The sequence below is a fragment of the Somniosus microcephalus genome, chromosome 19, assembly GCF_052327205.1.
Source record: "Somniosus microcephalus isolate GS21.2 chromosome 19, FLI_Smic_1.0, whole genome shotgun sequence".
Taxonomy (NCBI): Eukaryota; Metazoa; Chordata; class Chondrichthyes; order Squaliformes; family Somniosidae; genus Somniosus; species Somniosus microcephalus.
This window is the reverse complement of record NC_141005.1, coordinates 21,896,351-21,968,439: the sequence shown is the minus strand read 5'-3', so window position 1 is coordinate 21,968,439 and position 72,089 is coordinate 21,896,351. Positions and strand designations below refer to the sequence as shown.

At 46.8% G+C, this 72,089-nt stretch overlaps 1 protein-coding gene across 2 annotated transcripts; it reads right to left on the bottom strand.

Annotated features, from left to right (window-relative positions):
- Nucleotides 1-29,277: 29,277 nt before the first annotated feature.
- Nucleotides 29,278-56,749, bottom strand: tmem119b (transmembrane protein 119b). 2 transcript variants are annotated; one of them, XM_085961360.1, is made up of 2 exons: nt 56,336-56,749; nt 29,278-33,357 (listed from the first exon to the last, which is right to left on the bottom strand). In XM_085961360.1, exon 2 carries the CDS (start codon nt 33,326-33,328, stop codon nt 32,165-32,167), a length of 1,164 nt encoding a protein of 387 aa, XP_085817486.1. In that variant the 5' UTR covers nt 33,329-33,357; nt 56,336-56,749; the 3' UTR covers nt 29,278-32,164. The 2 variants fall into 2 exon arrangements, with proteins under 2 accessions (XP_085817486.1, XP_085817487.1); XM_085961361.1 differs by having other exon boundaries at nt 56,345-56,749.
- Between the last annotated feature and the right edge of the window lie 15,340 nt (nt 56,750-72,089).

The window sequence follows — 72,089 nt, the reverse complement described above, 5'->3', positions numbered from 1 at the left end:
ATTGTGCCCGTATAACGTGCAATGGTGGATTCGTTTCTATTTATGGATTAATTCACCGCAAAGCAAGAAAACGTCGTGAACTTTGGAACCTAAGTAAGCAAGAAGTGCCAGTAGAAGCTGAACTCTGTGTTCTGTTAAATTCCTACCTGTGTCAATTGTGAAAACCCTGGGGGCGATTTTCTGACGTCCGAGGAGGCGGGTTTGGTGGCAGGAAAGGCGGGAAAATCAGAAACAATGAGGGCGGGTTCGGAACCCGCCTCCGCGGGATTTTGCCGGTGCCGGTTTTGAAGGGCAGCAAAAGGTCCCGCCTCCAGCTGGCCAGAGAGCTTGTTAAGATGATTAAATGCTTGTTAAGGGCCTCTCTAAGCCTATTTTGACAGGCCCTCGTTATTTTTCCACATTTTCAGCGGGTTCCACGACCCTCCTAAACCACGCCAGCTAAACCTGGCGGGTTGACAAGTGGGTTCCCTCCTCACAGCAGCCGGTCCAACATTAAATCATTTATTTCATCAGTGATTCGTTGCAGGTGCCAGGTCTTTGCTTTAAAAGGCGTTTGAGCACTTTTAGAAGGCCTTCCAAAGTCGGAGGTGCTGCAGCTTGAAGCTATCAACTGTGGGACCTCCTTGGAAGACCCTCTCCCTGTTTGCTATGAGCGCTTCCCCAACAGAGGCATCTGCCAGCAGCATGGGAACCATTCATTTTCTTTCACCATGAACCTCGGATTCAGATTCGGAGCATCCACGGCAGCAGCAGAACCAGGCAGCTCAGCAGCAACAGCAGCAGGAGCCCCAACCTCCTGCTCAGCCACCTGATGCTGCACAGGGCAGAAGGCGCCAGCGCATCGAGGCACCTCGCTGCAGGAGATACCCCCGACAGAGGGTTTACAGACAGAGGATGAGTTACCTCAACATGAGTGAGCAACATTACCAAAGGAGGCTGAGACTTTCGCGAGAGGTTGTCCGAGAGATTTGCGGACTGCTGCAGCAAGACCTGGTGCCAAGAGGAACGGGTGGACACCCCTTACCAGTGGCTGTCAAAGTCACCACCGCACTCAACTTCTTTGCCTCAGGCTCCTTCCAGGGATCATCAGCAGACATCAGCGGCATCTCCCAGTCGGCCGCCCATAGTTGCATCATGCAGGTTACCGATGCTCTTTTTGCTAAGGCCCACAATTACATCAAGTTCTCAAGTGTGGTTGGCTTTGCAAATATGGCAGGCATGCCAATGGTGCAGGGCATCATAGACTGCACACATGTGGCCCTTAGGGCACCCCATCACAACCCAGCTATCTTTGTCAACCGAAAGGGCTTCCACTCCCTCAACGTACAGCTGGTGTGTAACCACAAGAAGGAGTTCTTGCATGTTTGCGCCAAGCTCTGTGGTAGTTGCCATGACTCTTTCATCCTGCGTCACTCTAGTGTTCCTCCGCGCTTCAATCCGCCAAACCAACTTAACGGATGGCTCCTTGGTGACAAAGGCTACCCCCTGAAGAAGTGGCTAATGACGCCGATCAGGAGGCCAGCTAACGAGGCTGAAGAGCGCTACAACGCCAGCCACACTTCAACCAGGTCCATCATAGAGCAAACCATTGGGTTGTTGAAGATGCGCTTCTGTTGCCTTAACTGATCAGGTGGAGCCCTGCAGTATTCAGCAGACAGGGTCTCCAGAATGGTCGTGGTCTGCTGTGCACTGCACAACATCACACAGCGTCGTAGCTTGCAGCTTCCTGATGAGCAAGTGGCTCAGTTATAGCCCTCCTTAGATGAGGAAGAGGAGGAGGAGGAGGATCTGGAGGAGGTGGAGCAGCAGGAGGAGGAGGAGGAACAGGAGGAGGTCAGAGCGCCGGTGTATCGACCAGCAGCAGTGGCAGCACACGAGCACATGGCTGCCCGGGATACAAGGGTGAACTTATCTTGGCCAGATTTGCATATGTTGTCCAAGTTGGCACATGTCCTTGGCTCCATCCTAAGACATCATTGACAATGGACATGACTCTATGGCCTCCTTTTACTCAGGCCACCAACCTGACAACGCAAGTGTGGCAGAGCCCGCACTGTGGAGCTGCCTAAGGCGAAAGAGCAGATGCCATCACGCCAACATTTTGGCATAGAAACATAGAAAAATAGGAGCAGGAGTAGGCCACTCGGCCCTTCGAGCCTGCTCCGCCATTCAATATGATCATGGCTGATCCTCTATCTCAAAATCATATTCCCACTCTCTCCCCATACCCCTTGATGCCTTTTGTGTCTAGAAATTTATCTCCTTCTTAAATATATTCAGTGACTTGGCCTCCACAGCCTTCTGTGGTAGAGAATTCCATAGGTTCACCACCCTCTGAGTGAAGAAATTTCTCCTCATCTTAGTCCTAAATGTCCTACCTCGTATCCTGAGACTGTGACCCCTCGTTCTAGACCTCCCAGCCAGGGGAAACATCCTCCCTGCATCCAGTCTGTCTAGCCCTGTCAGAATTTTATACGTTTCAATGAGATCCCCTCTCATTCTTCTAAACTCTAGTGAATACAGGCCTAGTCGACCCAATCTCTCCTCATACGACAGTCCTGCCATCCCAGGAATCAGTCTGGTGAACCTTCGCTGCACTCCCTCTATGGCAAGTATATTCTTTCTTAGGTAAGGAGACCAAAACTGCACACAATACTCCAGGTGTGGTCTCACCAAGGCCCTGTATAACTGTAGTAAGACATCCTTGCTCCTGTACTCAAATCCTCTTGCAATGAAGGCCAACATACCATTTGCCTTCCTAACTGCGTGCTGCACCTGCATGTTTGCTTTCAGTGACTGGTGTACAAGGACACCCAGGTCCCTCTGTACATCAAAATTTCCCAATCTATCACCATTTAAATAATACTCTGCCTTTCTGTTTTTCCTACCGAAGTGGATAACTTCACATTTATCCACGTTATACTGCATCTGCCATGCATTTGCCCACTCACTCAACTTGTCTAAATCGCCTTGAAGCCTCTTCCCATCCTTCTTACAACTCACAATCCCACCTAGTTTCGTGTCGTCAGCAAACTTGGAAATATTACATTTGGTTCCCTCATCCAAATCATTGATATATATTCTGAATAGCTGAGGCCCAAGCACTGATCTCTGCAGTACCTCTCTAGTCACCGCCTGCCACGCCGAAAAAGACCCATTTATTCCTACTCTCTGTTTCCTGTCTGTTAACCAATTTTCAATCCATGCCAGTATATTACCCCCTATCCCATGTGCTTTAATTTTGCACACTAACCTCTTATGTGGGACTTTATCAAAGGCCTTCTGAAAATCCAAATACACCACATCCACTGGTTCTCCCTTATCTATTCTACCAGTTACAAAAAACTGCAGTAGGTTTGTCAAACACGATTTCCCTTTCTTAAATCCATGTTGACTTTGTCTAATCCCGTTGATATTTTCTAAGTGTCCTGTTATCACATCCTTTATAATAGACTCTAGCATTTTCCCTACTACTGATGTTAGGCTAACCGGTCTGTAGTTCCCTGTTTTCTCTCTCCTTTTTTAAATAGTGGGGTTACATTTGTCACCCTCTAATCTGCAGGAACTATTGCATAATTAATAGAATTTTGGAAGATGACAGCCAATGCATCCACTATTTCCATGGCTACCTCTTTTAGTACTCTGGGATGCAGACTATCAGGCCCTGGGGATTTATCAGTTTTCAGTCCCATTAATTTCTCCAGCACTATTTTTTTTACTAATACTAATTTCCTTCTCACTAGACCCTTGGTTCCCTAGCATTTCTGGGAAGTTATTTGTGTCCTCTTCCGTGAAGACAGAACCAAAGTATTTGTTTAATTGCTCTGCCATTTCCTTGTTCCCCCTTATAAATTCTTCCGTTTCCGACTGTAAGGGACCTACATTTGTCTTCACTAATCTTTTTCTTTTTACATACTTGTAGAAGCTTTTACAGTCCACTTTTATGTTCCTTGCAAGTTTACTCTCAGACTCTATTTTTCCCCTCTTAATCAATCTCTTGGTCCTTTTTTGCTGAACTCTAAACTGCTCCCAATCCTCAGACTTGCTACTTTTTCTGGCAACTTTATATGACACCTCTTTGGATCTAATACTATCCTTACTTTCTTTTGTTAGCCATGGTTGGGCCGCTTTTCCTTTTGTGTTTTTGCGCCAGAAAGGAATGTATAACTGTTGCAATTCATGCATTCGTTCCTTAAATGTTAGCCATTGCCTATCCACCGTCATGCCTTTTAATGAAGCTCCCCAATCTATCATAGCCAACTCACTCCTCATAACTTCGTAGTTTCCTTTGTTTAGATTTAGGACCCTACTTTTGGATTGGACTTCTTCACTTTCCATCTTAATGAAGAATTCTATCATGTTATGGTCATTCTTCCCTAAAGGACCCCACACAACAAGATTATTAATTACGATAGCAAAATACTGCGGATGCTGGAAATCCGAAATAACAACAGAAAATGCTGGAAAAACTCAGCAGGCCAGGCAACATCCGTGGAGAGAAAATAGAATCAACGTTTCGAGTCAAACTCTTTGTCAAGACTATTAATTAACTCCTTCTCATTACACAATACCCAATCTAGGATAGCCTGTTCCCTAGTTGGCTCCTCAATGTACTGGTCTAAAAAACCATCTCGTACACACTCCAGGAATTCATCCTCCACAGTATTATTGCTAATTTGGTTTGGCCAGTCTATATGTAGATTAAACTCCCCCATGATTACTGTAGTACCCTTGTTACATGCATCTCTAATTTCCTGTTTGATGCCGTCCCCTACACTACCACTACTATTTGGAGGCCTATGGATAACTCCCACCAATGTTTTCTGCCCCTTGGTGCTTCTTAGCTCCACCCAGACTGATGCTACATCTTACTTTTCTGAGCCAACATCCTTTCTCACTATCACTCTGATTTCATCCTTTACTAACAACACCACCCCACCTCCTTTTCCTTTTTGCCTGTCCTTCCTAAATATCGAATATCCTTGCATATTCAGCTCCCAGCCTTGGTCACCCTGCAGCCATGTCTCCATAATCGCAATTATATCATATCCATTTACATCTATTTGCGTTGTTAATTCGTCTAACTTATTACGCATGCTTCATGCATTCAGATACAATGGACTCGATTTTGCCAATGGGGAGCTTTTGGAGGCGAGACTCCCACTTTTTGGGTTGTAGTCCCACCTCCATCGACTTGTGGCCAACCCATGCTATTTTCCCTTGATTGACCTTGTTAAGCCCGCCCAGCGGGCTCAGCAAGCCAAGTAAGGGACACCTGGTTACTGGTGACGTCAGTCTGACATTTCATCTGTCAAGAGCTTTTGACGGATGAAAAATCAGCGTTTGACAGCTCTGTGAAACTGTCAAACACTGACAATCTGTCTTGTAACTTGAGTCCTTCCACTCAGACTCAGTTAGAGAGCTCTCCAGACCAGAAAGCAGAGGCTGCAGCTTTTGACAGTTCAGCGGCCATTCTGCTTTCTGTGCCGGTGAGCTGAGGGACTCCCGAGAACTGAAGGAAGGAAGCTAAAGCCTGCAGGAGAAAGTAAAGGTAAGTAAAACTTATTAAAACACTTTACACTTACCTCACACACTTACCTCTGCACACATGCACCCATCACTCACCTGCACAACGGACATCTCGACCCCTCCAACCCCTGCAGACCGACGGTCCGCCTCGCTAACTTGGCGTGGTTCGGAGCCGTCGGACAGCCCACACTTCAGGGCTAAAAATAGGGATTAGGCAAAAAACTGCCTGTTAACCACCTGTTAACAGGCAGTTAATTGGCACTAATCCCCTTCCCGCCTCGGGGAGGCGGCTCCCAGCACAGGTCAGGTACCCGCCTCCTGGGACATTGGCACGGAGGCGGGTTGGGGGCGGGATGGGTTCCTGCCCCCCGATTCTGCAATTTTCCCACCACTCCCGCCTCCAAACCCGCCTCCTCGGGGCTTGGAAAATCGAGCCCAATGCCTTTAGATTTGTCTTTTTAACATTCATATACATCTTAACATTTTTTTGTACTATGGCCCTATTTGTCTTATTACCATTTTTTCTTACCCGGACCCTATTTGTTAGTGCACTCTGTTGTTTGTATGCTCTGTCCCTTCCTGACACAATCTGGTTATCCTTACCCCAATCACTTTCCTGCACTGCTTCCTTGTCTTTTCTCTTTAGCATTCTAGATTTCTCTCCACCGGGACCGCCCCCCCCCACCTTATTTAGTTTAAAGTCCTATCTATCTCCCTAGTTATTCGATTCGGTAGAACTCTGGTCCCAGCATGAGAACTCTGGTCCCAGCATCAAATCATTTTAATGTTTTCCAACAGGGATGGCATTTCATCAATACACAGAAACATTCACCCAATCTGCACATAGACCTGAAGGTTATATCCCTTGCCAGCTGTACCCGCACAGCCTTGGTTTCTTTGGGAGGCCTCTTCCTCCCAGATGAGTTGAAGAGCACCTCCCTGCTAGCTGTCACCCCCTCAAACACATTTGCAGCGCCTCATCCGAGAACCTCGGGGAGGCCCATGCCTTGGAATTGGACATAGTGGTTTCTCAGAAAATGTTGCAGGTGGTGCAGCATAGGCAGAAATCCTATGGAATGATCCAAGGCAGCAAGAAGCCATAAAATCAGACTGAAAAAGTAATGTCAGCAGAGGCGAGTTTCAGTCCCAAAAGACTAATTGACCAAGTGCATTCCACACCTCTGAAATCAAGTGGCCAATCAGGGGAAAATCGCAATTTTTTGAAAACTATCAGTGGAGGCGGGTTTCAAACCCACCCAAACCGAAACCCGCCTCCATCTCGCATCCAGTGGGAAAATCGCCCCCCTTGTTTTGATAAATGTAGGGGGAAAAATTCGGTTGGTTAGCGCCTCCCGTTAGCACCTCGGGGGGGGGAGGCACTAATGGGGCGCTAAGAACTTAGCGCTGCTTGTGCGGCGATTTTAGCACTGCTCGCAAAATTGACCAGTTGTTTTGCCGGGCGCTAAACACGACCGCCACGATCTCCTGCACCTGCAGATTGTGACGTCAGTCAAGCATGCAATGCCCCGGTAGCGCCCCAGACCGGATAGTGAGTCGCGCCCCCTGCCTTAGCGCCTGCCGCTAGGGACGACAGGTAGAGGGGAACTTTTTCAAGTCGGGAAGGGGCTGGGGGAGTGCTATTTAAAGGCGGGCGCTTCCTGCCTTTTCTTGTCGCCAAAAGCTTTGGTACACGCAGGTTGAGAGGGAGAAAGACGTCTGGAGAGATTTAACGCTGTCCTAAGGAGTTTTGGCCTCAGCACCACTTTTGAGGTTCCTAAGCGCCGAGCTGTTTCCCTGGGCCTATCCATTAGTGCTTCCACCGCATTTGGTTTAGAGGTCACTCCAGGCCGAGAATCAAGGCTGCAATGAGCAGGGTGTGGCTGGCCAGCAAGATAGGCCCTCCCCTTTAAGAACTGGACGGCGCCAGTCTGTCTGGCTTCCATGGTAACGAACATCGCCTGAGCTTCAGTAGCGTTCTGAGGTAGCGCCTCGCTCCCTGACGTTTGCGCCTTAAGAGAGGTGTGTAGCGCCTGATTTAGCGCTCAAATCACCTCCAGGGGCGATAGAGGCAAATTTTGCAGTCGGAGGCGATAATTAGCACTGGGCGCTAAAGTTTGCGCCCGGCCGATATTAGCGCCCAAAAATGGGCGATACACAATTTTTCCTCCGTAGAATTTAGTTGGAGGAGGTGGGCCCAACCCAATCAATGCAGGCCCCACAGTAGAAATGAGCCATTCAAACCAACCTGATTCTTGGTCTGTGCTGAGTTGACTGATCTCGGCCAGCAAACAGCGTGGTGTCACGAGGCTTCATGAGAGGAAACAAAAACAAAATTGATAAACAGAACAAGAAGACGTACACCGTATCATCTGGAGAGGGACTGAAACGGGGCCAGGAAATTCATGACAAATTTCAAATATTCTGTGTGTGAGTAAATGTAAACACGTTTTAAAGAGGTACTGACCTTTTAAAAAAAAAAGTGTGGTTAACTCTTCTCTGTGTTTGCCAATCACTGTAACACTGTCCGATGTAATCTGTATTGAAATGCCTCATTGTGTCACAAAACTATGATATAATTTGGTTTTGCTGTCACCACAAAGAAAGTGACTCTGGGCTGACCCAGCCGTCCTCCCACCCTTCACCACCTGTCACAATAGTGCTACTTTCACCATTTTATTTCTCTTTTTCATGACTTTTGTTGCTCAACATGAGAGATGTTAGTGATGGGAAATGGGACAACAACAACTTGTATTTATATAGCGCCTTTAACATAGTAAAATGCTCCAAGGCGCTGCACAGAAGCGGTATCGAACAAAATCTGACACCGAGCCACATAAGGAGATATTAGGGCAGATGACCAAAAGCTTGGTCAAAGAGGTAGGTTTTAAGGAGCGTCTTAAAAGTAGCAGGCAGAGCTAGAGAGGCGGAGAGGTTTAGGGAGGGAATTTCAGAGCTTCGGGCCGTGACAGCTGAAGGCACATTTGCCAATGGTGGAGCAATTTTAATCAGGGATGAGCAAGAGGGCAGAATTGGAGGAGCACAGGGATCTCGGAGTGTTGTAAGAGGTAACAGAGATAGGGAGGGGCGAGGCCATGGAGGGATTTGAAAACAAGGATGAGGTTTTTAAAATCAAGGCGGTGCCAATGTAGCTCAGCAAGCACAGGGGTACTCTTTTTGTTTGGACCCAAAAAAAACCCAATCGAACTGTAAATAAACAAAAGTTCAACTAAAACTTAACAAATCAAATTAAAATGTGATTTTCCGGGTTGATAATGCACTCCAGTCCCGCAAGCAAGCACAGGGGTAAAGTGTGAACGAGACTTGATGCGAGTTAGGACACTCCATCTTAACCATTCAGTGGGAGCATCAAACACTTCCAGGTCAGCTATAGTACAGTTGGATGCCAAGTAAGGCCAACTTTACTCTGCCCCACAATGTGTCAGCACTGACCTCCGAAAACCCCCCTAATGCACCAGTGTGACAAGGTTACGTTTCCCATACCAGACATCCTATGGCCTCTCGGAGTGAAATTCCCAATTTGATGCCAAATTAAGAGCAATTGTGCGCTATGGGATCGTGCTGTCCAAAACTATTTCACCTTGGACCCTTGCAGTCAACAGGCCAGGGATTCTTTCACCACTATCAGTCCGGGCCAGGCTTGGACCTGTGTTCCAGGTGCTGCTTTAAAACCTTAACATTTAAATCCAGAATTAGCACAGCAAATTGCATTAAAATTAATGGAACAATTTTGCTCCTTTATAACTCAACAATTTTGATCTTTTATTATTCAACAATGCAATTTTTTTTGATGTCCGTCCAATTACATTCTCCAACTGTGAGTGGGTTATTTGCACTTAATGAGAGCATTGTTATCACGTTTGAATCAGATATAATAGATACACAGAGTTGTACAGCATCAAACTGCAGAGTAACCATCTATAGCACCCTAAAATGCATTACAAGACATCTTAAGAATGTAGGGACCAGAAAAGGTCCATTCACGGCTTTTGCAGACCCTCTCTCTCAGTGCAATTTTGCTCCCTTCCTTTTCAGAAATGGGCATGAAGTCAGCAGATCTTGCCATGCCTTTGCCCAACACCAGCATATTCAAGTTCAGGCCTCATACGAATGGTTTTGGTGAGCGATAGGTACCAAACAGGCACTTGGCTGCACCTTGCTAGTTGTGGGAGAGCAGAAAATCGGCCAGCTCCTATGTTGAGCTGACCAGGTCGGGCCTGGGAGGATGGGCTGGGGGAAGTCGGGCCCGGGAGGATGGGCTGGGGGAAGTCGGGCCCGGGAGGATGGGGTGGGGGAAGTCGGGCCCGGGAGGATGGGCTGGGGGAAGTCGGCCCGGGAGGATGGGCTGGGGGAAGTCGGGCCCGGGAGGATGGGCTGGGGGAAGTCGGGCCCGGGAGGATGGGCTGGGGGATGTCGGGCCTGGGAGGCTGGGCTGGGGTAAGTCGGGCCTGGGAGGATGGGCTGGGGGAAGTCGGGCCCGGGAGGATGGGCTGGGGGAAGTCGGGCCTGGGAGGATGGGCTGGGGGAAGTCGGGCCCGGGAGGATGGGCTGGGGGAAGTCGGGCCCGAGAGGATGGGCTGGGGAAAGTCGGGCCTGGGAGGATGGGTTGGGGGAAGTCGGGCCTGGGAGGATGGGGTGGGGGAAGTCGGGCCCGGGAGGATGGGCTGGGGGAAGTCGGGCCCGGGAGGATGGGGTGGGGGAAGTCGGGCCCGGGAGGATGGGCTGGGGGAAGTCGGCCCGGGAGGATGGGCTGGGGGAAGTCGGGCCCGGGAGGCTGGGCTAGGGGAAGTCGGGCCTGGGAGGATGGGCTGGGGGAAGTCGGGCCTGGGAGGATGGGCTGGGGGAAGTCGGGCCCGGGAGGATGGGCTGGAGGGAAGTCGGGCCCGGGAGGATGGGCTGGGGGAAGTCGTGCCTGGGAGTATGGGCTGGGGGAAGTCGGGCCTGGGATGATGGGCTGGGGGAAGTCGGGCCCGGGATGATGGGCTGGGGGAAGTCGGGCCTGGGAGGATGGGATGGGGGAAGTCGGGCCTGGGAGGATGGGATGGGGGAGGTCAGACCTGGGAGGATGGGCTGGGGGAAGTCGGGCCTGGGAGGATGGGCTGGGGGGGAAGTCGGGCCTGGGAGGATGGGCTGGGGGAAGTCGGGCCCGGGAGGATGGGCTGGGGGAAGTCGGGCCCGGGAGGATGGGCTGGGAGAAGCCGGGCCTGGGAGGATGGGCTGGGGGAAGTCGATCCCGACCCTTTTAAAGGCCGCTGGTTAGGCTGCCCACCACCTGGTACAAATGGGCACACCCCGTCTCGTGCAGGCTTCACCCACTTGTACTTTAAAATTGCAATCGTGGTCCTACAATCACATTCAATACTCTCTGATTTTTCTAACCAATGCCAACATGATAAAAAAAGTAACAACAGAAAAATGGCAGGTCAGGTCAGGTCAGAACTCTGACGAAGGGTCTCAGACCTGAAACGTTAACTCTGTTTTTCTCTCTCTCCACAGATGCTGCCTGACCTGCTGAGTGTTTCAAGCATTTTCTGCTGTTATTTCAGATTTCCAGCATCCGCAGTAATTTGCTATGATAAAAAAAATTAAGTGGCAAGGCAGACCACTATTTAAGTAAAATGATGTCCAATATTCAATCATTTTAACAATGCTCTGTCCCATCCTTATTGCCATTGTTACGTCTGAAGAAACACTTGAATTGGTGTGGTAATAACTAGCTGCTTTTATTTCTTGACCCTCGAGCATATTCTGTCAAAGAATAACAAAAGCAATACGAGAGACCTTCGAGTTCTTACTCCCATCAGGGGGACATCTAGTGTTCAGTTACTAATATGCAAGTACCAAGCACATGGAAAACAATAGCAGAGCACTTGGAAAACAGTGACAGGATCGGACAAAGTCAACATGGATTCACAAAAGGTAAATCATGCTTGACTAATCTACTGGAATTTTTTGAGGATGTAACTGGTAGAATAGATAAGGGAGAACCAGTGGATGTGGTGTATTTGGACTTTCAGAATGTAGTGTATGTACTTTGCAGAAGGAACTATATTCTGCAGCCCCTGTATACTGCAGTACCAGTAGTGACCACCCCTGTATATAAGCCTGTGTAGTAACATTTGCATAGTAGTTCCAGGTTGCCTCCATTCAGTAAAGACCTGTTATAACCAACTCCTGCAGTCCGTGTCTCAATTATACGCGGACATAATACTGGCGACGAGCAGATACGAACTTACCTACAGTCTGCACCACCTCATGGGGATCCATCCCTGAAGCGAAGTTATCAGAGGTCGAGGCCAGAAGGAAGAAAGAAACAGAAGAAACGGGCGTCGACCGTGGGCATCCGCCTCTGAGTCAGCGGAGTTGAAGAATTGCAGGAGAGGCTGTCGAGAGCGGGGCTTGGTTATCCTGTCGATGGTGCTTCAGCTAATCGGGCTGGTGGCAGGTAGTACACTGATCCTTCCTGGGCTGTGGCGGTCTAGAGCTCGAGCAGGTGGCTTTGCAATGGGGCCGAGCAGCGTGGTCGGGAAGAGGAGAGAGGGTGGAGCAACAGCGGAGAAGACAGAAAGCGCGGGAGGCGCCATCTTAATCCAGCAGGGAAGAAGGCAAAGCGCGGGAGGCGCCATTTTGTTAAATCGGGGAAGAAGGCAAAGCGCGGGAGGCGCCATCTTAGATTTCCAAGATGCCGAAGACTGGCAATATCACTGCCTTCGATAATGCAATAGGAGACTGGACCACGTATGTGGAAAGAGTCGAGGTATATTGCGAGGCAAACGAAATAGCCGATGAGAAAAAGGCATCGGTACTGCTAAACGTAATGGGCGCAAGAACGTACGACCTATTGCGGGACCTGATTACTCCAACCAAACCGAAGGCGAAGAGTTTTAACAAAATTGTTGCTATCCTACAGGAACACCTAAATCCTACACCACTGCTGATAGCAGAAAGATTTAAATTCCACAGGAGAAATCAGCATAAAGATGAGAGCAATGCTGATTACCTTACGGAACTACGCAAGCTATCAAAGCACTGCCAGTTCGGAGCAGGACTGGCAGATACCTTACGGGACAAATTTGTCTGTGGACTCCTGAGTGAAGGAACCCAGAAGAGGTTACTCTCAGAGAAAGAGCTGACGCTAGATAAGGCTTTCAGCGTGGCAGTATCGTACGAAGCAGCAGCAAGGGGAGCTGCGGAAATACAGCAAAAGCCACAGGAATACGGCACCCACGAAATGACACGGGGATTTGCAAAATGTTATCGCTGCGGCAGAACAACCCATGACCAGAAGGACTGCTGGTCCAAGGACAAAATATGCAGGCAATGCGGAAAGATGGGACACATTGCATGAGTTTGCAGGTCTAGGAAGAAGACCAACGACAACAAAAAGGCTACTAAGGAACCATACAGGAAAGTACAAAAGATGACGGACAGTAGTTCCGAAGACCAGATGAGCGATAGTGAATCCGGGAACAAGAGACTAAGCTGTCTCAAACTTCACAACGTAATTGCAAAAGAGGATCACAGAACCATTTGGGTCACCCTCACGATAGCAGGGTCCCAAGTCAAAATGGAATTGGATACAGGATCAGCTCTAACCGTCATGAATCGACGAGACTACGAGCGTCTATTCTCACACATACCCTTGAAAGAGACATCCATTGTCTTGAAGACGTATACGGGGCAAAAAGTATACCCCAGAGGAAAAATAAGGGTGCCTGTCGAATACAACGGCAAGGAAATACAGAAATTGTATCTGTACATACTGCAAGATGGTGGACCACCGTTATTGGGACGTGAATGGATCAGAAAGATAAGTTTAGACTGGCACTCCATTCAGGCACTGACGGTGGCTGGTAAAAAGGATGACGACGTCACTCCTGGACGATTGTCAACAATCTTAGCTAACGCCAAAGAGGTATTTCAACAAGAACTGGGAACTCTTAAAGGCGTAACCGCCTCAATAAAAATAGAAGAGAATGCAATTCCCAAGTTTTTCAAAGCAAGATCGGTACCATATGCAATTCGCCCAGCCGTCGAGGCAGAGCTGGAGAATCTGGAGAATGCAGGCGTGTTATCTAAGGTAGACTGGAGCGAGTGGGCGACACCCATCGTTCCTGTCATGAAGAAAACGTTAAACAATAAGTCTGAGGAGCCAAGGAAGGTTCGCATCTGTGGGGACTTCAAGGTGACGGTGAACCCAGTCCTTCACACAGTACAATATCCTCTTCCAAGGATAGAAGATATCTTCGCCTCACTATCTGGAGGGAAGCGTTTTACAAAAATTGACCTAGCACAAGCATATTTGCAGATGGAGGTTGAAGAATCCTCTAGGAAGTATCTCACGATAAACACTCACAAAGGTCTTTACCAGTATAATCGACTGGTATTCGGAGTAGCATCAGCTCCGGCGATGTGGCAAAGAGCGATGGAACAAGTCCTGCAAGGAATTCCGGGGACTCAGTGTTACTTGGACGACATCCTTGTGACAGGTGAAGATGACAGTGAACACCTTGCCAACGTAGAGCAGGTGCTCACTAGACTACGTGAACATGGGCTACGAGCCAATCGCCCCAAGTGCGAGTTTTTTAAGAAACAGATATCGTATTGTGGCCACGTGATTGATGAAGAGGTGTTACATAAGCCCCCTGACAAAATTGAAGCGGTAGTTAAGGCTCCAGCGCCTGAAAATGTGTCGCAACTGAGGTCATTCCTCGGATTGGTGAATTACTACCATAAGTTTTTGCCGAATTTGTCCACAATTCTGCACCCACTGAACGCCATACTACAAACGGGAGTAGCATGAAAATGGAGCAATGAATGTAAGCGGGCCTTTCAGAAGAGTAAGGACCTAATCACTTCAAGAGAAGTATTGGCTCACTACAACCCATCACTACCGATAAGACTGGCGTGTGATGCGTCTCCCTACGGCATTGGGGCGGTACTGTCACTTAAATTCCTTGATGGTTCAGAGAGGCCGATAGCTTTTGCGTCACGCTCGTTAACTTCAGCCGAGCGTAACTACGCCCAGATTGACAGAGAGGCCCTCAGCCTGGTGTGGGGGGTGAAGAAGTTCAATCACTACCTGCACAGTCAGAAATTTACTCTACTTACTGATCATCAACCTCTTGTCTCCATTTTCAACCCTCAGAAGGGCGTACCGATAATGACAGCACAACGGCTACAGAGGTGGTCCCTTTTCCTAGGGGCACACCAATATGACATCGAGTACAAAGGAACTAAACAGCATGGGAATGCTGATGGATTGTCGCGCCTACCATTGCCGACGGTGGAAGAAGAACTTGCAGTGGATCCAATGGAGATATTCCACTCGACCATAGTCGAATGTCTCCCTGTGACGCATGCAAACATAGAAAAGGAAACACAAAATGATCCGACACTCTCCTGGGTCTATGATTTAACGGTGAAGGGGTGGCCAGCACATGGCGAACCACTGCTGCCAGCATTCTCGCCGAGAAGCGAACAGCTGTCAGTGTGCAGAGGAACCTTGATGTGTGGATCCAGAGTAGTAATTCCACCCAAATTGAAGGACAGAGTGCTCAATGAGCTTCATGAGGGTCATCTGGGAGGGGTAAAAATGAAGAACTTAGCCAGAGCGTTTGTGTGGTGGCCGGGAATCGCTAGAGAAATCGAAGAGATGACCAAGAGCTGTACAGGATGCCAGAAGGTCCAAAACGCCCCACCACAAGCCCCTCTACATCCATGGGCATGGCCCTCATCTCCATGGCAAAGGGTGCACATTGATTTTGCTGGTCCATTTATGGACTTGATGTTTTTAATTGCGGTGGATGCACATTCAAAGTGGCCAGAGGTAATAAAAATGTCCTCAACCACCACAGAAAAAACTATCACAGTCTTACGAACCATATTCGCCAGGAATGGGCTGCCTGAACAGATTTGCTCCGACAATGGACCACAGTTTGTGTCTGACGAGTTCCGGAGGTTCTTAAAGAACAATGGTGTTAAGCATTACACATCCGCCCCATATCATCCAGCCACTAATGGATTGGCCGAGAGGTTCGTTCAAACATTCAAGAAGGCTATCAAGGCAATGTGTAATGAAGACATACCCCTACAACACAAGGTGGATAACTTCTTGTTTGCCTACCGGAATGCGACACATGCGGTTACCAACCAAACTCCAGCCATGATGTTCTTCAATCGAAGACTAAGATGCCGCTTGGATTTGGTTAAGCCAAACATCAGAAGAGATGTGGAGAACAGGCAGTTTCAGAATATGAATGAAAGGCCAACCAGGAGTTTTAAGATAGGTCAACCAGTTTTGGCCCGGGACTACCGCACAGAGAAATGGCAGCCAGGAACGATCTGCACACGGCAAGGACCTCTAATGTATACCGTGGACGTTGGAGAGAGCATTGTAAGACGCCATGCTGACCAGATTCTAGAGTCACTGGAAAACGTCAAATCTACACCACGATCCTATACGCCTGGTGATGAAACCGAAGTACCAATTGCATCTACCTCCGAATCGGTGATATTGGAAGCAGACGAACCAAACAACGACATTGATCCCGACTCAACTTTGCCAGAAGAACCTGATACCCCAAAGAGGCGTTATCCAGACAGAACCAGGAAGTCTCCTCAAAGACTGAATTTATAATTGCTTAACTTCAACTAATGTATCTAGCAACTGTAATTGTAAATATGTTATTTCATTGTTAATCGAATGTTATGTACTGTTTAGCTAAAAGGGGAGGAATTGTAGTGTATGTACTTTGCAGAAGGAACTATATTCTGCAGCCCCTGTATACTGCAGTACCAGTAGTGACCACCCCTGTATATAAGCCTGTGTAGTAACATTTGCATAGTAGTTCCAGGTTGCCTCCATTCAGTAAAGACCTGTTATAACCAACTCCTGCAGTCCGTGTCTCAATTACACACGGACATAATACAGAAGGCTTTCGATAAGGTCCCGCCAAAGAGATTAGCGTGTAAAGTTAAAGCACATGGGGTTGGGGGTAAGGTACTGACTTGGATAGAGAACTGGTTGGCAGACAGGAAGCAAAGAGTTGGAATAAACGGGTCTTTTTCCGAGTGGCAGGCAGTGACTAGTGGGGTACCGCAGGGATCGGTGCTAGGACCCCAGCTATTCACAATATATATTAATGATCTAGATGAGGGAACTAGATGTAATATCTCCAAGTTTGTAGACGACACAAAGCTGGGTAGGCGTGTGTGCTGTGAGGAGGATGCAGAGAAACTCCAGTATGATTTGGACAGGTTGGGTGATTGGGCAGATGCATAGCAGATGCAGTATAATGTGGATAAATGCGAGGTTATCCACTTTGGTGGCAAAAACAGGAAGACAGATTATTATCTGAACGGCAATAGATTGGGAAAAGGGGAAGTGCAACGAGACCTGGGTGTCCTTGTGCACGAGTCGCTGAAGGTAAGCATGCAGGTGCAGCAGGCGGTTAAGAAGGCAAATGGTATGTTGGCCTTCATGGCGAGAGGATTTGAGTACAGGAGCAAGGATGTCTTGCTGCAGTTGTACAGGGCCTTGGTGAGACCACACCTTGAGTATTGTGTGCAGTTTTGGTCGCCTTATCTGAGGAAGGATGTTCTTGCCATGGAGGGAGTGCAGCGAAGATTCACCAGACTGATTCCTGGGATGGCAGGAATGACGTATGAGGAAAGATTGGGTCGATTAGGCTTATATTCACCAGAGTTTAGAAGAATGAGAGGGGATCTCATTGAAACTTATAAAATTCTAACAGGACTAGACAGACTAGATGCAGGAAGGATGTTCCCGATGGTGGGGGAGTCCAGAACCAGGGGTCACAGTCTAAGGATAAGGGGTAAACTATTTAGGACTGAGATGAGGAGGAATTTCTTCACCCAGAGAGTGGTGAACCTGTGGAATTCTCTACCACAGAAGGCAGTTGAGGCCAACTTATTAAATATATTCAAGAAGGAATTAGATATATTTCTTAAGGCTGAAGGGATCAAGGGATATGGGGAGAAAGCAGGGACAGGGTACTGAATTTGGATGATCAGCCATGATCTCATTAAATGGCGGAGCAGGCTCGAGGGGCCGAATGGCCTACTCCTGCTCCTATCTTCTATATTTCTATGTTTCTATCACTTCCTTCAATCTGGGATTCCGAAGGCCAATTATAATTCCCATTACTATCACTCTCCCTGAGATCAGCTAACTCACAAAGATAGGCCTGGGTGAGGAAGACCATTCGGCTTCTCTAGTTCATCCTTCCAAATAGTTCCCCATCACAACAACGACAGCTTATATTTATATAGCGCTTTAACGTAATAAAACGACCCAAGGCGCTTCACGGGTGTGTTATCAAAAATGAAATTCGACACCGAGCCACATAAGAAGCTGTTAGGGCAGATGGCCAAAAGCTTGTTCGAAGAGGTAGGTTTTAAGGAGAAAAAAAAGAAAGACTTATATATTTATAAAGCGCCTTTCATGACCACCGGACGTCTCAAAGTGCTTTACAGCCAATTAAGTACTTTTGAAGTGGAGTCACTGTTGTAATGTGGGAAACGCGGCAGCCAATTTGCGCACAGCAAGCTCCCACAAACAGCAATGTGATGATGACCAGATAATCTGTTTTTGTGATGTTGATTGAGGGATAAATATTGGCCAGGACACCGGGTTAACGCCCCTGCTCTTCTTCAAAGTAGTGCCATGAGATCTTTTACATCCGCCAGAGTGCAGACGGGGCCTCAGTTTAACGTCTCATCCGAAAGACGGCCCCTCTGACAGTGCAGCACTCCTTCAGCACTGCACTGGAGTGTCAGCCTAGATTGGAGTGGAGGAAAGAGAAGTGGAGAAGCAGAGAGATTTAGGGAGGGAATTCCAGAGCTTAGGACCTAGACAGCTGAAGGCATGGCCACCAATGGTGGAGCGATTATAATTGTGGATGTTCAAAAGGCCAGAATAGGCGTCACAGCATCAAACGGCCTCTTGAATGACTCCAGAGTTTTTGCCTACACTACCCTTTGCTGATGGCACCAAATTGGCCCATACGGCAAATTGGGGAAAGTAAGAATAGGGAAAGGAAATGCATCGTAACTGGTAAAGTGATTTATGGGGTAGAGGAGTAAAGGGATCATGATGTGCAGACGCACATTTATTTTTAAAATTAACAATGTATAGCGCCCTGGAAGGTCCCAGGATTGGTTTCTGGTCTGTGTTAGTTGATCTCGGCCACAGCAGCAGTGGGGGGTTGCTACAATTGACAGCATTTACCAAAACAGGGCTGGCGGACAAGGAGTGTGAATATCACTACAAAATGTTACCGTTTGAGCAGTAGATGTACACAGTGAGCTGATCAGATCATTGAGTCACTGAATGTGTGCATATCAGAGCAGTTTTATAATTACAGAAAGAAATGAACTGTATTACTTCTAAACATACCAAAATATAAATAATTGAGGGCCAGGTCTGAGTTGTCCTTGGAATGGTGCGTCTGCCTCCTGCGGTTATGGCTGATTGTTGCATTGTTTATAACGATCTTATCTGTGTCGCAGGACGGAACCAAATAGAGGCTCCGACTCGCCGCAGGGTCAGAGGATGCCTGGTGCTGACCTCCTGTCTCTCACCTAATCCCCAACCAAAGTCGCCAATGGTAAACATGTCATAGACAGAATCTCGCCCTCAGTATCCCTGACAGTGACAGTGCTGGTGTCCCCCCCAGAAGGGTCACTGTGTAAAAGCACCACTTGCTGTTACACTAACAATTACAAATCAGGAAGATCCCACCTTCAACCCTTGATCGATGCTGGAGTTCGCTGTTCCCAATAGTGAGGCTCTTTGTGTAAATTTAGACAAGTGCGGGAAATGCCTATTTGAGTACTTCAGATAGTTTATATGTAGAATACTAGATACGCAGGAGTGAGTTATAAATGTTTGAATGGAAACCAACAGTGACTACACTTCAAAAGTAACTAATTGGTTGTGAAGCGTGGTGGGACAACCTGAGAATATGAAAGACACAGTATGAAGCAATTTCTTTCTTTTTTTTAAGAGACAGAATGTGCACCAGATGTCTGAGGTGTAAGCACGCCTGCCTTTGTTCCCTCTGCCTGATGTCCTCGTCCCTTTCCAAATCACCACTGCATTAAATGAACTGTGCCCGGCTCTTACTGGGTCTCAGAATAGACTTCCTTATGCTATATCCTGTGCTATGTACCCTGCATTGTCTCACGCACTCTATATTGTGCCATATACCCCATATTGTGGCATGTATTCTCTATTGAACCATGCACTCTGTATTGTTCCATGTACCCTATATTGTACCATGTATTCTGTAATTATGCCATATACTTTGTATTGTAATGTATACTCCGCATTGAACCATGCACTCTGTATTGTTCCATGTACCCTACATGGCACAATCTACTCTGTAATTATTCCATACTTTTATATTGTAATGTGCACTCTGTATTATACTATATGCTCTGTATTCTGCTATGTGTTCTATATTGTGCCATGACCCCTGGGAAAGCATGCATATTTTACATGATTCAGTAATAAGGAAGACTTGACTTCCATTGTGGATAAATGCTCTCCATGTTTTAGTGTTAAAACACACAACCCAGAAGGTCTGCTTTACGATGCTGCGTTTAGGAGATCTCAGCAAATGAGCAGTTGGCGTATACAATTGGCTTGAGCATCTTCGGCAAGGTGGGGGGAGGGGGAGGGGTATCAGCTGGGGCTCATCCCCCATTATGCAAATGTAATTCCATTATTAAGAAGGGAGAGAGAGCAACCAGATAACTAAAAAAACAGTCAGTCTAATATCAGTTGTGGCAAGGTTACTGGAATCTGGCATTAGGGACAGAGTGACTGAGCCCTTGCACAAGTATCAGTTGATCAAAGAGAGTCAGCGTGGATTTGTGAAGGGTAGGTCATGTCTGACTAACTTAGATGCATTTTTTGAGGAGGTCACTAGCGTGGTGGATAAAGGGGTGTCTATGGATGTTGTCTATATGGACTTCAGAAAGTATTTGATAAGGTTCCACACAAGAGATTATTAGCGAAAATTAACTAGCATGGAATTGGAGGAAACCTTGCAACCTTACTACAGGGCCTTGGTGAGACCAACCTGGAGTACTGTGTACAGTTTTGGTCTCTTTACCTAAGAAAGGATATACTTGCCATAGAGGGAGTGCAGCGAAGGTTCACCAGACTGATTCTAGGATGGCAGGACTGTCGTATGAGGAGAGATTGGGTCGACTAGGTCTGTATTTACTAGAGTTTAGAAGAATGAGAGGGGATCTCATTGAAACGTATAAAATTCTGACAGGGCTAGACAGACTGGATGCAGGGAGGATGTTTCCCCTGGCTGGGGGGTCTAGAACAAGGGGTCACAGTCTCAGGATACAGGGTAGGACATTTAGGACTGAGATGAGGAGAAATGTCTTCACTCAGAGGGTGGTGAACCTGTGGAATTCTCTACCACAGAAGGCTGTGGAGGCCAAGTCACTGAATGGGCTCAAATTTCATTGGGCCGTTGAGGCGGGATTGGAGGCATGTGGGGGGTTAAAATCGCGAAATCGGGGGGCACGAACCCATCCTGCCCCCAACCCGCCTCCATGCACATTTCACAGGAGCCGGGTACCCGACCTGTGCTGGGAGCCGCCTCCCCGAGACGGGAAGGGGATTAGTGCCAATTAACTGCCTGTTAACAGGCAGTTTTTAGCCTACTATTTTTATCCCTGAAGTGTGGGCTTCCTGACTGCTCCAAACCACGGCAAGTTAGCGAGGCGGACCATCGGGCTGAAGGACTTGGAGGGTTCGAGATGTCCAGTGTTCAGGTGAGTGATGGGTGCATGAGTGCAGAGGTAAGTGTGTTTGGTGTGTGTAAAGTGTTTAAATAAGTTTTACTTACCTTTTCTTACTAATGCAGCCTTCCTTCCTTCAGGTCTCGGGAGCCCCTCATCTCACCGGCACAGAAAGCAGAATGGCCGCGAGCTGTCAAAAGTTGCAGCATTCAGCTTTCTGTTCTGGAGAGATCTCTAAATCAGCCTGAGAGGAAGAAATTAACTTAGAGTACAGATTGTCAGTGTTTGACAGCTTCAAAGAGCTGTCAAACGCTAATATTTCATCTGTCAAAAGCTCTTGACAGATGAAATGTCAATCTGTGACGTCACCTGTTGCCGGGTGGCCCTTAATTGGCCTGCTAAGCCCGCTGGGCGGGCTCAACAAGGTCAATCAAGTGAAAATCGCGTGGGTTGCCCACAACTCGATGGAGGCGGGACTACAACCCCAAAAGTTGTAGTCCCGCCTCCTACACGCCTCTATTGATAAAATCTAGCCAAATATATTTACGAAGGAGATAGATAGATTTCTAGACACAAAAGGCATCAAGGGGTATGGGGAGAGAACGGGAATATGGTATTGAGATAGAGGATGAGCCATGATCATATTGAATGGCGGAGTAGGCTCGAAGGGCCGAAGGGCCTACTCCTGCTCCTATTTTTCTATGTTCTATGTTTCTATGGGTTGGAAATTGGTTGGGAGCCAGAGAGTGTGGATAAATGGAATGTTCTCTGATTGGCGGGGTGTGATGTGTGGTGTTACCCAGGGATCTGAACTGGGGTCTCAGCTTTCACCATATACATCAATGATGTGGATGAAGGTATGGAGAGTTGTATATCCACTTTTGCAGATGGTACTATTTTAGGAGGCACAGTAAATAGTGCAGATGGGAGCAGGAAGTTACAAGGAACGTTGACAGATTAAATGAGTGGGCAGAACTGTGGCAAATGGAGTTCAATGTGGGGAAGTGTGAGATCAACCACTTTGGATCCAAGGAAAATAAATCAGAGTCTTTTCTTAATGGTGAGAATCTAGGAACTGTGGAGGAGCAAACAGATTAAGTTACAGTCAGTATTGTGTTTATTTGATTTGAAAACAATAGTCTTATTGTTTTGGCAAATAATGAACTGAAACCTTGGGCAGCAGCAAGCTGCAAACACACTTGGAAAAGTAGCTTTGCCAGGTCACAGTGATCTTACATCCACCAAGCCTGTAATTCTTCATTCACTACCAGCTTGTTTCAATGTTGTCAACAGGATCATTTCCAGTTCTGCCAATGGCCTAGTGAATAAAGGTGTCGCCCAGTGCAGTACTAGGCCATCCAGACCCACCGGATCCCAGGCTTGATCCGTGGTCTGTGCTGAGTTAGCTGATGTCAGTGGGGTGTGTGGGGGGGGGGTACAATAATTAATCCCTGTGTCTGAGGCTAAGGAGTAGAAACATTAACCAGATTTCCTACACCTAAGTGTGCCCTGGCAGAAAGTGGACCTGTGAGGATGTCAAATGAGGGCAGGATCCAACTTGGCTAAGGTGCCCTCCATTGTCAATTAGCCTGGTGACACTCACTCTCTTAGCTTACTACATGAAGGTTGGCCACCTAGGTGAGATGGCAGAGGCCTGCAGGTGCCCGTGGAACTGTATCCTAGAAAAGAGTCAACACTTCTGTGGGGGAGGGACTTGGAGGAAGAAAATTGTTTCCACGGACCTGACATTTGTTCTCACTGATTTTCTGCTGGTTTCTTTGTTATATACCAATAAATCATGACAAATTCTGGACCTTTCCAAATGCTGTGAACAAAGTAAATTAACCAGCTGATGTAGCGTGAGGTCCAGAGTGGGTATACACGGCGGTGTGGGGCATCTGAAGAAGTTGACAGGAGCTCTTCCACTTGGAGGATTTACAATCAATAGATTACTTTTGAAACGGAGTCAGTGCTTTCCTGCAGGAAAGTACAGCAGCCAATATACACACACCAAGGTCCCACAAACAGCAAATGGCCAAATTGTGACATGTTTTTGGTGGTGTTGGTTGAGGCAAGAACGTTGATCAGGAATGACTCCCCACTCTTCTTCAAATAGTGCCACGGGATCTTTCAGGTGGACAATGCCTCAGTTTAATGTCTCACTCAAAACATTTACAGGAAACTTTTTTTTATCCGGCACCGACGGGACCGACGTGGTGCCGGTTCATCAAAAATTCCGGATAACCAAAAGCTATAGTAAAAGATACGGAGCTGAGGGCTCCATATTAAGCAACAAACCCTGTTGCTTAGCAACAGTTTCAGAACAATGGCCACAAGTTGCAAGCGTCTCTGTAGCTTAGCAACAGCAGCAGCCACACCCTTGCACAGCAACAGATCGAGGAAGGCAAGTAATAAAACTTACCTGAACCTACTCCTGAATTTTGCCAGTTAACCGAGATTTCCGGTTATTTAGGTGCTGGTAAATCAAAAGTTTCCTGTAGTACTTCCTCGATGTTGAATTGAAGTGCTAGCCTAAATGATGTACTCATGTCTGTAGTGGAGCTTGAGCCCGCAACCTTCTGACTCAGAGGAAAGGTGCTGCCAACTGAGCTAGTGCAGTAATAAAATTATGTTACATGACATCTTTGGCAGTGACCGTTTCAGGATGGCATCTTTTTCAAAATAACATGGGGGAAAAATTGGGTCGCACCCCCTTTGGGTTGCTAACTTCGCCGGCAAAAGTTAGCACCCCAGCGCCAGAAATTGAATAGTAAGGCCCCAAGCAGGAGGCGGGGGGCTACTGGAAGCGCTCCCCCTCCCTCTTGGGACGCTCCCATTCAATATCGCGGTGCTACGTGCAGCAGCGCCACACACGTTGGCATGTAGCGCCGCGGTATAGCAGGTCTCCCTCCCCTGATTAAATGGGAGGGGCCTAGTGCAGCGCACACCGGGAGCCCTGCTGGACCACTGGGGAGTGGGGTGCCGGCAAAAGAGCCTGATTTTTGTCGCAGTGCTTAACAAAGTGGCCGGGGTTCCAATACTGAGGAATTAGGAGCGAGTTAGGGAATGTGACCAATGATAAAGTTGAAGAGGTATGTTTTGAAGGCGACAAGTGATATAGCAAGGCAGAGGCTTTTTTGGAAAGAATTCTAGTGAGCAGGATCATGACGATTGAAGGCTCTGCCAGCTACAGCAGAATGGGGGGAGGGAGTAGTCCAGACTCAGAGGAAGTGAGCTGCATTGTGGGGCTGGAGGAGGGTGAAAAAAAGAAGGGCGGAGAGAGGCCTTGGAGGGATTTGTAAATGAAAACATGGATTTCGAAATCAATGCGTTAGGAGATGGGGTGTCAGTTGGCAAGCAAGGGGAGATAGGTGAGCAGGACTAAGTATGAGATGGTGTGTAAGGCAAGGTGTTTTGGATGACGGAGGCTGGGGAGGAGAATGGAGCATGTAAGTGACGATGGTGTGGATGAGGATTTCAGTCGTGATGGGGTGAGATAGTGGTGAAGGCAGGCGATATTGCATGGGTGTAAATAGTTGGTCTTGGTGATGGACTGGATGTGGAGTTTGAAGCTCAGCTCAGGATGGGACACTGAGGTTGTGCACTGTGAGTAGGCAGCTGGGGAGGGCGATAGTAACAGGTGCTGAGATGTAGAGTATTTGGTGAGAGCTGAATAGAATGGTTTAGATTGTTGCAATGTCCAGTTGCAGGAAGTTTAGCTTATTCAAGACTTGGTCAAATAGAACATAGGTTTGATGGAAGGTCAAGCTTATTTCACTCCACCCAAACAAGGTGTCTCAGCCACAATCTCAGAAGAGCACCCTCTGTTCCACCTGTAGTGTATGTGCTTTAAGTCAGAACTACTTTTTACAGCTCCTGTATACTGTAGTACCGGCAGTAACCACACCGGTATATAAGCTGTGCGCATGCCTCTGTACCCCAGTCTAGAGATTACCCTCCTCCAGTAAAGACCTGTTATTTGTTTATGTACAGCATCCGTGTAATTATTTATCCACTGAACCACGGATCTAACAGTGGCGACGAGTGTTGATGCGAATCTTTCCAGAAGTGTAAAGAATTGATCACATCAAAAGAGGTGTTGGCCCATTTCAACCCAGCACTACCAATTCATTTGGCATGTGATGCATCACCCTACAGCATTGGAGCGGTGCTGTCGCACAAATTTCCAGACGGGTTGGAGAGGCCAGCAGCCTTTGCGTCTCGGTCACTAACCTCAGCCGAGCGCAACTATGCCCAGATTGACAGGGAGGCCCTCAGCCTAGTATGGGGAGTAAAAAAATTCAACCACTATCTGCATGGGCAGAAGTTCACCTTGCTGACTGACCACCAACCACTTGTCTCCATCTTTAATCCTAAGAAGGGCGTGCCAGTAATGACTGCACAGCAGTTACAAAGATGGTCCCTGTTTCTAGGGGCGAATCAATATGAAATAGAATATAAAGGCACGAGACAGCATGGGAACGCTGATGGGCTATCGCGCCTGCCACTGCCTACTGTGGAGGAAGCACCAGCAGTGGACCCTATCGAGATATTTTATTCGTCGATAATTGAACGATTGCCAGTAACAAACGCGGATATAGAGAAGGAGACCCGCAATGATCCGACGCTGTCACGGGTATATGAATTGACGGTGAGGGGATGGCCAACACATGGCGACTCACTGTTGCCAGCATTCTCATCCAGAAGAGAACAGCTGTCAGTATGCCAGGGGACAGTGATGTATGGATCCAGAGTGGTGATTCCACCCAAGTTAAGGGAGAGAGTGCTAAATGAGCTACATGAAGGTCATCTGGGGGGAGTGAAAATTAAAAGCCTAGCTAGGGCTTATGTGTGGTGGCCGGGAATCGATCAACAAATCGAAGACCTAACTAAGAGCTGCTTAGGATGCCAGAAGGTCCAAAATGCACCACCACATGCCCCTCTACACCCATGGGAGTGGCCCTCCTCTCCATGGCAACGGGTGCACATTGATTTTGCTGGTCCATTCATGGACTCATAGCAGTGGATGCTCATTCAAAGTGGCCTGAGGTGATAAAGATGTCTTCAACCACTACAGAGAAAACGATTGCAGTCCTACGGACCATATTTGCCAGAAACAGGTTGCCAGAGCAGATCTGCTCTGATAATGGACCACAGTTTGTGTCCGACGAGTTCCAAAAATTCATGAAAAGGAATGGGGTAAGGCATTACACATCCGCCCCGTATCATCCAGCCACCAATGGATTGGCTGAGAGGTTCGTACAAACCTTTAAGAAGGCGATAAAGGCCATGTGCGACGAGGAAATTCCACTACAGCATAAGATGGACAATTTCTTATTAGCCTACCGAAACGCGACACATGCAGTTACCAACCAGACCCCGGCCATGATGTTCTTTAACCGAAGGTTGAGATCTTGTCTGGACTTGCTCAGACCAAATGTGCGAAGAAATGTTGAGGACAAACAATTCCAGCACATCAACGAGAAGCCGACAAGGAGCTTCAATGTAGGACAACCAGTCTTGGCCCGGGACTATCAAACAGAGAAGTGGCAACACGGAATGATATGTACAAGGCAGGGGCCATTAATGTACACAGTGGATGTCGGGGAGAACATTGTGAGACGCCACGTCGATCAGATCTTAGCATCACAGGAATGCATCAACCCCATGTCTCGAGTACCTGGGGATGAACCCGACATACCGGTAGTATCTACTTCAGACCCAGTAGCAGTGGAACCCGATGAACTACCCGATGGAAGGGGGTCAGAATCGCCTCTGCATCAAGAACAAGAACCTCCGGAAAGGCGCTATCCCGAAAGGGTCAGGAAGCCGCCCCAAAGACTGAATCTATAAATGGACTTTTGTTATTGAATGCACATGTAAAAATGTAATTGTTATTTGAATATTAAGGGGGTATTATTAATCTAAAAAGGGAGGAATTGTAGTGTATGTGCTTTAAGTCAGAACTACTTTTTACAGCTCCTGTATACTGTAGTACCAGCAGTAACCACACCGGTATATAAGCTGTGCGCATGCCTCTGTACCCCAGTCTAGAGATTACCCTCCTCCAGTAAAAACCTGTTGTTTGTTTATGTACAGCATCCGTGTAATTATTTATCCACTGAACCACAGATCTAGCACCACCATTGTGACATTTTCCTTCCCCCACACCAGGCATCCTGTGGCCTATTGATTGAGTGTGTTAATCTGTGCTGAATCAGAGATGGTTTTGTGCTGTGGGGTTGTACCCGCTAGAACCTGTGTTGAGGAAGCCCAAACTCACCTCATGCAGGAGGGTTACAGAGAGTGAAGACCTTCATCCCATCAGAGTACAGAGGATTCGAACCCAGGTCCCACGGGGGGGGGAAAGGACAGCATGCAGACCCGCAGTGCCGTCTCCCAGCTGAGAATGAGCCAATGCCGGACAGGGCACCAGCCAATTTTTAGTTTCATCTCAGATAAGGTGAGGGCGCAGGGCTGGCATTGTCGATGTCACACACTGCGGAACCATGCTGCAAAGTACCTGGAACTCCCCCACCTCCCATTTACGATAAACATCTTGGCAACTGACATTGAGCTCATGGACTGTGAAGTTGCAGCTTCCTGTGCACAGAAATAGTCCTCAGGAAACAGACTGCAGCATCTGCTTTGCTGTTGATTATCACGAACGAACTGCCATGTACAGTGATTCTCTGCACAGTGAGTGCGACCCCCCCAGACCCATTGTCATGGAGGGGGTGCTGAGGGAAGCTCCATCACTTTGCCACAGAGAGGGGGGGGGGTTGGTCTTGCTGCCAGGCTGCCCCTTGTCGGCCCTGTGGATTGAGTCAGGTTTCCCTAAATGGGACAAAGGGATCGGCTACCCGATGGCTCAGTGAGCAAAGGCCACTCTCCAGCCGGTGTGAAGTTAAGGGAAACGGGGAGGTCTTGCGTTCAGTCCCTGGTTTGTGCTCAGCTGTGCGAGCAGCTGGGCCACTCAGTTGGTTTTCAGCATCCCTGGGTTAGGGAGAGGACCACCAGCCCGGCCTTCTGCTCCCGATCACTATCTAGTAATGGGAAATGCGACCATATGGACAGTGGCTGCCGACAGGTTGGGCTCGGTCATGAAGCCCCTTGCACTTGAATTCTGTGCAAACACCGAGGGGGAAAAATTTGGTTGCTTTGCGCCCCGTTAGCGTCCGAGCACGGCGCCGCTAACGCCGCCCCTGAAGTTCAGCGGGAGGTTAGCGGTGGCGGTAACCATTAGCGCCCCGTGGCGCTGCACTGCCGGCGGTGACGTCATCACCGTGCGCAGCACCCCGTTCGCGCCCCGGCCGCGATCTTCGGGAGTGCCCCCTGACTTACCGCTGGAAGCTATGTCCGATGGGGTCAGGGGGGTCGACCTGCGGCCGGGACGGCGCTAATTAAAGGCGAGGTGCCGGGCGGCCACTTTGTTGCTGGCCACCTGCCAGCACCTGCCCCCGTTGTTGTCCCCGGCCTTCTGTGCAGCCCCCCCACCCCCGCCCCCGCGGAGTGCCGGCTGCGCTCCGTGAGCCCGGCATTTCTCTTGAGTGCCGGGCTCTTTTGCCGGCACTCTGATCCCTGGTGGCCCAGCTGAGCCCCGGGTCGCGCTGCGCAAGGCCCCTCCCCTTTAAGAAGGGGAGGAAGGCCTGCAGTACCGCGACGCGACGTGCCGCAGCGATATTCCCTCGCAACGCCCCAAGAGGGAGGTGGGGCGCTTCCAGTAGTGCCCCGCTTCCCTCTTGGGGTGCTACCGATGAATTTCGGCCGTGGGGGCACTAATATTTTCGGGGTGCTAACAGTAGCGCCCCAGCAAAGTTAACACCCCAAAGGGGGCGCGACTCAATTTTTCCTCCTCACTGTCTCAGGCTTGCACATGAAGAGTTGTTGCTGCCCGCGGAATGGATAAGGAGGCTTTAAAACAGAAACATAAGAAAGGTGTTGTTTTATTAAAAATGATTTATTATTGTATTTTGCCAGCAGTAAGTTCTACTACAGCGATCTCTGAACTCAACAGAAAAGCATTGAACAGAATGTTTAATATTGTCCAGCTTTGTGTGTTATATGAGATTCTCACCACTAGACAGTGACACATGATGATATAAACATGGCTGTCCTGGGATGGTGCGCAGCGCCACAGAGTGTTGGGTGGGAATTCACTACCACATGCCTCACGCAGTGAGCTCTCGACCTCATCAAGGGAGTGTGAGAAGAAGCATTAAATGAACAAACTCCCCTGGGGGTGGTGGTGGGTGGGGGGAGAATTCTGAAGGGCAGTTACCGCAGGTGCCCTTGGTTTGTTAAATTCATTCCTGGGATGTGGGTGTTGCTGGCAAGGCCAGCATTTATTGCCCATCCCTAATTGCCCTCGAGAAGGTGGTGGTGAGCCGCCTTCTTGAACCGCTGCAGTCCGTGTCAGCGTCCGAAAGGGTCAACATCTAGGGTGTAGGTCAATGTAGGGCTCGGCTGATCTACGTCTCAGCCTTAACCTGATGTTGATAAACCTGCTGTGCATCTCCCACATTTTCTGCTTTTCTTTCAGGTTTCCCGCATTAACTAGGCACTTTACAGCCTTCTGGACTCAACATCGAGTTCAACAATTTCAGACCATAACCTCTGCCCCTATCTTTTTTTTTCTCTCTCTCTCACATGGCAGCTGTCGATCATTCTGCTATTTACACTTCATCTAGAATCATCTTTTGTTTCTTAACTTGTCCCATTACCATCTCCTTTGGCCTTGCACCATCATCCCTTTTGTCTCTTAATCTCTCCTGCCTTCCAGCCTATCACAGACCTTCCCTTTCGTTCTTTCCTCCCCTTCCCCTCTTTCCCTGCCCCTACACTTGCTTAAAAACCTGTTCCATCTCCAGCTTTTTCCAGTTCTGACGAAGGGTCATCGACCTGAAACGTTAACTCTGTTTCTTTCTCCACAGGTGCTGCCTGACCTGCTGAGTATTTCCAGCATTTTCTGTTTTTATTCCCGTATAAACTGTGATCTTGCAGGTTTGACTCCCCCCACCCCCCCCACCTTTCCACTCCATTGCCCAATCCACGCTGTGCTGGGGCACACAGAGCAGGGGCTGCAGCATCTACAGGCTGGGGGGAAGGTAAAAGCAAATAAGGCAGCTCGCATCCGGGTAGCTCTGGCTATGGGAAGGTTTTTTTTGGTGGGGGGGGGGCAGACCACCTCTTGACGTGAGAGTGGTGCGTCCAGACAGCCTGGAGGTCGAGGATAATTTGTTGACCCTAGAACATGACCCTCGAAGATATAAATTAACAATGGATTTCCTGAACGTGAAACAACTGGAGTTGTAGAAGTGGCTAGTTGCCCAGGATTGCGCCTGCCTGAGTAAACTTGGACTTGGCACGGCCAGCACGCCGCGTGCTGCTTTCGGCGTTAAGTCCGACCACTTCACCACCTGAATCGCACTGGCACTGAATTGACTCTGTGGCTGGAAACACTCCGCCTCCTTCCTGGCGCTCTCTACATCGGTAACACACGTAAGGAACCCAGCCTTTTGGATTCCAAAAGATTCTAAAGCATTTTTTGTCACAATGGTGTCTAGTTTTACTAAAAAAAAATAAAAGCAAAGGAGAGCTCACGGTTGAAATTACCGCTAAAATGGAAGGGTTATTGTGCTCAAGCTACCTGTTTAGCTATTGCAGTTTAGTCTGATAAGCTTTAAGTTTCCTTCAAGAAGCTTTACCCCAATTAAAACCGCTACGTGTTTAATTTTGTTCAGATCCTGCCTGAACAATCTGTGTTAATATTAATTCTTTAAAAAAAAATGGTTTGAGTTGAGCTTTTGTGTTCAAAACTCGAGTGGACAGCCATTTTGGGATTCGAGGCATCCAATAATGCATTTGATATTTTATCACAATAACCAACACTTTGTTTTAGATTATGATATTTGGTCATTGTCTTGCTGGATAATGCAAGGGTTAAAGCATCCAGCAATTCTTTTTCCAGTTACTTTGGCTGCATTTATGGTGTATGGCTCCTTTGGAAGGCGTATCATTAGGCTGCATTTGTGGGTACACTAGTTCCTTTAAATTGACCTGTTAACACTTTACAGAGAACAGTGAAAATCGTTATTTACTACATTCCAGTGTGCAGGAATGCTTGCTAGTAGCCCATCAACTAATCGCGCATGTCTCTGAGGTGCGGAGTCTTCTGTTTCAGGTAGGCCCAAAAGCATGGACTCAAAATCCGCTTTGTGTAACGTGCGACTTTCAAATATCTAGTCAGATGGCTGAAATTTAGCTGCACGCGAGGGGAACGGGTTGGCAACATGATCGAAAATCTCAAAGTCTAAGCTAGCAAATCAGTTGGCTGGGGCTTTGATTCGGGGTTACCTGATTGGACATTTTTTTTTTCTAATTTATACCATCAAATTCCAATGACTATATTTGCAAACCTTCACAAAGTGGTTAAACCGCCCAAAGAGCAAATTCAAGCATTCCTGGATAGTGGAATTTCCTCGTGGTTATCCCATTTATAGGCTGATTGTTTCCCTGTTACCATGGGAATCAAAATCAATCTCATGGGCCTAGGGTAACATTTCTACGCTGTATTAAGAGAAATTGTAAAACTTCATTTTATTTTACTTTTCTTTTTAAGTACTCAAAATGGTTTCAGTTTTTATTCCGATTATCATCCTCCTCCTACATATCTTTTTATGCTGAAATTTTTTTTTTTTTAAAGCATCTGGTTGAAAATGTGTGGCTTTGTGGTAAGCTGAGCAAACACTCCAGATAGTCAACATTCAAGTAGTCCTCTGTGCACATCCCATATCGATCCAATGTTGCTTCCTCCTTTGATTGCTCTTTAAAAAGCTCCGGTATCACTGGGCGCAGCACCGGACTTGGGGATCAATGGGGTTTTCTCCAGGTTGCTGAGGTTGTCTGCACTGGCTTCGGCAACATTGGATGCTTCATTCAACCCATGTTGTGCTAACTTAACTTCCTCTGGACTGACTACATTATCCGTGCCCTTCGTCTTGGCTGCATCTGCTGACTGCTCCGTAACACTTTTTTGTGGCATTGCTTGTGGTTTGTCAGCAGTCTTGGGGGATTTGCTGCCCATATCACTAGCAGATAGTTGATCAGAGTTGATGCTTGTGCCTTCTGCAGTTTCCGATTTCTTCATTGTCTCCTTATCCTTTCCCTCCTCATCATCCTTTTCCTTGTTTCCTCTTCCTGCTCCTTCTCCCTTTTGCTCTTTCTCCTTGGGCAGCATTTCATTTCCATCCTCTTTTCCATCTGTTTCAGGTGCTTTGATTGTACTGTCTCCCTTGTTTTCTATTGAGTCCGGTTTTTGCCCTTCTCCTTCTACCTCTGGCGATGTGCTGATCCCTCCCTCCTTGTCTGCTGCCTGGGAGGGCTTTCCCTTTTTAGCCGGATCCGTCTGTGTTTTCCCCTCGCCTTTGGATGGCGTCTGCTTTTTGAGGTTGTGGGTCACTGTGAGTATGTCGGCTTGCAGTTGCTTAGAAGAGTTTGCCACCTCTTCCTTGGGGTCATCATTGGCCTTCTCGGGAATCTCGTCAAAGGTCTTGGCAGGACCGCCTTTGTCTTGCTGATCCACATACTTTTTCTTTGGATAAGAAGATGGGTAGTAGGCCGAAGCCTTGTAGTTTTGCTTCACCACCACCACAGTGCACACGATGATAATCAGTAAGATCAGAAAGGCCCCGACAATGATGATGAAGATCAGATATTCGTTAATAAAACCCATGATAGTAGCAGCAATGGGGACGGGTTTTGAAGGGGTAACAGGAGCCTCGCTTGTAAAAGCGGTCTCAGTGCTGCTGACAAATGTTGAAGTGTCCATAGTAGAAAACGACACTTCGGTAATACCGGCCTCAGTTTCATCAGTGCCAGACGATTCTGCGGAGCTTGATGACATTGATACATTTGTGCTGGAGGTGGGGTTTGTTATACTGGGACGTACACTTGTGAGAACAAGCAACCATAACACCAACGGAACAGCCATTGTTGTCTTCCACAGTTAGCTCAGGAAATCTATTTGAACAGAGAAAGAACAGAACAACAGATTAGAATTTTTTTTTTAAATAGTGCTTCTCAAATAAGATTGAGATGAACTGTCGCAATTTCTCAGAGGTAATAGTCCTAAGCTACACAGGCCAGAAAGGTCCCAGGTTCAATCCAGGGTAGGTGCTGACCTTTACGATAGCAAAATACTGCGGATGCTGGAAATCCGAAATAACAATAGAAAATGCTGGAAAAACTCAGCAGGCCAGGCAACATCCGTGGAGAGAGAAACAGAGTCAATGTTTCAGGTCGAAACCCTTCATCAAGACTTGAGGAAGGGTTTCGACCTGAAACATTGACTCGTTTTCTCTCTCCACGGATGTTGCCTGGCCTGCTGAGTTTTTCCAGCATTTTCTATTGTTATTTAGGTGCTGACCTCTGTTGGGACAAGCCTGGCTTTTATAATTGGCCTCAACAGCCTTGGGTTAGAGAAAGAGAAAAAAAAATCAATGAGAAGAAATTCCTGCTCCTAATTACTATCCAGTGACCCTAATCTGAAGGGTGCATGTGCGGACACCAAGTTTGGGATAGATTCTGACTTTGTGCGCTAGTTTAAAACGGGTGATAGTGAGTCGACAGCCTGTTTCACATCTCTCCCCATATTTATTTCCATAGAAGTTAACGGCGGCCTACCCTGTTTAAAATGGAGGATGGAGAATTGTCATACGGATGTGTTAAGCGTTCGTTTATCAACATAACCAACAATGATTTCTGGTCTGGACTGTCAATATTTCATTATTACTGTCCTCATGGGTTGAGAATGTGGCACAGACGGACAGCATCTGCACAGAGGCACTGCCAGGGCAAAACCAGAATGAAAGACCCACACAGCTATTAAGCTGGACAGCAGTGGTATCCAAGCTTTGGGTTTTGCGGGTCACGCGGGTGTATGGAACCTCAGGGGCCACATAGAAAGTTTAAATCACTGCTCCTATTAGTTTGCATATATCGCAAGCTGCCGATACCATCGGCTCTTGGTGACCTGATTTAGGATTTATTCATCAAACATGCAACAGTGTTAAAGGGGCAGCTCTTTCCCAAACCACTAGACCCACGAAATTCAACAGATCAGTGAATAAAAAAAAAATCTAAGCACAAAGAGGCGCCCGGGTGACAAGGCCTGGGTTACCAGGGCTTGGGAACTGCATGTAGCCTCAGAGTCGAGGTGTAGACTCCCTGCTGTACATAGTAGAAACAGCTAGAGATGCCTGGGAGTCATTTCAAGGCTATAATTTCAAGCCTGAGTTGAGGTGATGTAATCTGCTCAGATTTACAAAGCCATCCGGGCCCGCCACAGTTTCCTGTTTGTTACCAAACTCCAGTTATTCACAAAAGTCATTGACGGGCTCGTGCACAACTCAGGCTGATAAGGTAGGCCACAGGCACCCTGCTACTGGGCAACGCTGCCCTGTAACCTCCTGTTTTGTTAGGCCTGTGGTAGAAAATAATCAACTATTAATCATGATTTTTTTTTTTAATTGCTGCCGTTTCACACAGAACTGGGAACCGGGAGGATTATTCTCGTGGCGTACTATGGCGAGGGTGCTTGCGGAGTAAAAAGAAAAAAAAACACCAAAGAGGATGGAAACTGTAGGCAATCGAGCAAAAAGGGAAAGAAATAGCGCAGGCCTCAAGTGTAAGTTTGAAACCAAAGCCTGCATCAGATGCACGGGTCCGGAAGTACAGCGCACGGCTGCAGTGAGCACGGTAACACATGGGCACTCAAGAGCAGCTCCTGCTGTGGCTGTCAGGAAAAAGAAAAGGGAACAGAATCCATATGTAAATTTAAAAGAAAGCAAGATAATTATATCACTCGGGTAATTATATCACTATTCAGCCGCTGGTACAGTATTACTGACAGGGCCGTAAGGTACAGTATCATTGAGGGTGAGTCAGGTGGTACAGTATCATTGAGGGTGGGTCAGGTGGTACAGTATCATTGAGGGTGAGTCAGATGGTACAGTATCATTGAGGGTGGGTCAGGTGGTACAGTATCATTGAGGGTGAGTCAGATGGTACAGTATCATTGAGGGTGGGTCAGGTGGTACAGTATCATTGAGGGTGGGTCAGGTGGTACAGTATCATTGAGGGTGAGTCAGATGGTACAGTATCATTGAGGGTGAGTCAGATGGTACAGTATCATTGAGGGTGGGTCAGGTGGTACAGTATCATTGAGGGTGAGTCAGATGGTACAGCATCATTGAGGGTGGGTCAGGTGGTACAGTATCATTGAGGGTGAGTCAGATGGTACAGTATCATTGAGGGTGGGTCAGGTGGTACAGTATCATTGAGGGTGGGTCAGGTGGTACAGTATCATTGAGGGTGAGTCAGATGGTACAGCATCATTGAGGGTGGGTCAGGTGGTACAGTATCATTGAGGGTGAGTCAGATGGTACAGTATCATTGAGGGTGGGTCAGGTGGTACAGTATCATTGAGGGTGAGTCAGATGGTACAGCATCATTGAGGGTGGGTCAGGTGGTACAGTATCATTGAGGGTGAGTCAGATGGTACAGTATCATTGAGGGTGGGTCAGGTGGTACAGTATCATTGAGGGTGGGTCAGGTGGTACAGTGTCATTGAGGGTGAGTCAGGTGGTACAGTGTCATTGAGGATTGGTCAGGTGGTATAGTATCATTGAGGGTGGATCAGGTGGTACAGTATCATTGAGGGTGAGTCAGGTGGTACAGTGTCATTGAGGGTGGGTCAGGTGGTACAGTGTCATTGCGGGTGAGTCAGGTGGTACAGTATCATTGAGGGTGGGTCAGGTGGTATAGTATCATTGAGGGTGGGTCAGGTGGTACAGTATCATTGAGGGTGAGTCAGGTGGTACAGTGTCATTGAGGGTGGGTCAGGCGGTACAGTGTCATTGAGGGTGAGTCAGGTGGTACAGTGTCATTGAGGATTGGTCAGGTGGTACAGTGTCATTGAGGGTGGGTCAGGTGGTTCAGTATCATTGAGGGTGGGTCAGATGGTACAGTATCATTGAGGATTGGTCAGGTGGTACAGTATCAATGCGGGTGGGTCAGATTTATGACTTTCAAACCCTGCTGTGCTTTGCTTGGTGAAGGAGGTAAAGCAGCTGGCACTGCCCAGGCCACTTCAGTGGCAAAGCCTGATCTCCCCAGGGTTCTGGATACTGCGGACCTGCCTCTCAGGTACGACTGCTGCTCCTACTCTCCCAGTTATAATTTTACCAAGTTTCGTATAAAGCTCCCTTTGTACTTCTAGTTGAGGTATAACACAGGTTAGATGTGAGGTAAAACTCCCACTGCACTGCCCTATCAAGCACTTTCAGGTCAAGTACAACACGGGTTAGATAGAGGCTAAAGTTTCCTCCACAGTGTCCCAATATGTACCTGAACCCCTCCCTTAGCAGAGTGCCTTCCACTGTGCCAGTGTGATATTCTGTTCTCACATCACACAGTGGAATTTACATTTAAATTGAGCACTAATCTATATTGAACTATGGACAGTGTCATGCTATACTGCCTCTCCCAGTAGGAGCGAGGTTGAGATGTTTCAAAACTCACTTGAAGCCCTTAACTCCAGCACAGAGAAGAGACTTTCATCCCATCAGTCCAGATCCCAAAGGAGAAAAGATTCGGTTCTAAACTCCTGCACAGCCCACAGTTAATATGGTCAATTAGATGGAGTCTTCTCATGGACTACATACAAAAATGTTGGACAGGAAAAGACCAGCTGGACCATCTAGCCTGTCCCATACAGTCATGATGCCTTATGCATCATGATTCAGACACTCCCTACCCACCAGGGACCATGTAATCTCCTGGGAAAGGTACAACCTGGAAAATTCCTCTCCCACCTCCCTAAGGCTATCGACATTAGTCCAGGAGATCATATTGATCATGACGTATATCACTTGGCACCTACCTTTTGTATGACATGATCTCTGCCCCAGCCAGGAACCTGCCCAGCTCTCTTTTGAATGTATACAGTGAATCAGCACCTTGTTCCATAAGTCTACTATTCTCTGGGAAAAGAAGAACTGCCTATCATCTAACCTAGTTCAACCCTTGCGTAACTTATAAACATGAGCCCTGGTCTTCCCCAACCTACCTATTTGAAATAATTTGTCAACGTGAACACAATCTACTCCCTTCATTATTTTATAGACCACAATCAAATTGCTCCTCAAATAATATGGAATCAGATTTTTAAACCTCTCTGGGTAGCTAAGGTGCGTTAAACTGGGAATCAATCTTGTGGCTCTCCGCTGAATCTTTTCCAAAGCATCACCATCACCTACCATGTGACGGGACCAAAACTGAATACAGTATTCTAAGTGAGGCCTAACCAAGGCCTTGTAAAAGGATAAAATGGGATGTTTTGCTTAATATTGAATAGTCCTCTGAGTGCGGCCTAGTACCCTATTTGCTTCAGTTACAGCATCACAGCATTGGTCGAGAACCTTTAGAGAGTTATGAACTGTAACACCAAGATCTTTTTCTTTCTTCACAGGCTTCGGTTCTATTCCCCGCAAGGTCTATGTAAGCTTAACGTTATTCCTGCCTGCATGCAAAGCACTGCACTTGTCTAAGTTAAATACCATTTCCCAATGCAGGCCCAATGCCCCCAATACTTAAAAAACTCACACCCATCGAACTATGGAATGTCTGTGCGAAAAAGCTAGGGGTCTCCATGGTCAACCTTGAGAGAATTCCATCTGACCTGATGTTCTGACACTTATATAAATGATTGACCTGTAACAGTGATCACAAATGTACCATTCCTTGCCACATACACCATACCATGCCACACAAAGCAGGAGGTCCCAGTCCAGTCCTTGTTCTGTGCTCAATGAGCTAATCTCAGCCAGCTTGTTACATTCGTCATCTTCACACCTTGACTAGTGGGGGAAAAAGCTGGCCAGAATTGACACTTCTGATCGCCATAAGTAATCGCCGCCCAATAGTGCAGTGTGCGGATGCGGGGGTCATCAGAACAGGATCAGGCTTGGTGGTGACACCCACCATCGCTCAAGAGCTGCCAACGCTCACTGTCTAGGTTCACTCATGAGGAATAGCCACTGGGCTAAGGTCCTGGGGAGCTGCTGGTGCACAGTGTCCCAGGACGAGTTGGCGCCCTCAGGAAGGGACGGGAAAGGGAAGAGGGAGAACTGCACCTGTTACCTCTGTAGAACAAATGCTAAATACCAGATACCAGCAAGTGAATGAAAGATTAGAACTGAATTACCCAAGTTTAAATGCGAACAGGATCTCTGGACCTGTTTCATTGCCCCGCTTTATGCATCTAAGCCCTTTGAGTGGCTCAGAGCCTTGTAACTCACACCCACTTACCCTTGCTTCTGGACTAAAAGTTGTTACATTTAGGGTCTCTGCTCGTATCGCTCTGGTTTTTCACCCTTCCTCGCCTGAAGATTCCTTGCTGGAGTATGATGTCCCTCAGCCCAGTGGCTAGATGCTGAGGGATAGTAAATCTGCATGCCGCGATCCCTGCAAATACGCCGGTGTCCTGCAGCGCTGACCCCACTGGTTTATGGGATCAACGGGAGGCCATCTAATTTCCATGTGGCCTGAGACCTTCCTGGTCTTTACGTCTCAGTACCACGGTGACTGGTGACATTTCCCCCGAGCTATTACTCTCCTCACATACGCTGTTCAGCAGATGTTTATTTTACATGAATCTTCTGCCAAGCTAAACATTAGTTGGTTAAACCTTCTGCTTTTCAGTCTGCTCGTGGTTCAAGCACTAGATGCTGCCTCCAGTTTGCCTGCTAGAATTGGCAATGAGCAGTAGGTCTGCTGCGCATCCCACCGCTGGGGCTGTCAGGGAGTGGGAGAGTGCGCGACAGTGTGCAATCCTGCTTTAATATCTGCTGCTGCAATCATAAGACAGTGGCAGCCAATGGTGGTGCAGTAGAGTATGGGGTCTGACATAAGAAAACTACTAGGCACTTGGTCTAAGCATTAAACAAAACTTTAATCAACTGTTTTACAACATGGAGATCTAGTTGTGTCCTTCACTAGTTCCTGTAAAAGAATGTCCTGAGCAAGCTGGGCCCATGCCTGAGTATTTATGCTCTCCCTGGACAGCGCCACCAGCAGGCCGCCCAGTATTATTTCCTAAGTCATTTCCACATGAATGGCTGATTCATGTCAGGGTCCTTATTGTGCCAATAGTTGTTCGCAAGTCATATTAACGGCTTGTACTCGGGAATCGATTTCAAAGTTTGCGGATGATACCAAATTGGGAGTTGTGGTTAACACAAAGGAAGAATGCGACACAATACAAGAGGACATTAATAAACTTGCAGAATAGGCATGTAATTGGCACATTCATTTCAATGTAGGTAAGTGTGAGGTGGTGCATTTTGGTAGGAAGAATAAAGAGGCCAAGTCCTGCTTGGTTAATAAGGGGGAAAAATTGGGTTGCTTTGCGATGACGTCATGGCCGTGCGCAGCGCCCTGCTCGCGCACGGCCGCAGACTTTTGTCCGACAGGGTCAGGGGGGCATTTTTGTGGCCGCAGCGGCGTATATTAAAGGGCAGGTGCCGCCGGCCATTTTTTTTGGGCCGCCTGCCTGCACCTGCCCCCTTTTGCCTCCTCATGCGGGGTGCCTGTCGCGATCGGCCAGCCTGGTGCTCCTCTTGAGTGCCGGGCTGTTTTCCCGGCACCCCGCTCACTCCCCGGCGGTCCAGCAGGGTCCCAGTGTGCGCTGCGCTGGGCCCCTCCCCTTTAATCAGGGGAGGCCTGCAGTACCGCGACGCTACGTGCTGACATGCGTGGTGCTGTTGCACGTAGCGCCGCGATATTCACTGGTATCGCCCCAAGAGGGAGGGGGACCGCTTCCAGTAGCCCCGCCTCCTACTTGGGGCGCTACCACTCAATTTACAGCGTGGGGGCGCTAACTTTTTCGGGGCGCTCAAAGTAGTGCCCCAGCGAAGTTAGCACCCCAAATTGGGTGCAACCCAATTTTTCCCTCTAAGAGTCTAAATTGGTAGAGGAGCAAAGGGATGTTGGGGTACCCATTCACAAATCACTAAAAGTAGTGACATAGGTTATAAGGCCATTAAAAAAGCAAACAAAGCATGGGGTTCATTTCGAGAGGGAAAAAATTGAAAAGCAGAGAAGTTCTGTTAAACTTGTATCGAACCTTGGTTAGACCACAATAACAACAGAAAATGCTGGAAAAACTCAGTAGGCCAGGCAACATCCGTGGAGAGAAATTAGAGTTGATGTTTCGGGTCTAACCCTTTTTCAAAACTGGAAAGGAAATAAAATAGATCGAAGGCAGGGCTGCAATAGAACAAAAGAAGTAAAAGAGACATTAAGAGGTATTCAAAACCAGACGAGATGGTAATAGGACAGTGGAGACAAAAGACGGCTCAGATTAGGTGTGAAGTGTACTGGCAGGATGAGAGACAGCTGCCATGTGGGAGAGAGAAAAAAAAGGAAAGGGGAAGGGGAAGGGAAGACATTTGCTATCGTACTTGGTTAGACCACACTGGGTGTATGGTGGCCAGTTCTAGTCACCATATTATAAAAAGGATATAGAGGCACTGGAGAAGGTGCAAAAAAGATTCACAAGGTTGATACCAGAACTGAGACTTACTTATCAGGAAAGGCTTAACAGGCTGGGCCTCTTTTCTCTAGAAAAGAGAAGGCTGAGGGGTTGACCTGATAGAGGTCTTTAAGATAATGGAAGAGTTTAATAGGGTAGATGCAGAGAAAATGTCTCCACTTGTTGGGGTGGGTGGGGAGGGGGTCCAAAACTAAGGGCCATAAATATAAGATGGCCACTAATAAATCCAACAGGGAATTCAGGAGAAATTCTTTACCCAAAGAGTGGTACGAATGTGGAACGTGCTATCACAAGGAGTAGTTGAGGCGAATAGCGTAGATGCCTTTAAGGGGAAGCTAGATAAGCACAAGAGGGGGAAAGGAACAGAAGGATATGCTGATAGGGTTAGATGATGAGGGGTGGGAGGAGGCTCGTGTGGAGCATAAATGCCGGCATGGACCAGTTGGGCCGAATGATCTGTTTCTGTGCTGTAAACTTGATGTAACTCGATGTAACAGCTGAACCAAATTGTGGTGAGCAGGTAAAAAGTTGTTGTGGCTTCTTAGGTGGTTTAGTTGGTATGCTAGCATGGTAACTCCCCAATAGCTCAGAGAGGTTTATCTGTGCATAATCTGAGTTATAGAGATCTGGACAGGCCCAGGTTCAATCCCTGGTGGCGGTGGCGGTGGTGGTGGAGCGAGCTCGAATTGCCCTTGGGTTACGGAGAGGGGAAAATGAGCTAAGGTTCCTGAACCTGATTGCTGTCCAGCATCCCCTACTTGAATAAATGTGTGAATATGGGACGAGGATGGGATCGGACTGGGCTGTGAGACCTCCAGGTTTGAATGGCCTACTGACACACAGTATCCTGTTGCACATGATGAATGACTGCTTGGGTGAGGTACCAAAGGGTATTTACTGACTGTGGAACCATGTGTCAGGAAAGGAAGGGGGAAAATAATGAGAGGAAGTCAGTCCCCAAGAGGCCTGTGCCATGTTAGACATTGGATCAAGTGAGATTTCTCACATTCTTGGATGATACTGCTGGGGAAGCTGCAGCATATGTGATGTTACTTCAAATGTGAAGGTACAGTATCTAGTGTTTTTTTTAAACAAAATGCATCCCAAGCTCGATCTGGTTTTCCGGCTAACCGTGGGATTTTTTTTTCTTGTTTAATATGAGAAAACTAAAAGCATGAAAATAAATGATCACACAAAGGCCAGAAATATATAATTTATTAAAAAAGCTAGGTTGTAGATGGTCCTTGAAGCGCTGGGAATTAGAAAAGCCCGCGTTCCAGAAAGGAAGAATGGAACAGGTCAGAGGCCTGATGAGTCTAACAGAAACTGTCATCATTGTGCTATAAATCTGGAGAGTTAATGCAGACTCCAAACATTACAGGGAGGCCAGCTCAGCAACCCAAGCACACAGCGAGAATCTGCGGCTCCATGGCTGCACAAGAATGTCTTTATTTTAGTTTTTGATTCCCTGTTGGTTACGAGTCAGATATGGACAGAGTAGGGAGAAGAGGGAGGAATGAGGAAAAGGCAAGGAGAGGTGGAGTTATGGGTTAGAAAGAAACAGTTAAGAATAGGGAGTTGAGAAGGTTGGAAGGACAAAATGAGAGACAAGCGGAGGAGAAAGAAAGAGGACAAGCGAGTGAGAGAGCACAAGAGGAAAAGGTGTGAGCCAGAAGAAGCAACAGAGAGAGAGTAAGAGCCAAACTAGTGAGAGAGGAAAGTAGTGAGAGTGTGAGAGAGTAAGAGAGAAAGTGAATCAAAGAATAGAAGGAGCGAGAGAGAGCATCAGTGAAAGGGGAGAGCGAGAGCGAGAGAGAGAGACAGAGAATCAACAAGGAGGGAGTGAGCAGGAGAGTAGAGGTTTCAAGGGAGATTATAAATAAAAGAGGGAGCAAAAGATTAAGCAGATTATCAATAAGAGACAGGGAGCAATAGTGTCTCAGTGACAGGTGGGGAGTGAGAGAGAAAATAAGGTCAACAGGAGATGGTCAGTGAGAGCCAGTATTTCAACGAGAAAGAGGAAGTGAGAGTGTGTGTAGACGGAATAAGAGATAGAATAAATGAAAGAGAGTGAGAGAGTATACATGAGAGAGGGAATAGAAGAACGAAGTGAGAGGGATAGCAAAAGAGAAAGGAACTCTAAGGGAATTGAGGGATATGGAGATCGGGCGAGAAAGTGGAATTTAGGTGGAAGATCAGCCATGATCTTTTTGAATGGTGGAGCAGGCTCGAGGGGCCGAATGGCCTACTCCTGCTCCTATTTCTTATGTTCTTAAAAAAGGATAGCGAGGGGGATTGGGAGAGAAGGGGAATGAGAGGGGGAAGAAAAAGAAAAGCAAGATAGAGAGTAAAAGGAAAGAGAGTGAGAGACAGCACATGCAAGACAGCAGAAGATAAATATAGTTGAAGGCTATAAATGCATGACTAAATTGTCAAGAACATTTGAAATAAAAACAGAAAATGCTAGAAATACCCAGCAGGTCAGGCAGCATCTGTGGAGAGAGAAACAGAGTCAACGTTTCAGGTCGATGACCCTTCGTTTGTGCACTGATAAAGAAACCTAAATAACAGGAGTAACTAGCAATGGGACAGCAATGGGGAGTAGGGCGGTGATTGGGAATAGGAGAGAGTGTGTATGCCTGGATCAAATCGAGTGACTCTGCAGGGAATCGGACGGCAGTGGGACATTGGTATTTCACAGGCTGCAGCAAGAGTCTCGCTCAGTAACCCACACGAGCGCGACACTGCTCCTTTTGTCAACCTCCACAGGATATACTAAGAATAAAAGCAGCAGCATACAAAGCCACGTCTATCAGATCCATCCCATCATCGACCGAGAGTCAGAAACCGGTATGTTGCTTGAGGAAAACAAAGTGAGATTTATTTTTAACTTGCCATTTCAATGTTTTTCTTTCAAGATATGTTTTATTGAAGGTACAATTTGTTGAGTAGGTCGGTAGCCCAGGAGTGGGCAGTGCCCAGGGGTGGAAAGCACAGTCACTGTCCTCATTACCACTTCATCCCGGAACACTGCCATTTCACTAGACTGATACCTGGGATGGCAGGAATGACGTATGAGGAGAGATTGGGTCGATTAGGCTTATATTCGCTAGAGTTTGGAAGAATGAGAGGGGATCTCATTGAAACTTATAAAATTCTAACAGGGCTAGACAGACTAGATGCAGGAAGGATGTTCCCGATGGCGGGGGAGTCCAGAACCAGGGGTCACAGTCTAAAGATAAGGGGTAAGACATTTAGGACAGAGAGGAGGAGGAATTTCTTCACCCAGAGAGTGGTGAACCTGTGGAATTCTCTACCACAGAAGGCAGTTGAGGCCAATTTATTAAATATATTCAAGAAGGAGCTAGATATATTTCTTAAAGCTAAAGGGATCAAGGGATATGGGGAGAAAGCAGGGACAGGGTACTGAATTTGGATGATCAGCCATGATCTCATTAAATGGCGGAGCAGGCTTGAGTGGCCGAATGGCCTACTCCTGCTCCTATCTTCTATGTTTTTATATTTCACCAGGGATTCGAGTGTTGGACCACTCCAGCATTTGGCCACAGGCTACATTTACTGTGCATCCATGAGGTTTTACCAAACATTTTTATTATCCAAAGAAGCTTTGCAAAGGCCAATATATATATATACATATTTAAAATATTAGCAGCCTTTGTAATTGCCTTTGGAAAAAACATTTTATGCTCATATGCAGCCACTTACCTTTAAGTTGCCACATCCCTTTAAATTCACCCATCACCCCTTCAAAGAGAAAATGGGAGGACTTCAAATTAAAGCATGAGGAGAGAATTAAGTGCTTTCATTGACAATCTTCTATGATTCACAGAATCATAGACTCTTACTGCACAGAAGGAGGCCATTCAGCCCATTGCACCTGCGCTGCCTCTTTGTAAGAGCTGTCTAATTAGTCCTCTTTCCCCACAGCCCTGCAAATTTTCCCTTATATCCATTCCCCAGTATCACCCGGAGATTGACCAAGCTGCAACATCAGATGGGGGTCAGCTACTAACCAATCGGAGACCTGATCAGAAAATCTACCCCATTAAGTTTTAAATGGAATGGGAGGGGAGAGTCCCTAGATGCAGCCAAGATGTTCTTTTTAACCCTTTACAAGAAGCTGGATTTGTTTTCATTAGAGCAAAGGAGGTTGCGGAGTGATTTGATAGAGGTGTACAAGATTATGACGGGTTTGGATAGGCTAGATGGGGAAAGGCTGTTCCCACTAGTTGATGGTACAAGGACTAGGGGATGCAGATTTAAGGTTTTGGGCAAGAGATACAGGGGGGATGTGAGGAAAAACTTTTTTATGCAGCGAATGGTGATGACCTGGAATTCGCTGCCGACGGAAGTGGTGGAAGCGGAGACACTCAATGTTTTCAAGGGGGGACTGGATAGGCACTTGAGGGAAATAAACTTGCAGGGCTACGGGGATAGAGCGGGGGAATGGGACTGACTGGATTGCTCTACAGAGAGCCGGCACGGACTCGATGGGCCGAATGGCCTCCTTCTGTGCTGTTATGACTCTATGGGCAGGATTTTCATTGGGCCGTGGAGGCGGGATTGGAGGCGTGTGGGGGGTTAAAATTGCAAAAACTGGCGGGCGGGCCCAACCCCGCCTCCATCCCGCCTCCAAGCAATTTTCATTAATTCGTGTCTACTGGTCCCGTCTCCGTCCCGCCTCCAAGAGGCGGGATAGGCCGTTAAGGCCCTTAACAAGCACTAAATGGCCTCTATAATGCCATTTTGAAAGGCCTTTGCGATTTTAACCCTTTTCCCATGTGAAACACGCCCGTTCTGAAACACAACGGTGAAACCTGGCGGGAGCACAATTGGATTGCTGACTATCAGCTGCAGGTCAACCATTAAAGAGGAAATTTGATCAGCCATCATTTGCAGGTGGCAGGACTTTGCAGTCTCAGGTCTGGGGGAACTTTTAGAAGGCATAACCACAGCTGTGGAAGTTTGGAGCCTGACACCCATCTCCAGTGTGACCTCCTGGGAAACCCCTCTCACCACCTTCACTGAGCGCTTCCTCAACTGAGGCATATACCAGAAGCATGGGAGCCATTTATTTCCTTCCCTTCTGGACATTAGATGAGGATGAAGACCAGCCGTGGCACCAACAGAACCAGGAACAACAGCAGCACCAACAACAGCAGCACCAACAACAGCAGCACCAACAGCAGCGCCAACAACGGCAGCACCAACCGGAGCGCCAAGCTGCTGCTCACCCACCTGAAGCTGCACAGGCCAGAAGAGGCCAGCGCATGGAAGCCCATCTGCGCAGGAGATACCCCCCCAAAAACAGGGTCTACAGACACAGGGTCAGCTACCTCAACATGTCTGAGCAGCAGTGCCAAAGGCGGCTCCGACTTTCGCAAGAGGTAGTGGGTGACATTTGCGCAATGCTGCAGCAAGACCTGGAGCCCAGAGGACCAGTGGACAACCCTTACCAGTGGCCGTCAAAGTCTCCACCACACTCAACTTTTTTGCCTCAGGCTCATTCCAGGGATCAGCAGCAGATATCAGTGGCATCTCCCAGACGGCCGCACACACTTGCATCACACAGGTAACTGATGCCCTCTTTGCCATCGTGCACAATCACATCCATTTCACCAAGGATCAAGCAAGTTTCACGGCGCGTGTGGTTGGATTAGCTAATCTGGCAGGCTTTCCAAGGGTGCAGGGCGTCGCAATCCAGGTATTTTTGTCAACCGCAAGGGCTTCCACTCCCTTAACGTTCAGCTGGTGTGTGGCCACAAGAAGAAAATTTTGCATGTTTGTGCCATGTACCCTGGCAGTTGCCATGACTCCTTCATACTGTGCCAGTCTAATGTGCCTCCGTTATTTAGTCCGCCAGACCAACTTAACGGATGGCTACTTGGAGACAAGGGCTATCCCCTGAGGATGTGGCTAATGACGCCGTTGAGGAGGCCAGCCAACGAAGCTGAGGAGCGCTACAACTCCAGCCACATGTCCACCAGAGCCATAATCGAGCAAACCATCGGCATGCTGAAGATGCGCTTCAGATGCCTGGATAGATCAGGTGGAGCCCTGCAATATTCATCAGCCAGGGTCTCCAAAATTGTCGTGGTTTGCTGTGCACTTCACAACATGGCACAGCGTCGTGGCTTGCAGATTCCTGAGGACCAAGTGGCTCCTCTCATATCCTCCTCAGATGAGGAGGAGGAGGAGGAAGACGAGCAGAGCGAAAACGAACATCTTGCAGAGGCCCATCAACCAGCGGCAGCAGTACACGAGAACATTGCTGCCCGGGATGCAAGGAACGCACTCATCTTGGCCAGATTTGCTTAGCCTAGCCAATCAAGCACGTTTGCCTCACAGCTCCTTACATGAGCATCGACAATGGCCAAGAACTAGCGGATTCCTAGCAATTTGACCACCATACTGACAATTGCAAGTAATCCTAAGCCCTCAATGTGAAAGTCCCATTTGCGAAATGACACACGCCACAACTACAGCAGTAGCCATCAGATTTTTTATTTACATTATTCATCTGATGGTTTTTTCGCAGAAAACATCAAATTTCACCCAAGTGACTACCCTTGTGACTATTTGTGCAGTATCCTTCTCTTACGCGTGCTCCTACGTAGTGCTTCCCCTGTGGCTTCAGCAGATGTGGAGGCCCCTTGCTCACTTTCCTGCTGCTCCTGTCTCGACACCTTTGGCGGGCATCCTCTGGGATTGCGAACCTGTGAGGGCTCGTCAACAGTCTGCTGCTCCTGCGGCTGTACGGGGTTTGAAACGCCGATCTCAATTGGGTGTGGACTCTGGTGGGGCTCTGACCGAGGGTTCTGCAGTGGCATGGAAGTGTGAGTGCTTGGAGAGGAGCCCCCACTTCCTTGATGTCTGCCACCAACTTCCCTCTCATGGGTCAGGTCCCCCTCAGCGCTTGCAAGTGGCTTGAGAGCACCTTGCTGCACATCAGGGGGGCCATGGGGACCCGTATCTGCACTGGCAGTCCTACTCAGAAGGACTTCCATGAAGGTCTGGTTTCTCTGTTCAATAGATGACCATTGCTCCTCCAGAGATGTCATTCTATTCTGAACACTCACCATGTTTTCTGCACTCTGGCGACTTATCACCTCCATGGAGGTTGCCAACCTTTCCATGGTGATGCGTTCATGTGCCAATGACTCCACAAAGGCTCTGCTCATGTTCGCAATGGACTCCTCCCATTCGCTCCATACTCGCAGCGACCCTGGAGACAAAACCTGCCAGAGACTCCTGCATCTGTTCCTGGAGCTCCAGTACCGCTGATCTTATGGATGGACCCAGAGGCAGCGGGTTCTCATGCAGCTGAGCCGAGCTGGCAGAGTCCTGCGCCCTCCGACTAGGACTCTCCACTGCTGTCCCTGTCTCCACAATCTGCTGATGCTCACTTGTGAGCTGTGATACACCAGGTGACAACACTACTCTATGTCTCGAAGGTCCCACCGAGGTGTGAGTGTCTGTGCTGGTGCTGGGTGGGCTGCATTCTGTTGACGCTGCGCCCTCAGAGATTGCAGCTTCCTCTGAGGAGTCTGGAGGCTCAGGCTGTTCCTCCTGACTAGTGGGGACGGGTGCTTGCGATGGTCCTGTGGGGGGAGTAAAGGAAAGAGTCAGAGAAGTGATGCCAAGGTTACATGCACATTGCATCATGCAGATGATCATAAGTCCATCTGTTAAAGCTTCAGAATCATTATCAGCAACTCATGCAATGTCAATGAGAGAAATGGAAAACTATTCTGTCACCAGCTTGCTGTGATGCACCCATCTGTCCGTCCCCCACTTGCGCATCTTCCTCCACTCCTACAATCTCCAGGACTGCCTCCTCCCAGGGGGTGAGGTGGGCTACTGAGGGTGGCCCTCCTCCTGTCCTCGCTCTTTCTCGCTTATTGTGAGCTCTCTTTTCTTGCAATGAGGGAGACAAGTGGAGTTTGAGTGAGAATGAAGGAGTGAGTGTAGAGATTCCATAGCATAGATACTTAGAAGGAGACAAAGATGGAGTGAGGTGGCAAGACCAAGGGCCCTCTCTGTGTGTTGTAAGTTGTTTTCATAGCATCACACTGATAGGGAGTGTGAGGGCTGCATAGTCGAATAGTTAGTGAATATGACCATAGAGAGAGATGGAATGGGTAAGGGTGCGTGGATGTCAGTGTCAAGTGGGATGTGGAGGAAGAGATTGCTAAAGCTGAGTGCTGGTGAGGGAAGGCAATGGGGATCAGATTGAGGGTGATGGGAAATTCATACTCACTTTTCCAGTGCGCAGAAGGTCATGAAATCTCTTCCTGCACTGAATCCAGGTTCTGCGGGTTACCGATAATGAGTTGACCTCCTCTGCCACCTGATCCACACAGCCTTGGTCTGCTGGGGAGGCTTCGTCCTCCCTGAAGAAGGGAAGAGCACCTCTTTATGAGCTCTTGCTCCCTCAACTAAAGCCTGCAGGGCAATGTCATCAAACCTGGGAGCAGACCTAGGTCTTTCACTGGTCATTCTGCCTCCAGGTCCCTGTAGCATGAAAGGCCAAAAGGTTGGCAGTCTGCAGAAGAAGCAAGGCTTGTTGCAGACCTTAAATGCAGCAGGAATGATGACATCATCGGAGGCGACTTTCAGACTGGAAAAACTCATTGGCCATGGGTTCCCACACGCTGGAACTCAATTGGCCAATTATGTTAAATTCGCATCAATCTCCCACATCGATTTAGATTCGTGTGGATAACACGAAATGCGGATTACACGACCCCAGCCCGCCCCTGAATTAAAATCCAGCCCTATGACTCTACACTGCGAGGGGGGGGCCGTGTCACAGGCTTGTAAGATGTGGATTCATAGCCGTGATTCACCACACAGCTTTGAGATATTGTCCTGGGGTGGTGGCACCACAAGTTAAAGGGGAAAATAGAATCACCTTCTTGGGCATCCCTCATAAACATATCCTGCTCCTAGAGCCACATCACTCACAGACTTGTCCGGTTACCTCCTCACCTGAGGAATCATGTATGGTGCAGGGAACCAAGAACAGGAAAAGAGCGAAATGAAACACGTCACGTTAAATAAACTTCTATTCCGCTGGTGTTAGATACAGGCATTATGAGTTATTTGGCACTCTTAACTTTGCATGATGTGGCCAATATTACTTCACTGAATGCACACCTGAAATTTCCATAAGGTTATAATAAAATCCAGAGGTCGCATATTGGAATAGGGAATTTAGAGTTAAACCATGAGGAGAGAATCAAGTGCTTTCATTACAGTAGCCGGTGATCTTCTATTTCAGCAAGTAACCTTTTGATTAGGCACTTTACAGCTTTCTGGACTCAACATAGAGTTCAACAATTTCAGACCATAATCTCTGCCCCATCCTTTTTTCCATTTATTTTTTTTTTCTCTCTCCCACAGGGCAGCTGTCGATCATTCTGCCAGTGCCATTTACACTTCATCTAGAGCCATCTTTTGTTTCTTAACTTGTCCCATTACCATCTCCTTTTGCCTTGCACCATCTCTTAATCTCTCTTAATGTCTCTTAATCTCTCCTGCCTTCCATCCTATCACAGACCTTCCCTTTTGTTCTTTCCTCCCCTCCCCCCTTTACCTGCCCCTGCACTTGCTTAAAAATCTGTTCCATCTCCAGCTTTTTCCAGTTCTGGCGAAGGGTCATCGACCTGAAACGTTAACTCTGTTTCTCTCTCCACAGATGCTGCCTGACCTGCTGAGTATTTCCAGCATTTTCTGTTTTTATTTCAGCAAGTAAGCTGTTGGATCATTCCCTGTAGCCATGACTGTGCAGTTCAAATTCCATTTATTCCTGGTATAAAATATATAAGTGACCATGCTAGAAAGTGCGCAGCTGTGGATATTGAGTGAATACAGAATTGGGCTTGGTTGTAATGCTTCCTGTAGTCGAATAGCCTGCTAATATTCATTGTCTAGGCTTAGTAGAATAGCTACTTGGGCAAGTGTCCTGGCGAAAGAACCAGGGGGGAGATGAGGAGAATTTTTTCTTTCAAAAGCATGAGTTCATATGATCTGGAAAGCACTGCCTGAAAGGGTGGTGGAAGCAGATTCAATAGTAACTTTCTAAGGGGAATTGGCTATATACCTGAAAAGGATAAATTTGCAGGCCGATAGGGAAAGACCAGAGGAGTGGGACTAATTGAATAGCTCTTTCAAAGAGCCGGCGCAGGCACAGGCACGATGGGCAGAATGGCCTCCTTCTGTGCTGTATGATTCTATGAAGAACTGGAAGACATCAGTGCCTGTGGAATATACTCCCTGAATGAGCCAAAAACCTTCAGAAGATTGGAGAAAATTGGGGGGTGGGGGGAAGTCTGAAGAAATTACCTGGGATGTCAAGGGTAACATGATGAGGCAATTTGCTACTGGTCCCACTAACTGGTAATTTTAGGTTTTATAATCAACTATCTGGTCATTTAACAGAAGGATCGGATGTGTGGAAGAGTTTGATTCCTGGGCTGCTATTAATAGCCCGAGATGAGGCGAGCTACATAACTTTGAGTAGGAGGGAAAGATGTCCAGGGGCTTGGGGGGAGGGGGTAGGGAAATCAGAGGGACAGAGAGCATCCCCAGGGTAGCTCCTGGGTACCCAGCAGCCTGATAGAGCAGCATTGGCAGTAGATTGTATATTGAGCAAAGAGTGCCATTGGTCCCATTGCTGAATGCACCATTCCACTGGGGAATCCCGCTTCCATCCCACCCCTACCCACCCTCCGCTAGCCAGCACACTGAGGATCAACTCTGTTGGTCGGAGTATAAATCAGGAAATAGTTGGGGCTTGTAATAAGGGAACAGCTATAATCATGGGGGATTTTAACTTTCATATTGGCTCGACAAATCAAATTGGGCAGGGCAGCTTTGAGGAAGAGTTCATAGAGTGCATTAGGGATGGGTTCCTTGAGCAGTATGCTACTGAACCAACCAGGGGGCAGGTAATCTTAGATCTGGTCCTGTGTAATGAGACAGGATTAATAAAAAAATGTCCTAGTAAAGGATCCCCTTGGAATGAGTGACCATAGCATGGTTGAATTCCAAATTCAGTTGGAGGGTGAGAGAGTTGGATCTCAAACCAGCGTACTAAGCTTAAATAAAGGAGACTATGAAGGTATGAGAGCAGAGTTGACTAAAGTGGACTGGGAAAATAGATTAAAGTGTAAGACGGTACATGAGCAGTGGTGTACATTCAAGGAGATATTTCACAACTTTCAAGAAAAATATATTCCACTGAGGAAAAAGGGGCGTAAAAGACAGACATCCGTGGCTAAGTAAAGTAATAAAGGATAGTATCCGACTGAAAACAAGGACATATAAAGTAGCCAAATCTAGTGGGAGGATAGAAGATTGGGAAGCATTTAAAAGCCAGCAAAGAATAACTAAAAGATTAATTAAGAAAGGGAAGACAGATTATGAAAGTAAACTAGCAAAAAGTATAAAAACAGATAGCAAGAGTTTCTACAGTTATATAAAAAGAAAAAGGGTGGCTAAAGTGAATGTTGGTCCCTTAGAGGACGAGACCGGGAAATTAGTGGTGGGGAACATGGAAATGGCAAAAACGCTGAACAAATATCAGTCTTTACAGTAGAGGACACTAAAAATATCCCAACACTGGACAAGCAGGGGGCAATAGGGGGGGAGGAACTAAACACGATTAAAATCACTAAGGAGGTGGTACTCGGTAAGATAATGGGACTTAAGGCGGATAAATCCCCTGGACCTGATGGCTTACATCCTAGGGTCTTGAGAGAAGTAACGGTAGGGATTGTGAATGCATTAGTGGTAATTTTCCAAAACTCCCTGGATTCAGGAAAGGTCCCAGCAGATTGGAAAACTGTTAATGTAACGCCCTTATTTAAAAAGGGAAGTAGACAAAAGGCTGGAAACTATAGACCAGTTAGCCTAACATCTGTGGTTGGTAAAATGTTGGAGTCCATTATTAAGGAAGCAGTAACAGGACATTTGGATAAGCATAATTTAATCGGACAGAGTCAGCATAGTTTTATGAAGGGGAAGTCATGTTTGACAAATTTGCTCGAATTCTTTGAGGACATAACAAACACAGTGGATAAAGGGGAACCAGTGGATGTGGTGTATTTGGACTTCCAAAAGGCATTTGACAAGGTGCCACACAAAAGATTACTGCACAAGATAAAAAATCACGGGATTGGGGGTAATATACTGGCATGGGTGGAAGATTGACTATCTAACAGAAAACAGAGAGTTGGGATAAATGGTTCATTCTCGGGTTGGCAATCAGTGACTAGTGGTGTTCCGCAGGGGTCAGTGCTGGGACCCCAACTCTTTACAATCTATATTAACGATTTGGAGGAGGGGACTGAGTGCAACATATCCAAGTTTGCCGACGATACAAAGATGGGAGGGAAAGCAGTGAGTGAGGAGGACATTAAAAAGCTGTAAAAGGACATAGACAGGCTAATTGAGTGGGCAGAAATTTGGCAGATGGAATATAATGTTGGAAAGTGTGAGGTTATGCACTTTGGCAGAAAAAATCAAAGAGCAAGTTATTATCTAAATGGAGAGAAACTGCAAAGTGCTACAGTACAAAGGGATCTGGGGGTCCTGGTGCATGAAACACAGAAGGTTAGTATGCAGGTACAGCAGGTGATCAGGAAGGCCAATGGAATCTTGGCTTTTATTGCAAGGGGGATGGAGTATAAAAGCAAGGAAGTCTTGCTTCAGTTATACAGGGTACTGGTGAGGCCACACCTGGAATATTGCGTACAGTTTTGGTTTCCATATTTAAGAAAAGATATACTTGCTCTCGAGGCAGTTCAGAGAAGGTTCACTCGGTTGATTCCGGAGATGAGGGGGTTGACTTATGAGGAAAGGTTGAGTAGGTTGGGCCTCTACTCATTGGAATTCAGAAGAATGAGAGGCGATCTTATCGAAACATATAAGATTGTGAGGGGGCTTGATCGGGTGGATGCGGTGAGGGTGTTTCCACTGATGGGTGAGACTAGAACTAGGGGGCATAATCTTAGAATAAGGGGCTGCCCTTTCAAAACTGAGATGAGGAGAAACTCCTTCACTCAGAGGGTAGTAAATCTATGGAATTTGCTACCTCAGAGAGCTGTGGAAGCTGCGACATTAAATAAATTTAAAACGGAGATAGACAGTTTCCTAGCTGATAAGGGTATTAGGGGTTACGGGGAGCGGGCAGGGAAGTGGACGTGAGTCTAGGTTCGGATCAGCCATGATCCTATTGAATGGCGGAACAGGCCCGAGGGGTCGTATGGCCTACTCCTGCTCCTACTTCTTATGTTCTTATGTTCAATAACCTACTAACGGCGATATCAGAAAAATGCGGTGGGGCGCGAAACCATCGCACAAAGTTGTTAAGATGCAACATTATTCTGCAGTATCCCGCTCCCCAACTTCACAATGTTGCCTGTGCTAGCGGCAGGAAGTGGCAAGTGGAAGTCAGGATCTTCTCCACATGAAAGGATAAAACTCAGCAAGGGAGTCACCAGCTCCGCCCAAAAATCAGCTCCAGGCCTTCCTCAGCTAGGGGACAATGAGTAGAAACCCAATGAAACAAAACTCTTTGAAAATTGGGATACGAAGGAAAAACCCTCTGCATTCTCCAAATAAACAACATTCCAAAAGCATTCAGACTATCTCAGTTTGGCCCAGAGGTGATTTTGTCCTGAAACTTAAAACACCCTCCCTTCATCCCACAAATCAGCCCTTAAACGGTTAAACAAAACATCAAGTTACTGGTCTTCAAGTGAGGCCTTGATTCAAGGTAAAAACTGTTTCCACAGCATTGTCCACTGAGTCTCCTTTCGCTTGAATCTACGTCAAACAATTGTTTCTGTGAGATAGTCCGTGAAGGTCCCGACTGTTATGACTTAGAGTCAAGTTGTTGGCCGTGAGTTGAGATACAGTGCCATGGAGTAGCTAAGATGACGTATGTTTCTGCCGTGTCCCACTCACCAACTTCACAATATTGTCCGTGCTATTGCCAGGAGATGGCAAGTGGAGGTCAGAGTCTTCTCAACAATGTTTCCAGTGGTCGAATAGCCTGCAAGGGTGGTTGGAATCTGGAACTTACTGCCTGAAAGGGTGGTAGAGGCAGGAACCCTCACAGCATTCAAGAAGCATTTAGATGAGCACTTGAAATGCCATAGCATACAAGGCTACGGACCAAGTGCTGGAAAATGGGATTTGAATAGACAGAGATTGATGGCCGGCGCGGACACGATGGGCCGAAGGGGCTCTTTCTGTGCTGTATAACTCTTCATTGTCCAGGCTCAGTTATGGAGAAGAGCTAAAATAGTCAAATCACTTTATCCCTGCAGATGGAGAAAGCCAAAGAACGGAACACAAAGCAAAGAGGAGAGGCCTGGCGTCAGAGAAGAGGAACGAGAAAAGTGAAGGAGTGGAAGAGGAAAATGAGAGGTAGAAGGAGATCACGAGCAGCAAAAACAGACTGAGGCTGCCATAAGCAAAATACTTGATGAGCGCAACAGAGCCGGAAGAGTGAAAGTGAAGAGAGGAAGAAAAAGAGGAAGAAAGAAAAACATGTGAATAGAAAGAAAAGACATTGATGAGAAAGTTAAGAGTAGAGAAAATGAACTAAGACACAGCAGGGAATGAATGAGCAAATGGAGGAAAGCTAAGGTCACAGCTACGGTGCCCCTGAGCCAGGCAAATCAGGCATAAACCTGAACGATTACGCTATCTTTTTCATTTGCTGGCTGAACTGCTTTACATTTCCAGCAATTTCAGTTTTTATTTCAGATTTCTATCGTTCACAGATGTTTCGGTTTACCAATTCAGGACAAACCCCTCTTTAAAACGAAATATTATGATTCCATATCACACATTTCAAATAGAAAGGTAACAGCAGAAGGGGATATTTCAGTGAAGAACAATGGGTGACAACATCTACCCTTTTGCTGTTGGTGGGAAAATCATAAACAGGGCTTTAAATTCGAATTGATGATTTTGCTAAACAATGAAAAGGGGAGATCTTCCCCCAATATTTTTTTTAGTAGTTTGAAAATCCGACACCTTCTTAAATATGTAGAAAACTAAACATGGTAATGGAGAGAGTGGGGGGGGGGTGGAATGGGATGAGGAGAGGGGTCAGGAAAAGGAGAGAATGAAAACATTGCATAAATATTAGAGAATTTTCTCCTTACATGAAACCCCATAATTAGTTTAAACTAAGGCTACCTTCACAGTAATCCGCATCACATGGTTTTACAGATATTTGTTGCAGCTGCAACTTTCGAACAGAAAAGTGAGAGAGAAAAAAAGTTCCTCTCTGCCGTAGCTCGTAGCAATTCAGACAAAAAAGAAATATAAACTTCGACTTACCCCACTGACCTTTAGCTTCAAATAAAACAAGCGTCTTCTCAGTGAGTGGCTTACGTGCAAAAAGAGATCTTGGAAAGTTGGAAGGAGTTTTTTTTTTGCACTCTTTGTCGTTCTTTGCTCTTGCGAAAACTTTCTCTTGCCAATTATCCTGCGTTTAATTCCCTCAAGCCATCGGTTAGGAGTTAGGCTTGTGGGGTCTCCGCGCTCTCTCTCTCTCTCTCTCTCTCTCTTTCTCCTCCTCACCAGCTTGTTTTCATTAGCTTGGAGTTTAATGTGGGGAGAGCGCTGCAGGGATGCAGTAGACTTCAGCAGCAGACTTCCTGTCCGACCTTTGTGTGTGCTGCGCTAAGACCAGATCTCCTGCTTTATGCAACTGATCTAGCTGCAGGGAGTGAGTGAGTCAGAGAGAGAGAGAGAGAGAGAGAGGGCTGTGTGTGTGCGAGTGTTTCAATTGAACAAGATTATAGTGAATCATTAGTTACTAAGAAAGATACAAAGAAGATGAACAGAAACAAAGTCTGTTGTCAATGTTTTTTCAACATGCCCTCTAAAAAAAGAAATTATGTCTCAATGTTCTATAAACAAAAGGGGGAAAAATAACTGCATTTTGAGTAATGGAATGTGTCGTATGTATCTAATGCAAAGTTATTTATGGATGCTTAACACTTGTGAGGGTGAACTGGTTTGATCCCCCCGCCCCAGTTTTCCCTCTTCATTGCTAAAGGAGCAGACTGTGGTGGCTCAGTGGGTAGCACTCTCACCTACTGAGTCAGAAGATTGTGGGTTCAAGTCCCACTCCAGGAACTTGGAGCACATAATCTGGGCTGACACTCCAGAGCAGTACTGAGGGAGTGCTGCAGTGTCAGCGGTGCCACCTTCAGATAAAACATTAAAAACGAAGCCCCTGCCTGCCCTCTCAGGAAGATGTAAAAGATCTTGTGGCACTATTTCAAAGAAGAGCAGGGACATTATCCCTGGCCAATATTTATCCCTCAATTAATATCACAGTTTATCCGGTAATGATCACATTGCTGTTTGTGGGAGCTTGCTGTGCGCAAATTGGCTGCCCTGGTTCCTAGCACTTCAAAAGTACATCCTGAGGTTGTGAAAGGCACTATATAAATGCAAGGTTTTTTCTTTATCTTTTCCTGCTGGGGTGCTGTTCCATGGATGCCTGCTGCTCTTTGGTATCTCTCCAAGTGGATGTTCCTCATGTGAGCCTAGACAGTGAGGGCTAGTAGAATGTTCAACTTGAGACAGCATTACAGCCAAGCCCGATCCTGTTCTCCTAAGATGTCCACAAGTGTACTTTCTGGTGGTGGTCACTGGATAGCGATTAGGAGCAGGAAATATGATTCATTTTTCCACTCCCTAACCCAGGAGTGCGGAAGCCAATTGGAGACAACTGCTTATAGCTGGCCCAGCTGAGTTCTGTTGATTCTGGGAATCGAAGCTGGGATCTCCTGCTCTTTATGGCTCGTTGGGTGGTGCAGCTACCCACTGAGCCTTTGGGAGATGGGTCTGCTCCAAAAGTTAGTCTGATAACAATTCGATGCAAGAAGTGATGGTTTAAAATGAACATGTCATTAAAGGACTGGGTTTTGCAACATTGACCTTGGGTTCATCTCCAGCTCACACTGGTGGGCTGAAGGTGGCCTCGCTCTGTCAGCTGTAGGCATCCTACGTGAAAAGAGTTTAAGCAGCCTTCCTCTCTCAGTCTAGATCTTAATGAGTGCAAATTTACGGCACAAAATTGGCCATAATTTGGCACAAATTGACTTGTAGTTGGAGGAAAAATTCTTATACTCGCTATTTCTATTACACTTTTTAACACATTTGCATTGAATTCCTGTCTGCTACATTAACTAAGCTATTGATTTGAATTTTAAACAGGATAATGACTTTGTTCGACTATATTGAGCACTAAACGCAGAAGAAAGAGGGATGCCACCTCGTAAATGGGCAATATGAGGGTGTCAGGATGGCTGGTGTGGACAATAGACAAGTTGCATTGCCATAGTTGGGAGTCTTCTGCTGAGCTTGAAGTTAAGGCACAGGATTAGAGTAGAGGAAACATTGGCCGGGAAAGTCCTCGGAGCTCTTGGAGTTTCCATTGCACTTTCGACTAAGTAACGTTGGCGGAGCGGTAGCAGCTGCGAGGAATCGCCCGGCTGTTAGCTCGCATCCAGCCCGTGCTGTGCCTCTCCCTGATAGTGACACTAGGTACTAAAGGTGAAAATACTTAATCTTTCAGCAGTGAATGCCTCTGATCGAAAGCACACGATTATTTTCAAAGGTGCGCATCATAATTGAAAAACTAATTTTACAAAAAATAACCACAATCGGAAGACTCTTGATTCAAGAAATAAGAGCTGACTGTACCAGCACACACTCTTGAATGGGTGAACCTGTGGAATTCTCTACCACAGAAGGCAGTTGAGGCCAATTCATTAAATATATTCAAGAAGGAGTTGGATATATTTCTTAAGGCTAAAGGGATCAAGGGGTATGGGGAGAAAGCAGGGACCGGGTACTGAATTTGGATGATCAGCCATGATCGCATTGAATGGCGGAGCAGGCTCGAGGGGCCGAATGGCCTACTCCTGCTCCTATCTTCTATTTTTCTATGTTTCTATGTTTCCGATTGGCTATTGACCACGATGTTGTGTTTGACTGAGGGTACCACGACAATGACTCTGGAATAGCCCAATGAGATAAGCCGTCACTGTGTCACATGTTCCAGGTCTGGCGGTGGTGAATCAGTAAGTCAGTGGATTCAACCTGTGGTTCAATCCGCCATCCCATCCACAATCCCTTGGTACAGCAAACATCTTTATACATTATTGCTTAAATATAACGTTTGTAATTCTTTACAAATGGAGGAAAAAAAATGCGGTAGCTATGGAAACCTTAAACCTAAACAGATGCTCACCACAAACATTTGGTCGTCAGTAAAATTTCAATAATGACTGGGTAGAATCATCAGTTAAAATGCTGCCCTTTCATCTCCAGGCCCTGAGGTTTAATCTGCCCTTGGGTTTGGGGGGATGAAAGTTTATTGTCTCTAAGGCCTGTAAGTAAAATGAGCTCCGGGCAGCCTGAACCCCCACCTTCTAGTGGGCACAAGTCACACACAAAGCTGCCCTTAAATTGGCACTACACTGAGAATCTCATTCAGAAAAGCCTCGAGCATGGTTTGTGCAGGAATTGAGATGCCGTACTGGTGCTACAGGGGTGGGGCGGGGGTGGTGCAATATTATTGCAATAGTGATAAAGCATCAAGGATTAGACCCCAAGGTCCTCCAGCAGATTCTCCCTCTCAAAGTTGGAGAAATTAGTTCTGATTCATTAACTAATATATATATTTTATATATATAAAACTGGTTCAACCAACAGTAGGACAGTAAGACACAATCATTAGGGTGTTTCAGAGAATGGTTTCGAGAGCGGGACTGGGTGAACACTGCATTTAACCCACTCCCACACAACTGTACAGAGAACGCTCTCTCAAATGCTGTTCCAGTCGCTTCTCTGGCCAATTCTGCTTCGGGGTGGGGGGGGGGGGATGTCTCTCCTGAGGTTGGGGCTAATGCTCATCATCATTGAGGCAGGTTGTAAAACATGCCTTGGTTCATAACCCACAGGAAAGAGAAGATTGGAAAAATAAATTTGAAGGGTTGATGTTTAGAATCTCAAAAGCAGGCAAAGTAGTGAAGATTAGTAGGGTGTTTCAAAGATGAAAGGTTTGGGATAGTGGGACAAAGAACTGTACAGTACAGTGAAAATATTATCTGCACTTTTTCATTTTAGCAAACTTAATATTCCCTTCCGAATTGAATGGGTGGAAGAGCATTCCAAGCTTATAGAGAAAAGTATTGGATTGGCCCTTAATAATCACTGGATAACAGGCCAGAAGGAACTTATCCAAGAATACTTCAGGAAGTGAGGTTAGAAGGAGTGGGAGCTGTGGCCAAAGTGTTTCACTGTACATCAAAAACAGAGGCAGTAGCTGAAAACCATTGCTGTTCTGATTTTAATTGGATCAGAACTATGATTCTGGAGATTACAGGCTGGTAACTTGACAAATGAAGTAGGAAAAACACTGGAACAACAACAGAAAATGCTGGAAACACTCAGCAGGCCAGGCAGCATCGTGGAGAGAGAAACAGAGTCAACATTTCAGGTCGATGACCCTTCGTCAGAACTGGAGTGTGTTCTGAAGGAAATGGTTCAGGATCAAAAGTAGAAACAGAAATTGCTAGATCAGATGGGATTACGAAAAGTAGGTGCTGCCTAAAAAAATTATTGGGATGCTTTGCGAATCTAAGGGAATGATTGAATGATCATAATGAGGTAGATCTTGACTTGCAGAAATATGTTTGATACGATCCCTCACAGGTGGCTAAACTGAAAGCTATATTGGGGTACCTAATGGGAAGTGGTCAATGATAAAGTTGTTTGCTGGACAGCTTTAGACAGCAGACAAACCTGTGGGATGCTCTCCTAACATCTCTCTTGCACTCCTGGGCAGAATACAAGAAGCAGCTTGTTATCCTGTAGGTGATTGTTTGTTCTCTTCCAACCACCAACCTCTCTCTCCATAGCATTCTCTCTTGCCTTTCTCTATTTTATTGATATCACTCAGGTCATTGTTTTTCTTCACTTTCCTCTCTTGTCCCTTGTAAGCTCCAAAAGTGTTGTCCAACACATCCTTCCTCCTCCCTGTATCCTCACTATGTTGAAATCAAAATTTATCATGTCATCTCCTTCTAAATATCAGCTGTGGCTCAGTGGGTGGCACTCTCACCTCTGAGTCAGTAGGTTGTGGGTTTAAGTCCTGCTCCAGAGACTTGAGCACAAACATTTAGGCTGCCACTCCAGTGCAGTGCTGAGGGGGTGCTGCACTGTCGGAAGTGCCGTCTTTCAAATGAGATGTTAAACCTGCTCTCTCAGGTGGACATAAAAAATCCCATGACATTATTTTTCGAAGAAGAACAGGAGAGTTATCCCCGGTGTCTTGGCCAATATTTATCCCTCAATCAACATCACTAAAAAAAACAGATTCTCTGGTCATTATCACATTGCTCTTTGTGGGAGCTTGCTGTGCGCAAATTGGCTGCCGTGTTTCCGACATTACAACAGTGACTACACTCCAAAAGTACTTCATTGGCTGTAAAGTGCTTTGGGATGCCCTGAGGTCATGAAAGGCGCTATATAAATGCAAGTCTTTCTTGTTTCTTTCCCAACTGACGCTTTTCCTGGATGTCACAGCTGTGGAATTCCTTACCCCCCTCAGTTTTCCACCCCTTCTACAATCTTCAGGCTTTCAAAACCCAAGATTGGCATCATCTTATCAGTACTTCTTCATTCACCTTGCCTTCTCCTTTACTGCACCAGGGTCATCTCCAAGTCTTCTCAGTTTAAAAAGCAGAGTATGCCAGTGGAGTCAGTTTGAGGACCTCTGTTGTTTACAATATCGATGATCTTGATAAGAGTGTGAAAAGCAGAATGTCTAAATGTGCGGATGACAGCGGGTTGTGTGGGAGAGCAGGATGTTTGAGATACAGGGCACAGAGATCGACAGGGGCACAGTAACTGGGCAGATGTATCACAAATTAAATGTAATGTTACAAAATATACAGCAACACATATTAATCCTTAGACTGCTGCCAGGTCTGTGGAAATATTGGTCTTCCTTGAGACTGAAACAGTCAATAATATTATGATAATAAATGTCACTTTACCTCTGCTTGCCTTGTTTTCTCTTTCCTACATTTTTTCTCCTTCCCAATTTTCTCCCCTACTTTTTATTATTTTACTTCATATGGTGAATACAACCTAATCTATCTGTTGTATGCATTTTTAAAGAAAAAAAAGTTTAAATTATCCTCTTCCTCCTGGGTCCCACCATCCATTTTGGAAGTTATAAAAAGGATATAGAGAAAGTGCAAAAAACATTTACTGGAATGATACCAGAACTGGGAGGTTATACCTATCAGCAAAGATTGAACAGGCTGGGGCTCTTTTCTCTAGAAAAGAGAAGACTGAGGGGTAGGGTGGACGTCGAGAATATGTTTCCACTCGTGGAGGAGATCAAAATTAGGGGCCATAAATATAAGGTAGTCACTAATAAATCCAATAGGGAATTCAGGAGAAACTTCTTTACCTTGTGGTATACATGGATTTCAGTAAGGCCTTCGATAAAGTCCCGCACAGGAGACTGGTCAAGAAGGTAAGAGCCCATGGAATCCAGGGTGCCTTGGCACATTGGATACAAAACTGGCTTAGTGGCAGAAGGCAGAGGGTGATGGTCGAAGGTTGTTTTTGTGACTGGAAGCCTGTGGCCAGTGGGGTACCACAGGGATCGGTGCTGGGTCCCTTGCTGTTTGTGGTCTACATTAATGACTTGGATATGAATGTAAAGGGTATGATCAGTAAGTTCGCGGATGATACAAAAATTGGTAGGGTGGTAAATAGCGAGGAGGGTAGCCTCAGTCTGCAGGACGATATAGATGGGTTGGTCAGATGGGCGGAACAGTGGCAAATGGAATTTAACCCGGAAAAGTGCGAGGTGATGCACTTTGGGGGGACTAACAAGGCAAAGGAATACACAATGAATGGAAAGACCCTAGGCAAGACGGAGGGTCAGAGGGATCTGGGTGTGCAAGTACACAGATCCCTGAAGGCGGCGGAACAGGTGGATAAGGTGGTAAAAAAGGCATATGGGATACTTGCCTTCATTAGCCGAGGCATTGAATATAAGAGCAAGGAGGTTATGATGGAGCTGTATAAAACACTGGTTAGGCCACAGCTGGAATATTGTGTGCAGTTCTGGTCGCCACACTACAGGAAGGATGTGATCGCGTTAGAGAGGGTGCAGAGGAGGTTCACCAGGATGTTACCAGGGCTGGAGCGCTTCAGCTATGAGGAGAGACTGGGCAGGTTGGGTTTGTTTTCCTTGGAGCTGAGGAGGCTGAGGGGGGACATGATTGAGGTGTACAAAATTATGAGGGGCATAGATAGGATGGATGCTGAGGAGCTTTTTCCCTTAGTAGAGGGGTCAATAACTAGGGGGCATAGATTCAAGGTAAAGGGCGGGAGGTTTAGAGGGGATTTGAGAAAGAACTTTTTCACCCAGAGGGTGGTTGGAGTCTGGAACTCACTGCCTGAAAGGGTTGTGGAGGCAGAAACCCTCACAACATTTAAGAAGCATTTGGATGTGCACTTGAAATGCCATAGCATACAAGGCTACGGGCCAAATGCTGGAATATGGGATTAGATTAGACAGGGCTTGATGGCCGGCGCGGACACGATGGGCCGAAGGGCCTCTATCCGTGCTGTATTACTCTATGACTCTATGACTCTATGACCCAGAGAATGGTTAAAATGTGGAATTCGCTACCACAAGGAGTAGTTGAGGTGACTAGCATAGATGCATTTAAGGGGAAGCTGGATAAACACAGGGAGAAAGGATCAGGAGGATATGTTGATGGGGTGAGATGAAAAAGGGTGGGAGGAGGCTCGTGTGGAACATAAACACCGGCACGGACCTGTTGGGCCGAATCGCCCGTTCCTGTGCCGTAAATACTGCACTATGTCATATTTTGTAACGTAATACAACAATAAACTTGGTCTCTGATCCTTGTTGGGTGCAGGCTGGCTTACTTCAAGGGCAACTGTTCAGAATTATTAAACAGGGCTGGTGCAGGTGTGACTTGGTTCCTCTTTAATTTTTGAACTCCAAAACATAATCTTCAGGAATAACACAAAGTCCATCGGGTCTTATTGGACGGAGTGAATATTGTACAGAATTTCTTTCAAAGGAGCTGTGGCAAAAATGCAGTCTCTTTGTCCATAATTTATGAGCTCTCTTTTTGTACCGTGTTTCCTAGCTTTTTTTTTTATTCGTTCATGGGATCTGGGCGTGGTTGGCAAGGCCAGCATTTATTGCCCATCTCTAATTGCCCTTGAGAAGGTGGTGGTGAGCTGCCTTCTTGAACCGCAGCAGTCCGTGCGGTGAAGGTACTCCCACAGTGCTGTTAGGGAGGGAGCTCCAGGATTTTGACCCAGCAACGATGAAGGATTGGTGATATACTTCCAAATCAGGAAGGTGTGTGACTTGGAGGAGAACTTGGAGGTGGTGGTGTTCCCATGCGCCTTCTGCCCTTGTCCTTCTAGGTGGAAGAGGTCATGGGTTTGGGAGGTGCTGCCGAAGGAACCTTGACAAGTTGCTGCAGTGCATCTTGTAGAGGGTGCACACTGCACCACGGTATGCCAGCGGTGGAGGGAGTGAATGTTTAAGGTGGTGGATGGGGTGCCAATCAAGCAGGCTGCTTTGTCCTGGATGGTGTCGAGCTTCTTGAGTGTTGTTGGAGCTGCACTCATCCAGGTAAGTGGAGAATATTTCATCACACTCTCTACTTGTGCCTTGTAGATGGTGGAAAGGCTTTGTGGAGTCAGAAGGTGAGACACTTGCCACAGAATAACTAGCCTCTGACCTGCTCTTGTTACCTGCTCTTGTTATCTGCCACTTATCAGACCAAGCCTGAATGTCGTCTAGGTCTTGTTGCATGCGGGCATGGATTGCTTCATTTATCTGAGGAGTTGCAAATAGCACTGAACATGGGGGGAGAATTTCTCGCCAAGTCCTGAGTGACCTCATTTAAATATAGGTTAAAGAGGGCCAATTACATAGGATTACATAGGATATACGGCACAGAAACAGGTTATTCGGCCCAACCAGTCCATGCCGGCATTTATGCTCCACTCGAGCCTCCCCCTGTCTTTCCTCATCTAAATCTATCAGCGTAACCCTCTATTCCCTTCTCTCTCATATGCTTATCTAGCCTCCCCTTAAATGCATCTATACTATTCGCTTCAACCACTCCCTGTGGTAGCGAGTTCCACATTCTCACCACTCTTTGGGTAAACAAGTTTCTTCTAAATTCCCTATTGGCTTTCTTGGCGACTCTCTTCTATTGATGGCCTCTAGTTATGCTCTTCCCCACAAGTGGAAACATTCTCTCTGTATCCACTCTATCAAAATTTTTCATAATTTTAAAGACCTCTATTAGGTCACCCCTCGGCCTTTTTTCAAGAGAAAAGAGACCCAGCCTGTTCATCCTTTCCTGATATGCATACCCTCGCATTTCTGGTATCATCCTTGTAAATCTTCTCTGCACCCTCTCCAGTGCCTCTATATCCTTTTTATAATATGGCAACCAGAACTGTATGCAGTACTCCAAGTGTGGTCTAACCAAGGTTCGATACAGGTTTAGCATAACTTCCCTACTTTTCAATTCTATCCCTCTAGAAATAAACCTTAGTGCTTGTTTTTCTTTATGCCTTTGTTAACCTGTATCGCGACTTTTAGTGATTTGTGTATTTGTACTCCGAGATCCCTTTGTTCCTTTACTCCACCTAGACTCGCACCCTCCAAGTGATAAGTGACCTCCCTATTCTTCCTACCAAAATGTAATACCTCACATTTATCTGTGTTGAACTTCATTTGTTAATTATATGCCCATTCTGCAAGTTTATTAATGTCCTGCTGTTGCAGTCCTCCTCAGTATCGACTATCCCCCCCAATTTGGTGTCATATGCAAATTTAGAAATTGTGTTTTTGATTCCAAAGTCTAAATCGTTAATGTAAATTGTGAACAGTGGTCACAGCACTGATCCTTATGGAACACCACTACCCACCATCTGCCACTGTGAATAGCTACCCTTTACCCCTACTCTCTGCTTTCTGTCCTGAAGCCAGCTAGCTATCCATTCTGCTACTTGTCCCCTGACTCCGCAGTCTCTGACCTTGTTCATCAGTCTATTATGGGGTACCTTATCGAAGGCCTTTTGAAAATCCCGATAAATTACATCTACTACATTACCATTGTCTACTCTCTCGGTTACCTCTTCAAAAAATTCAATGAGGTTGGTCAAGCAAAACTTTCCCTTTTGAAATCCATGCTGACTACTCATTATTATATTTTTGGTTTCTAGATGTTCTTCTATTTTCTCCTTTAGTAGGGATTCCATTATTTTTCCTACCACCGATGTTAAGCTGACTGGTCTATAATTCCCTGAACATGTTCTATCCCCCTTCTTGAATATAGGTATTACGTTAGCTATCTGCCAGTCCTCTGGCACTACAACTTTTTCTAATGAATTATTAAATATTTGTAGTAATGCCTCTGCTGTCTCTTCCCTAGATTCTTTTAAAATGCGCGGATGCAATTCATCCGGACCAGGGATGTTATCCTCTTTGAGTTTGATTAGTTTATTTAATATATCCTCTTTTTTATTTTAAATGCACTTATCTCATTCCAATCTCATTATCCAATGTCATGTCCACCTGTTCTATCTCCCTGGTAAATACTGAAGCAAAATAATTATTTAATATTTCTGCCCCCTCTCTATCGCTATCTGCGGTATTATCCTGTCTATCCCTTAATGGCCCAATCCCATCCCAACCTTCCTTTTTTATTGATGTGCCTGTAAAATATTTTACTATTTTGTTTTTTGTTCCTTGATAATTTAATTTCATAGTTCCTCTTTGCCTTCCTAATTGTGTTTTTGACTTCTCTCCTAATCTGTTCATATTCTCCCTTATCATGCACTCCCCTGCTGTCTATGTACTTAATATATGCCTCTTTCCTTACCCTCAATTGTTCCCCTATGGCTTTAGTCATCCATGGAGTCTCATTATTGTTTAGTTTGTTCTTTCCTTTTAGCGGAATATATTTTTCCTGGACTCTTGTTGAACACCGTTTTAAATGTTTCTCATTGCTGTTCTACATCGTTGTTTGCCAATATCGTTGCCCATTTTATTTTCCCAAGTTCTATTCTCGGCCCCTCAAAATCAGCTTTTCTCCAATCTGTTAGTCTGGTTTTTGTCATACTTATGTCCTTCTCAATTATCATCTTAAAGCATATTATATTATGGTCACTATTGCCTATATGTTCCCCTACTTTTACTTCTCTTATCTGCTCTGGTTCATTCCCTATTACTAGATCCAATAGCGAATTCTCCCTTGTCGGGCTTTATACTTCTGCCTCTTAGGGCTTGCCGACTCCGATGGCGGAGCAGCTCTGAGTTTCCTGCTCTTACACTCGCAAAACACTCGGATTAACTTGGACTGAGAATTAGAAGGAGCAGCTGTTGCCAGGAGCAGCTGAGACATTGGGAGGAGAGGAGATGAAAAAATGTGGAGTGTTTCTTGAGTGATTTCAGCTGGTGGGAACCACTTTTTGCAGAGCTTGTTTCTGTGCATCTTGGTGTTGCCTCCGATGTTCCACTGGTATGGTGCTCTGAAGGGGTAGGCCAGAGGCCAGGCATGTACTGTTCTCCTGGCAGTATCTGGCGGGTAGACCCCAGCCATCACCATTGCGCTGGGCCCTGGATCTGTGTTCCCACTGATCAGCAGGATGGTGGTCTAATGGCAGCAATCGGAGTCGGGAAGCCCTGAGAGGCAGCAGTGTACATCACGGCTGCCATGGCCTGGAAGCCAGTGAGCAGAGGACCGCCTATTCTCTCCTCTGCAGTCTGCGCCTCCGTGGAGGTGGAAGTAACGGCTGGCCTAGATGGGAATCTGCTGTAGAATCCAATGAAGCTGCCACATGCTCCATTGGGTGCCTGCAATGAAGAAAAAAGATTCCTGAATTGCCGCAGACAAGAGCTGTAAACTCAAGAGCCACACATGCCAGTTGCTGCACATCCTCAGAGATGGACAAAGGTACGATGCTCCTCCAGCAGCCCTCTGTTTAGGCGCGTCCCCACAAGTTCTGGGTGACGAGACTCCGAGGTCATAGGCAGCCTTCTCCGCAGCCTCCTCTGGGAAGGTGGCACATCCTCATCTACTTCCCACTCCTCCAGCTCCCACACCCGGTGTCATTTCTTCAAAGCTGCTAAGTTATTTTAACTGACCTCAACATGATTTGTAGTGAAGGAACCGGTCAGGCCAGTGCCACCCTCGTTGTAATACTAGAATTATATGAATCTGTTACCGTGCTCAACGCCACATTTTTGGGGAGATGTTGTTAGATCCGTGTGTTAATGGAGACACGGAATGCAGGAGTTGATTTAACAAGTGTTTACTGAACAAAGTCTGGAGGTGAACTAACAACACAAGATGCTACACAGGCTTATATACCCGAGTGGTCACTACTGGTACTACAGTATACAGGGACCTCAAAAACATAGTTCCTCTTAAAGGTATATACACTACAATTCCTCCCCTTTTAGATAAATAGTACATAACATTTTAAGTAATCATTAAATAACATTTTTACAAGAACAATAATATACACATTTGCTGAAGTTAATCAATTACAAATTCAGTCTCTCTGGAGGCTTCCTGACTCGGTCCGGATAACGCCTCGGTGGTGTAGTAGGTTCTTTTGGCAAGGTCGATTTGGCTTCAATGCTAGTGTCGGGTTCATCTGGTTCCAGTATCACCGGATCGGAGGTAGATACTATGGGTATCTCTGCTTCATCACTAGGCGTATAGAGTTGTGGTGTAGGTTGTCCTTTTTTGGATGACTCTATGATCTGGTCAGCATGGCGCCTTATTATGCTTTCTCCAATGTCCACGGTACACATCAGCGGTCCTAGTCATGTGCAAATAGTTCCAGGCTGCCATTTCTCGGTACAGTAGTCCCGGGCCAAAACTGGTTGACCTATCTGGAAGGTTCTAGTTGGCCTTTCATTCATGCTTTGAAATTGCCGGTTCTCTACGTCCCTTCTGACGTTTGGCTTGACCAAATCCAGCCAGCATCTTAGTCTTCTATTGAAAAACATCATGGCGGGGGTTTGGTTTGTAACTACATGTGTTGCATTCCTGTACGCAAACAAGAAGTTATCTACCTTATGTTGTAGATTTATGTCTTCATTACCCATGGCCTTTATGGCCTTCTTGAAGGTCTGGACAAACCTTTCAGCCAATCCATTGGTGGCGGGATGGTATGGGGCGGACGTGTAGTGCTTAACCCCATTGTTTTTTAAGAACTTCCTGAATTCTTCGGATACAAATTGCGGTCCATTATCAGAACAGACCTGTTCAGGCAGCCCATTCCTGGTGAATATGGTCCTTAATACTGTGATGGTTTTTTCCGTGGTGGTGGAGGACATCTTTATTACCTCCGGCCACTTGGAGTGTGCATCCACCGCGATTAAGAACATTGAGTCCATAAATGGACCAGCAAAGTCGATATGTACCCTTTGCCATGGAGATGAGGGCCACTCCCATGGATGTAGAGGGGCTTGTGGTGGGGCGTTTTGGACCTTCTGGCATCCTAGACAGCTCTTGGTCATTTCTTCGATGTCTCCATCGATACCTGGCCACCACACAAACGCTCTGGCTAAGTTCTTCATTTTCACTCCACCCAGATGCCCCTCGTGAAGCTCCTTTAGCACTCTATCCTTGAGTTTGGATGGAATCACCACTCTGGATCCACACATCAAGGTTCCTCGGCACACTGACAGCTGTTCTCTTCTTTGCGAGAATGCTGGCAACAGTGGTTCGCCATGTGCTGGCCATCCCTTCACCGTTAAATCGTAGACTCGTGAGAGAGTCGGGTCATTTCGCGTTTCCTTTTCAATGGTAGAATTTGTCACCGGTAGACATTCCACTATGATCGAGTGGAATATCTCCACTGGGTCCACTGTAGGCACCTCTTCCACCGTTGGCAACGGTAGGCGCGATAACCCGTCAGCATTCCCATGCTGTTTTGTTCCTTTGTACTCTATGTCATATTGGTGTGCCCCTAGGAAAAGGGACCACCTCTGTAGCCTTTGCGCTGTCATAATGGGAACGCCCTTTTTAGGGTTGAATATGGAGACGAGGGGTTGATGGTCAGTCAACAAGGTAAACTTTTGTCCGTGTAGGTAATGGTTGAATTTCTTCACCCCCCACACCAGGCTGAGTGCCTCCCTGTCGATCTGGGCATAGTTACGCTCAGCTGAGTTCAGTGAGCGTGATGCAAAAGCTATCGGCCGCTCCGAGCCATCAGGGAATCTATGCGATAATACCGCTCCCACGCCGTAAGGGGATGCATCGCACGCCAGTCTGATTGGCAGTGATGGGTTGTAATGAGCCAACACTTCCCTGGACGTGATCAAGCCTTTGCATTTATGGAAGGCACGTTTACAGTCTTCGCTCCATTTCCAAACTACTCCCGTTTGTAGCAGTGCGTTAAGCGGGTGCAGAACCGTCGACAAGTTTGGTAAAAATTTATGATAGTAATTTACTAATCCCAGGAACGACCTTAATTGTGAGACATTTTCAGGCGCTGGGGCCTTTACGACCGCTTCAATTTTTTCAGGTGACTTATGCAACCCTTCTTCATTAATGACATGGCCACAATATGATATTTGTTTCTGGAAAAATTCGCATTTGGGGCGATTTGCTCGTAGGCCCCGTTCTCTCAGCCTCGTGAGCACCTGCTCCAAGTTGGCAAGGTGCTCGTTGTTGTTTTCTCCTGTTACAAGGATGTCGTCTAGGTAGCATTGAGTCCCCGGAATCCCTTGCAGGACTTGCTCCATAGCTCTTTGCCAGATAGCCGGAGCTGATGCCACTCCGAAAACCAGTCGATTGTACTGGTACAGGCCTTTGTGTGTGTTTATCGTGAGATACTTTTTAGAGGCCTCCTCAACCTTCATCTGTAGATATGCCTGTGCTAAGTCAATTTTGGTGAAACGTTTCCCTCCGGATAGTGAGGCGAAAATATCTTCTAGCCTCGGAAGAGGATACTGTACCGTGTGAAGAACCGGGTTTACAGTCACCTTGAAGTCCCCACAGATGCGAACTTTTCTCTGTTCTTCAGATTTATCATTATTCAACGTTTTCTTCATGACCGGGACGATGGGTGTTGCCCACTCGCTCCAATCTACCTTGGATAACACGCCTGCTTTTTCCAAATTCTCCAGCTCTGCCTCGACGGCTGGACGAATTGCGTATGGCACCGGCCTTGCCTTAAAAAACTTGGGAATTGCCGCATCTTCCACTTTTATTGAGGCGGTGGCGCCTTTCAGGGTTCCTAGTTGCTGTTGAAACACTTCTTTGGCGTTAGCCAAGATTTCTTTTAATTGTCCAGATATGACGTCATCATCGTTTTTTTCTTACTGGTCACCATCAGTGCCTGAATGGAGTGCCAGTCTAAACGTATCTTTCTGATCCATTCACGTCCCAACAACGGCGGACCACCATCTTGCAGAATGTATAAATACAACTTCTGTATTTCCTTGCCGTTGTATACAACAGGCACCCTTATTTTCCCTCTGGGTATACTTTCTGCCCTGTATATGTCTTCAAGACAATGGATGTGTCTTTCAAAGGTGTATGCGGAAATAGCCGCTCGTAATCCCGTCGACTCATGACGGTCAGAGCTGATCCTGTATCTAGCTCCATTTTGACTGGGGACCCCGCTATCATGAGGGTAACCCAAATGGTCTGGTAATCTTCTTTGGCAATTACATTATGTAATTTGAGACAGCTTAGTCTCTTGTTTCCGGAGTCGCTATCGCTCTTCTGGTCTTCGGAGCTACTGTCTGTCATCATTTGTACCTTTCTGTACTTTTCCTTATTGACCTTTTTACTGTCAGCGGATTTCTTTCCAGATCTGCATACACGTGCAATGTGTCCCATCTTTCCACATTGCCTGCATGCTTTGTCCTTGAACCAGCAGTCCTTCTGGTCATGGGTGGATCTGCCGCAGCGATAACATCTCTCGAAACCCCGTGTCATTTCATGGGTGCCGA

Coding starts and splice junctions, on each gene's coding strand:
- tmem119b (XM_085961360.1), bottom strand. CDS start 33,328: ATGGCTGTTCCGTTGGTGTTATGGTTGCTTGTTCTCACAAGTGTACGT.